Source organism: Gorilla gorilla, chromosome 3 (genome assembly GCF_029281585.2).
Source record: "Gorilla gorilla gorilla isolate KB3781 chromosome 3, NHGRI_mGorGor1-v2.1_pri, whole genome shotgun sequence".
Lineage (NCBI taxonomy): Eukaryota > Metazoa > Chordata > Mammalia > Primates > Hominidae > Gorilla > Gorilla gorilla.
The window spans coordinates 176,030,031-176,102,119 of record NC_073227.2 but is presented as its reverse complement, the minus strand read 5'-3'; positions in this window follow the sequence as shown (position 1 = coordinate 176,102,119).

Sequence of the window (72,089 nt, the reverse complement as noted above, 5' to 3'; positions counted from 1 at the left end):
TTTTTAAAACAAGATGGTCACTTTCAGTTATGTTCATTTGGGGCACTGTACCTATGCTATGATATATACACTATGAGGTGCAAGGAAATTAATAATTGGTTTTAAGGATTTAAGTCAGAAATGTTAGTGATTTTGGCATGAGAGAGAAATGTTTTTCCCAAGAGTCACCAGCCCCTCCCTCTTCCAACAGATACTTCTAATTACCCCTGACATTTATTCCCTCTGGGCCCAGAGACCACCTATGAGTCTTTCTCTACCCAGTGTATTAGACAGTTCTTAAGAATTAACTGGAGTTGACCCGTGGTATGAGACCTACACATCATGATAATTCATGGTCCCTTTTTGAATGATAACTTTACATCAATGAATCTAAGTTAGAAACTGGAGAAATAAGTCCAGACTAGGATGAAAGGAACAAACCTGTTGGCACAGAACACAGTGAAATGTGATGAAATCAAACTGCAGGGCTATAGTCAGTCTCCAGGTGAAAACTATTTATGTGAACAGAAATGTTTCTTTTTTAGCTCTCACATGTGAATAAGAACATGCGGTATCTGTCTTTCTGAGCCTGGCTTCTTTCACTTAACATCATGATCTTCCAGTTCCATCCATGTTGCTGCAAATGACATGATTTCATTCTTTTTTATAGCCAAATAGTAAGTTGATCTCATAGAGACAGAGACAACAATGATGGATACCAGAAGGTGGGAAGGACATGTGGGTGGGAGGGGTGATATAGAAGGGTTTGTTAGTGGGTACACACATACTGTTAGATAGAAGAAATATGTTCCAATGTTGCATAACAGACTAGGGTGACAATAGTTAGCAACAATGTATTGTATATTTCAAAACAGCTAGAAGAGAGGACTGGAGATGTCCTCAATGCATAGAAATGATAAATACTCAAGGTTATGGGTACCCCCAAACACCCTGACTTGATCATTACATATTCTATGCATGCAGCAAATATTCACATGTACTCTATAAGTACGTAAAAATTTTGTATCAATTTTTTTTCAAAAAAGGGAAAAGAAATGTTTCTTTGGAAGATGGTGCCTTTCATCTCTCTGGGTGGCTGCCTCTGTTCCTTCGTGGCACCTGTTTTGGGGTTGAGCAAGTAGTGGACACAGGAATGGGATGCTGTCTCACACCATCAAATCCTCATGCTGCCTTTTCTGCAAAAAGGACCCTGCTCTAATGGCCCATCATTTCACAGTTTCCGTCGTCATTCTTCAAACTAAATGTGGTAGCCTCATCAGAGACACCACAGAGTGTTAATAAAAAATAATATTTTCAATATATTCTTTTAATCTCACAATGAACAAAGGAAGAGAAATGCTTTGGAAGAAAAATGGCTGCTCCTGGAGGCCGCAGCTCTCTTGGGAAGCAGAGCAATTCATCTACTTGCTGAAATAAGGAGCTCCTAAATCTTCTGGAAGTTGTAGAGGAAAATCACATTGCAATCCAATTTCAGTATAATGGAAAATGGGGTATTTATTTGTCTGGGAAGTCACAAATATGTTACTTGCTCCAGCAAACTGGTATAAATTGGGCCACCCAGGCTGAGGTTCTTGTATGCTCTTCAGCCCACTAAATACCTGCTAGATTACCTGAACAGTTCTTGATAGTGTGGGAGGAAAATCCCCAGTACAGGACAGGTGCAGTGGCTTATGCCTATAATCTCAGCACTTTGGGAGCCCAGGGTGGAAGGATCACTTGAATCCAGGAATTCGAGACCAGCCTGGGCATCACAGCAAGATCCTGTCTCTATAAAAATATTTTAAAAATTAGCCTGGTGTCGTGGAACATGTCTGTAATCCCAGCTACTCAGGAGGCCAAGGTGGGAGAATCATTTGAGCCAAGAAGGTCAAAGCTGCAGTGAGCTGTGATCGCACCTCTGCACTACAACCTGGGTGACACAGCCAGAGCCTGTCTCCAAAAAGAAAAATCCCCAATACATACAAAGTGATCAATTCAGATATTAATCTGTCAAGTCCCTACCATGTGCTAGACTCTGTGCTAAATGCTAGTCGTGGTCTTTGTACCCAAAATGTTTGCACCCTCAGAACTAAGATCTCTGCACTCGGTAAATAATTGGAGAACAATGCAAAGGAACAGAGGATAGTGGCCAGCAGGCGGGAAAGGGCATGGGAGGCCAGAGGCAAGAGAGATCAGTGTGAAACAGCAGCTGGGAAGCCTCATGGGCCATGTGGAGAAGACAGGGAAGTGCAGTACTGACAGAGAAGTGGCCTGAGCAGGTGTGGAAGTGGACACAGATGAAAACCATGGGTTTGGGGAGGAAATAAACCAGGTCAGACAAAGCGTCTGCCAGGAGTCTTAGAGGTAATGTGGGGTAGGAGAAATGAAAACAGGTTATTGAATCATTTCATAATGAAGCAGCCCCAGGGTAAATGATGACAATGGAAACCAACACAACCTAAATTCTTCAGTACTGAAGCCCAAGCCCATTTCAGGATTGAATTAAAAAAAAAAAATCTAGAGCACATCACTATTTTGGATTTTGTCACTCTATGTGGGGTTTTTAAAAATCCAGTCCCAGCTACTTGGGAGGCTGAGGTGGGAGAATCACTTGAACCCGGGTGGTTGAGGCTTCATTGAGCCATAATTGTGCCACTGCACTCTAGCCTTGATGACAGAGTGAGACCCTGTCTAAAAAAAAAAAAAGAAAAAAATCAGATCTAGTACTATCACAGGGCTCTAAAACCTCATAAAGCCCTCGGTGGCAAAGAGAAGATGAAGATAATTGAGCCATTTTGGGGATCTAGCTACTCTGTGTTTGAATATCGTCTCATTACCTGGGCCAGGCACTGTTCCATGCCATGTAATCCTTACCACAAGCCACTGAGGTTGATTCTCTATTTTCAAATTAGAAACATGTGGCCCAGCAAGACAAAGTAATTTTACCAAAGTCACCCAATTAGTGAGCAGTGTGCACACAGCAGTCACAGGTCTGTGTGACCCTGAAGCTCATGTTCTTTGCAACCTGGCACCATCTAGGTGCAACAAAGCTAAACCTGGATAAGCTTCGTGCAGATGGCACATTAGTGCTTGTCCATTATGCACACTGAGGACATGAGCATGTCACCCAAAAATATCAGTTAGCGTTTCCCGGTTTGAGATTCTCCCTAACAATACCGAAAAGTATCCCTGTGCTTTCTTCATTCATTGCACAAACAGGAAGTACTTGTTCTGTGTCAGGCACTGCTATAGGCTCTAGGACAGAGCCATGAGCAGTGCAGGACCCTGCCTTTATTGTATACCTTTCCACGGGGAATAAGTAAATACTGAAAAAAATTTTAGGAAGAATTTGTTGGTAGAACTTGTAACAAACTATGAGCAATTATTACTTAAATTGGGCCATGTTCCCCTGAAGTAAAAATGCTAAGGCTAACTTAAGCATAAATGAATGTAGCAAACTATAAATAAAACACGGCTTCAAATGTAGTACAGCCTTATATTAAATAATAATTTTAATTTCTAGGGTATTCATAAAATGTAATTAGCTAAGAGGAATGTCATTCTTTTCTTGTCTGGGACTTTTCTTATATTCTTTGTCCTTTACTGATCTACTTGTGAGGTGTCTAGGATCAGACCCAGACTTTTTTTTAGGACAAAAAATAAAATTTCAAAGACTACTCAGTCTCAGGCTATACTTACACAAGGTAGGGACTTTTAAATCACAAACCTTTCATTGAACTCAGTTCTCTATTCCAGTCAGTGCCCAGGTCCCTGCTGTGTTGGATTCAAGGCAAGGCAGTTTTCCTTCCCTGTGTGGCCTATAAAATTCCTGGTGACGTTTCCTGTACAAAATGCTTTTCTCTCTCTCCCTTGGAGATCAAGTAGTGAGTACTGTGGAGGGAAGGAGACAGAATCTTTTACGTTTCACTTTGCCTTTAAAAAAATATATTTTTTACTGGCTATTTCTCAAATGGATTTCTCCATTACATTAGAAAGCCATCATTCTACTTCTTTTCCCCCAAAACTCTGTCATCTCTCCCTCCTCGCACTCCCCTCCCATATCATCCATAAAGATGATTCTGGCTTCTTAGAAACCCTAACACTTCCAGTGACTGTAGTCAGAAATCTATATAACTCATCCAACTAAAGTAAAAAGAACTACAATCTGTCGTGTTTAATATTGGGTTTTGTTTAACTTCTCTAGAAATTAGGTTGGTTTTTTTTTTAATTGTGTAACTTAAAATATTCAAAAAATACTCTTGAAATAAAAACTTGGAAAATAACCTCAAAATGCTTAGCAAAGTATCTTTTTAAAATGAGAAATGAACTAAGTGACTTTTAACAGTTCATATATGCCATATGTTGTTCATATTGCCAATCAATTTTGTTTCCTTTATTGATCAGCAACAAACATTTTGTTTATTCAGCACTGGGCAAGACATTTTTTTCTTCAAAAGGCAAAATGGACCAGACACGGTGACACACGCCTGTAACCCGAGCACTTAGGGAGGCCGAGGCGGGCAGATTACGAGGTCAGGAGTTCGAGACCATCCTAGCCAATATGGTGAAACCCCATCTCTACTAAAAATACAAAAATTAGCCGGGCATGGTGGCACAATCTTGTAGTCCCAGCTATTCGGGAGGCTGAGGCAGAAGAATTGCTTGAACCCAGGAGGCGGAGGTTGCAGTGAGCCGAGATCACACCACTGCGCTCCAGCCTGGGTGACAGAGCAAGATTCCGTCTCAAAAAATAAAAAATAAAAATAAAAGTTAAAATGTAAAGTTCTTACATTTTCACCATGTCTGGCGTATAGTTTGCGCTCAGCTAATATTTCAAATATACAGCAGCAGAATATGCTTAAGGCATAAAAAGTGGAAACACTCTATTGATGTGGAAATAGACAAAAAAGGTACTGCAGAATCCAAAGTTACTTCACCCATAGTAACCACTCGCGCACCCACCTTGGTGGTCTCTCTAGGAAGAGATGGAACATGCCTCAGGATACAAAAGGTACAGAGGTTTGGAACAGTAGCTGACACCAGAATGCATTTCAAGGTCAGGAGCCTGTTAGCTTAAGTGCAAGCCTTATAACTTGCCCAGGTATAAAATTGCCTTGTTATAGTTCAATTTTTTAGCTACTTTATAAGTTGAGAGGGTTAAATTTAAAGGGTGCATTTGAAAATATTACTTATTAAAGCTCTCTCTCTGTTTTTTTCTGCTGTAAATTCCATTTCCATTTAAATGGAAGCAGAAGCAGACAAATTGCTCTCATGATGCTCTTCTTATTTGTGTTTCTATGGAAATGGATTCTGGATTAGGAAGGGAAAAGCTAAAATCAAAAGCCTTATAAGCAGGCAGAACATAACTGAGGGTGTTTTGTTGAGCTGTTGGTCAACTACAAGGTAACACGATGTTAATGTAGCCCAAACTTACATAAGTAAACACCCATGTTCCCACTTTACCTCTCCTGTTTGGCCTCTCCTGTTTCCCATAAACACAGCTTAATCAAACTCTGCCAAATACACAAAAGTAAGAACCCCAGAACCTTGACTTACGGATTTTCACTCTCAGTACAGTGTCCCTCACTAGATCTTTTAAAACATTTCCCTCTTAATTAGTTCCTAATATATGATTCTTGCCTTAATATATGTGTTCAGGAGCAATGGAAACGTTTGGAATATTCTTAAGAAAATGCAGTCTACAGATGCAGTGGCTCACACCTGTAATCCCAGCACTTTGGGAGGCCGAGGCGGGTGGATCATGTGGTCAGGAGTTCAAGACCAGCCTGGCCAAGATGGTGAAACCCCATCTCTACCAAAAAAAAAAAAAATACAAAAAATTAGCCGGGTGTGGTGGCACGTGCCTGTAATCCCAGCTACTCTGGAGACTGAGGCAGAGAATTGCTTAAACCTGGGAGGCAGAGGTTGCAGTGAGCCAAGATTGTGCCACTGCACTCCAGCCTGGGCGACAGAGCAAGAGTCCATCTAAAAATAGAAAATGCAGTCTAAAAAGATAAATGAATAAATAACTAAAGCTGAATTTCAAAGTATAAATAATAACCTGGTATTACTTTTACCTTTATATCACAACCATTTCTTAACAACTGACATTTGAATTAAAAAGAAGTTAGACTTACACTGTCCCTACGTTGTGAAGAACCGCCACACAAAACCTATTACTAAAAATTTCTATTACACAAACCATATCTGTCAGCTGCTGTCAATTTCCACACCCTTTTGGTTTCTAAAAGGCTGACTCTTTTGCCAAAAATATAATACTAATACAGTCTCTCTTATGATAGGAATTTCACATTAGTAGCAACTCAGGAACAAATTATACTCATATTTTCTGTCAGTGTTCAATGTTAGGGAAATGTACCTGATATTTATTCATGAGACAAAACTAGAAAAATCTTGGTCTAAAAACATGTTCACATAGTTATACAAACTATTAAACAATAATAAAACCCAAACAGAATATATGAAAACCTATTATAAAATTTCCCATGGCAATGTTGGTGTTTATCCTCTTAGCTGCTTGACATGAAAGCTATGTGGTACACCATATATGCAATCATTACTTCTAAACTTCTGGATCGGCATAAGAATGAATTTGTATTCTGGTGTAGATTGCCTAAAATGTCTCTGAATTCCCTAGTTAAAAAGGTCTTACTAGTATCTCCATACTAGAATTGAAGGGCTAGCAATTAGAAGAAATTGAGTCGTTAGTCACACAGGACTTAGCATTTCTTTTAAGTGCATGATGACTATAAAGCAATGATATCAGAGAATGATAAGCAAGGGACAAGACAAAAGAGAGAGGGAAGGAAGGAAAGTAGGAAGGGAGGGAGGGAGGGAAGGAGGAGCAAGGAAAGACAGAAAGAAGAAAGAAGGGAGAAAGAAAAGAAGAGGAAAAAGGAAGATGGGAAGGCAGGGAGAGAGAAAGGAAGAAAGGAGAAAGAGAAGACAGAAAAATGACAAGAGTGACAAGAAGAAAGGGATGAAGCAAGCTAGAGAGGGAAAGAAAGGGAAGAAGGAAGCTGAGAAATCTGGAGATCATTGAATCAATAATTATTTTGAAATTAAAAAAAAAAAAGAAAGTCACCAGAAAGCAAACCACAAATCTTAATAAGCTAACACTTATCATATATAGACCACAGGAATAGTGTTGACAAACATTACTAGAGAGCAAGATGCAAATAAGCAAAAGGGACAGATCAGAAAAGGTTAAGAGGGGGAGGAGAAAACTCCGATAACACATCAGTGTCTCTTCAACGTATACAAATCACTTGTGTTTCTGCTGGTGGACAATCAAAAGACACAAATCCCAGGCCTGTTGAAATAAGGTCTCTTTGTTACTGATCATAGATTAAGACAAGTGCTATGGGTAAAAGTAAGAGAAGGAAAGCCAACGTTGTTGTATAGCTATATGCCACAAAAAACACAAAAACATAGCCATATAAACATTTGGGGCCATTTATCTGATTGTACATCTCAAATCTTTTGTTAAAACAAAATGATAACAAATACATATGATGCTCATTCATTTTGTGTCTTAGCCATTAAGTGGAATACTCAGCAAGCTAAACGAGCATACTTAATTTGAAAAACTTTTGAAACCCATTATCTAACTTGTCTAAAAGGGCAACACTTCCTTAATCGTTCTAATTATTTTCATTAATATTCTCAATGAGGAAAGACAATACAGTCATTGCAAGTTGCTGACCAGATGTGCCAAGGAAGCAAATGCCTGGCTGCCAAAAACGTAAAATAAAAACAGCAAAACTTTGTGAGAACAATAAATAATTGAAAGCTAGCCAAAAGATTCCATTATTGAAAACTAAAGGTCACTTTTTATTTGAAAATATATCATCATCACTCCTTTCTGTCCAATCCCAAGTTAGAATAGTGCTAGAACTATAGCTTCTCAGAATCATTGCTCTATCTCTCCTGGATTCTCTCCCACAAAATCCCATGTGCACCTCTTGATTCCTCTGTACATGGATAGATGGACACATTCGTGTCTTGTGAAAAGCCTGTTGATATGCATCACATCCTATTCCTTCAGTCTCTCTTGCTAAGAGAACTAGAGAAAGTGGTAGTAGACAGAGTGGCCAAAGAGAGGGTGGTATGTGTGAGTGGGATGGGGTGCGGTTAGGCATAGGACAGACACACTGAGGACTAGATGGTAAAGGTGTGCTCTGTTGAAGGGACGCAGTGGGTCCAGGCATAGACTGAGGAGGTTGAAGAGTCCACTCTAGACTTGGGAGGTATGGAAGAAGCAAAGCGATCCAAGTGGGAGTGAACAGAAGCGCAGCAAAAGGCAGTGGGTGGGGGGTATGCCGAGAAGTGTTTCCTTTGCCCTAATTAAGAGTCACTTTGAAGGTAGAAAAGAGAAAACACGTGGTGACTGTTACCTTTATTGGAATCTGATGCTAAAAGGATGATTGCAGTCTGATGATGAAGTTTAATGAAATAATTGCTGTGAAGCAAGAACTAAAGTTTCTGATCATTGCTCATAACAAGCTAATTATCTGAGAGCCTGTTCTTCATTTTGTACCAAAATAAAGTAGTCAATGATAACTGATATTCCTTAGGCATAAGACAAACAAAAGGATAGAGCATACCGGGGGAGGGTGATAAATGTACACTTCCCTTCATTTAATAGGGCTTTCAGCTCTGATCAACACATGGGAAAATGCAGCTAGATCATGCCCTTCACTAGTTAATAGGGAAATGAGTCAGAATCAGCAGATCTTTTAGAATCGTGCTAATCGGTATAAAAGGAAACTCACGCAGACCAAAGAGAGATGGGGAGAAGCAGGGGATAGAGCTGGGGCTTAGGGGAGGAAGGGAAGAGGGTACAAACGAAAAGACCTCATCAATGTGGTACTAAAAATGGACCACGATCGACTAAAAAACTGATAACCCCATAAATGTTTGACAATTTGAAACAATAGAGGCATAATCAAATGAATTCAAATCTGTGAATTTTGACCTAAATGATTGAAATTGGAATACTAATCAACTTATTAAGTTTGTATGTCCCAACAGCTTAGTAGCTGTTTAAAAATAATACACATATTTTAAAAGATAAAAACAGTATTTTTATTTCAATCTCAGCTAGCATTAGTGACAGATGTGTGCCTGGTGGGTACTGTGTCCCTTCTCAATGTTTGGAATTAACAAGGATACTGACACCCTCATTTTCTGTCCCACATCCATTTTCATACGGCCCTTGCTTTTTCTCACAGCAGTCACTAAATCCCAGCTTCACAAACATATAACATCATTGAAAGGAATGTAGTACAATCTAGTGTGAAACCGTGAACTGCCACAAGTAGCAGTTCACAGGATATCCACAGAAGTTGCCGCATGTCCCTCAAAACTCTAGAATACCCTGCAGCGCCCCCTGTGAACCGTGTGTGGTATCCCGCGGTGCCTGGTTGCAGTTTGAGAACCATGGGCAAAGGTACTTCTTCAACATACGTGGGAAAAATTGGCTTAGTCAAAAAGTAGGTATGTCAAATTAAAGTGAAAAAACAGTATTTTGAATCTAAAAACTAGTATTATCAAAAGCTTAGAAGGTTGAAAATACATTTGATGTTAGAAGAATGGCAAGTAATTAGTTAAAACAAAAAATATGTGTTGATCTCTGCTATGTGCCAGCTGCTGTTTAGCAGTGGAGACACTGTGGTGTACCGGGTGGACATGATCATCTGCCTTCATGGAAAGAAGATATAAATAGATACACACACAACTGCAATATACTGGGATAAGGATAAGGATGGGGCAAAAAAATCAGATAATAATAGATATAGTATATATTTTTATATAGTATATAATATATATTATTTATACATCAGTAATGTTTATTGGTTATTAATATTAAAATATTACTTATAATATATATTGTTTTTCTATATTATATATATTTTAAATATCCATATTATGTATATTTTTATATGGATATATATGGATTTATATGGATTTTATGTGGATATATATCCATATAAGATATATATTATATATATCAATATAAGATATATATGTATATATTTATATAGCCATATATATTTATGGCTATATAAATATATATGTTTATATATATCAGGTTTCTTACTCTGATATTGTATATTAATGCTATGAAGAAAATGAGGACAGGAGAAAGGGGCCTAGAGAAAGTGATGGAGAAGTTCTGTGAGCCCAAGCCTTGAAGTGTGCTCAAATTGCTGAAAGTCAATCTGCATAACTGGAACTCAGAGTAGAAGGATGGGGTTGGGGTGGTTGAGGGTGAAGGGTAAGAGATGAGACTGAAGAAGGTCCTTGGTCTTGGCAAATCCCTGTTCAAGCAATTTAGCTTTGTCTCAGATGATCGAGATGGATTTTTCCACTTTAAGGATTACAAAATAAGAGAAAAAGTAACAGTATAATGTTATACTGTTTTAAAATAATTTTAACCAAAAAAAAAATAATTGCATAAAATAAGAACAGCAAGTTAGTTTGAGGTACAATTAGATCTTCCTTCTGTAAGAGCTGAGGCTTGGTCTCTAAGACCTGAGGTTCAAGTCCTATCTAACGCAGGTATAGTAAATCCAGATTTGATAGTCTCCTTCACAATACAAAGAAGAGGACATGTCATTTGACAAAGCCAGCTTGAAGCTTTCACTTTGGCTCAGCTACTTTGGTGCAGGGACATTCTGATGCAGCTTCAAAAACTTAAAATTTCAGGGACTTTTTTCATTTAAAAAGCTTTGTTGTTCGTACAGATTATAAAAATAAGTCACGGTATTGTAAAAGCTTCAGACAATAATTATAGAAAAATTATTCAAAATATTAAAATTTATGAAAAAGGGTACTTAAGAAATATGTTTAATAAGATCAAAATCACCCATAATCCCATATCCAGAAAGAACCACTATATACATTTTATTTTATTTTATATCTAATATATATTTTTTATTATACTTTAAGTTCTAGGGTACATGTGCACAATGTGCAGTTTTGTTACATATGTATACGTGTGCCATGTTGGTGTGCTGCACCCATTAACTCGTCATTTACATTAAGTATATCTCCTAATGCTATCCCTCCCCACTCCCCCCACCCCACAACAGCCCCTGGTGTGTGATGTTCCCCTTCCTATGTCCAAGTGTTCTCATTGTTCAATTCCCACCTGTGAGTGAGAACATGCGGTGTTTGGTTTGTTGTCCTTGCGATAGTTTGCTGAGAATGATGGTTTCCAGCTTCATCCATGTCCCTACAAAGGACATGAACTCATCACTTTTTATGGCTGCATAGTATTCCATGGTGTATATGTGCCACATTTTCTTAATTCAGACTATCATTGTTGGACATTTGGGTAGGTTCCAAGTCTTCGCTATTGTGAATAGTGCCGCAATACACATACATGTGCATGTGTCTTTATAGCAGCATGATTTCTAACCCTTTGGGTATATCCCCAGTAATGGGATGGCTGGGTCAAATGGTATTTCTAGTTCTAGATCCCTGAGGAATTGCCACACTGACTTCCACAATGGTTGAACTAGTTTACAGTCCCACCAACAGTGTAAAAGTGTTCCTATTTCTCCACATCCTCTCCAGCACCTGTTGTTTCCTGACTTTTTAATGATCACCATTCTAACTGGTGTGAGATGGTATCTCATTGCGGTTTTGATTTGCATTTCTCTGATGGCCAGTGATGATGAGCATTTTTTCATGTGTCTGTTGGAGGCATAAATGTTTTCTTTTGAGAAGTGTCTGTTCATATCCTTCACCCACTTTTTGATGTTTTTTTTTCTTGTAAATTTGTTTGAGTTCATTTTAGATTCTGGATATTAGCCGTTTGTCAGATGAGTAGATTGCAAAAATTTTCTCCCATTCTGTAGGTTGCCTGTTCACTCTGATGTTAGTTTCTTTTGCTGTGCAGAAGCTCTTTAGTTTAATTAGATCCCATTTGTCAATTTTGACTTTTATTGCCATTGCTTTTGGTGTTTTAGACATGAAGTCCTTGCCCATGCCTATGTCCTGAATGGTATTGCCTAGGTTTTCTTCTAGGGTTTTTATGGTTTCAGGTCTAATATTTAAGTCTTTAATCCATCTTGAATTAATTCTGTATAAGGTGTAAGGAAGGGATCCAGTTTCAGCTTTCTCCATACGGCTAGCCAGTTTTCCCAGCACCATTTGTTAAATAGGGAATCCTTTCCCCATTGCTTGTTTTTGTCAGGTTTGTCAAAGATCAGATAGTTGTAGATGTGTGGTATTATTTCTGAGGGCTCTGTTCTGTTCCATTGGTCAATATCTCTGTTTTGGTACCAGTACCATGCTGTTTTGGTTACTATAGCCCTGTAGTATAGTTTGAAGTCAGGTAGCGTGATGCCTCCAGCTTTGTTCTTTTGGCTTAGGATTGACTTGGCAATGTGGGCTCTTTTTTGGTTCCATATGAACTTTAAAGTAGTTTTTTCCAATTTTGTGAAGAAAGTCATTGGTAGCTTGATGGGGATGGCATCGAATCTGTAAATTACCTTGGGCAGTATGGCCATTTTCATGATATTGGTTCTTCATATCCATGAGGATGGAATGTTCTTCCATTTGTTTATATCCTCTTTTATTTCGTTGAGCAGTGGTTTGTAGTTCTCCTTGAACTGGTCCTTCACTTCCCTTGTAAGTTGGATTCCTAGGTATTTTATTCTCTTTGAAGCAATTGTGAATGGGAGTTCACTCATGATTCGGCTCTCTGTTTGTCTGTTATTGGTGTATAAGAATGCTTGTGATTTTTGCACATTGATTTTGTATCCTGAGACTTTGCTGAAGTTGCCTATCAGCTGAAGGAGATTTTGGGCTGAGCTGAGACGATGGGGTTTTCTAGATATACAATCATGTAATCTGCAAACAGGGACAATTTGACTTCTTCTTTTCCTAAGAATACCTTTTATTTCTTTCTCCTGCCTGATTGCCCTGGCCAGAACTTCCAACACTATGTTGAATAGGAGTGGTGAGAGAGGGCATCCCTGTCTTGTGCCAGTTTTCAAAGGAAATGCTTCCAGTTTTTGCCCATTTAGTATGATATTGGCTGTGGGTTTGTCATAAATAGCTCTTATTATCTTGAGATACGTCCCATCAATACCTAATTTATTGAGAGTTTTTAGCATGAAGGGCTGTTGAATTTTGTCAAAGGCCTTTTCTGCATCTATTGAGATAATCATGTGGTTTTTGTTGTTGGTTCTGTTTATATGCTGGATTACATTTATTGATTTGCATATATTGACCCAGCCTTGCATCCCAGGGATGAAGCCCACTTGATCATGGTGGATAAGCTTTTTGATGTGCTGCTGGATTCGGTTTGCCAGTATTTTAGTGAGGATTTTTGCATCGATCTTCATCAGGGATATTGGTCTAAAATTCTGTTTTTTGGTTGTGTCTCTGCCAGGCTTTGGTATCAGGATGATGCTGGCCTCATAAAATGAGTTAGGGAGGATTCCCTCTTTTTCTATTGATTGGAATAGTTTCAGAAGGAATGGTACCAGCTCCTCCTTGTACCTCTGGTAGAATTCGGCTGTGAATCCGTCTGGTCCTGGACTTTTTTTGGTTGGTAAGCTATTAATTATTGCCTCAATTTCAGAGCCTGTTATTGGTCTATTCAGAGATTCAACTTCTTCCTGGTTTAGTCTTGGGAGAGTGTATGTGTCGAGGAATTTATCCATTTCTTCTAGATTTTCTAGTTTATTTGCATAGAGGTGTTTATAGTATTCTCTGATGGTAGTTTGTATTTCTGTGGGATCAGTGGTGATATCCCCTTCATCATTTTTTATTGCATCTATTTGATTCTTCTCTCTTTTCTTCTTTATTAGTCTTGCTAGCGGTCTATCAATTTTGTTGATCTTTTCAAAAAACCAGCCAAGCACAAGGGGTCAGGGAATTCCCTTTCCTAGCCAAGCAAAGCTGTGACAGACAGCACCTGGAAATTTGGGTCACTCCCACCCTAATACTGCACTTTTCCAGTGTTCTTAGCAAATGGCACACCAGGAGATTATATCCCACTCATGGCTCAAAGGGTCCCGCATCCACAGAGCCTCACTCATTGCTAGCACAGTAGTCTGAGATGGAACTGCAAGGGGCCAGTGAGGCTCAGGGAGGGGTGCCCACCATTGCTGAGGCTTGAGTAGGTAAACAAAGCGGCCAAGAAGCTCGAACTGGGTGGAGCCCACCACAGCTCAAGGAGGCCTACCTGCCTTAGTAGACTCCACCTCTGGAGGCAGGGCATAGCCGAACAAAAGGCAGCAGAAACCTCTGCAGACTTAAAAGTACCTGTCTGACAGCTTTGGAGAGAGTAGTGGTTCTCCCAGCATGGAGTTTAAGATCTGAGAATGGACAGACTGCCTCCTCAAGTGGGTCCCTGACCCCCGAGTAGCCTATCTGGGAGGCACCCCCAAGTAGGGGCCGACTGACACCCCACGGCCAGGTACCCCACTGAGACGAAGCTTCCAGAGGAGTGATCAGGCAGCAACATTTGCTGTTCAGCAATATTCAATGTTCTGCAGCCTCCACTGCTGATAGCCAGGCAAACAGCGTCTGGAGTGGACCTCCAGCAAACTCCAACAGACCTGCAGCTGAGGGTCCTGACTGTTAGAAGGAAAACTAACAAACAGGAAGGACATCCACACCAAAATCCCAAGTGTACGTCACCATCATCAAAGAGCAAAGGTAGATAAAACCACAGAGATGGGGAGAAAACAGAGCAGAAAAACTGAAAATTCTAAAAATCAGAGCACCTCTCCTCCTCCAAAGGAATGCAGCTCCTCACCAGCAACGGAACAAAGCTGGATGGAGAATGACTTTGGCGAGTTGAGAGAAGAAGGCTTCAGATGATCAAACTTCTCTGAGCTAAAGGAGGAAGTTTGAACCCATTGCAAAGGAGTTAAAAACCTTGAAAAAGATTAGACAAATGACTAACTGGAATAACCAATGTAGAGAAGTCCTTAAATGACATGATGGAGCTGAAAACCATGGCATGAGAACTACGTGATGAATGCACAAGCCTCAGTAGCCGATTCGATCAACTGGAAGAAAGGGTATCAGTGATGGAAGAACAAATGAATGAAATGAAGCGAGAAGAGAAGTTTAGAGAAAAAAGAATAAAAAGAAATGAACAAAGCCTCCAAGAAATATAGGAGTATGTGAAAAGACCAAATCTATGTCTGATTGGTGTACCTGAAAGTGACAGGGAGAATGGAACCAAGTTGGAGAACACTCTGCAGGATATTATACAAGGGAACTTCCCCAACCTAGCAAGGCAGGCCAACATTCAAATTCAGGAAATACAGAGAACACCACAAAGATACTCCTCGAGAAGAGTAACTCCAAGACACATAATTGTCAGATTCACCAAAGTTGAAATGAAGGAAAATATGTTAAGGGCAGCCAGAAAGAAAGGTCGGGTTACCCACAAAGGGAAGCCCATCAGACTAACAGTGGATCTCTCAGCAGAAACTCTACAAGCCAGAAGAGAGTGGGGGCCAATATTCAACATTCTTAAAGAAAAGAATTTTCAACCCAGAATTTCTTATCCAGCCAAATTAAGCTTCATAAATGAAGGGGAAATAAAATCCTTTACAGACAAGCAAATGCTGAGAGATTTTGTCACCACCAGGCCTGCCCTACAAGAGCTCCTGAAGGAAGCACTAAACATGGAAAGGAACAACCAGTACTAGCCACTGCAAAAACATGCCAAATTGTAAAGACCATCGAGGCTAGGAAGAAACTGCATCAACTAATGAGCAAAATAACCAGCTAACATCATCATGACAGGATCAAATTCACACATAACAATATTAACCTTAAATGTAAATGGGCTAAATGCTCCAATTAAAAGACACAGACTGGCAAATTGGATAAAGAGTCAAGACCCATCAGTGTGCTGTATTCAGAAAACCCATCTCATGTGCAGAGACACACATAGGCTCAAAATAAAAGGATGGAGGAAGATCTACCAAGCAAATGGAAAACAAAAAAAGGCAGGGGTTGCAATCCTAGTCTCTGATAAAACAGACTTTAAACCAACGAAGATCAAAAGAGACAAAGAAGGCCATTACATAACGGTAAAGGGCTCAATTCAACAAGAAGAGCTAACTATCCTAAATAGATATGCACCCAATACAGAAGCACCCAGATTCATAAAGCAAGTCCTTAGAGACCTACAAAGAGACTTAGACTCCCACACAATAATAATGGGAGACTTTAACATCCCACTGTCAACATTAGACAGATCAACAAGACAGAAAGTTAACAAGGATATCCAGGAATTGAACTCAGCTCTGCACCAAGCAGACCTAACAGACATCTACAGAACTCTCCACCCCAAATCAACAGAATATACATTCTTCTTAGCACCACACTGCACTTATTCCAAAATTGACCACATCATTGGAAGTAAAGCACTCCTCAGCAAATGTAAAAGAACAGAAATTATAACAAACTGTCTCTCAGACCACAGTGCAATCAAACTAGAACTCAGGAGTAAGAAACTCACTCAAAACCACTCAACTACATGGAAACTGAACAACCTGCTCCTGGATGACTACTGGGTACATAACGAAATGAAGGCAGAAATAAAGATGTTCTTTGAAACCAATGAGAACAAAGACACAACATACCAGAATCTCTGGGACACATTCAAAGCAGTGTATAGAGGGAAATTTATAGCACTAAACGCCCACAAGAGAAAGCAGGAAAGATCTAAAATTGACACCCTAACATCACAATTAAAAGAACTAGAGAAGCAAGAGCAAACACATTCAAAAGCTAGCAGAAGGCAAGAAATAACTAAGATCAGAGCAGAACTGAAGGAGATACAGATACAAAAAACCCTTCACTATATGCACTTTAAAGTAGAAATCCCATTATCTTTTTCTATGATTTAATATTAACATATGAATTAATGTCATCCTATTTAGCCCAGTATCCCTTATCTTGGAGAAAATGCAAAGACCTCCCTAAGATTTCTGTTAATTTTCAGTGCTTTCCAACCTGCTGGTCATCTCTAGTGCTGAGTTCCTTCTGCAGAGTTCTAAACCTCATTCACACATCATTCCCAGCAATCATCTTGTTCTACTTGCTCCACACTAATCTAGGCTTCAAAGTCAGCTCATTTCCTTCGTATTTCTGAACACCATCCTCCCAAAGATAGCCTGCACTGGACATACAGGTGTGTGCCAAACTTCACTATTTGGAAAGATAGAGAATTATATCTCAAAATATCCTTCAAATTGAATATTATTATCTGTTAGGAAAAATGACAAAAGATTTGGAAATGGGCAAAACCAATTACGGAGTGTCCTCTCAGTGCAATTCTAGGCATCTAGGAGCAGTCTCCAGGAATTGTCTGAATCCTTAGAGGTGTGGATCTTGGATTGTCTTTCTATTGACTAGGCTATTTTAGGAGTCTGTGAGAGGGAGTAGTAATTAAGATGTAGAAACAGAGTAATGCAAATAATTCTTGTTCAAAGAAACATTTAAATGTTGACTAGTAGAAATATAATTAATTTCATCATGCAGAAGAGATGCCAAACATTATAATATTTTTCATATATATTATTGTCCTATAGGATATTTACCAGTTTTGCATCTTAGCAAAATGATTTCTGCATTCCTCATTGTGTGTGTGTGTGTGTGTGTGTGTGTGTGTTCCTCAAATTTTGCTTTGAACTGGTTTTTACGTCTTACTGGTTTCATTAATTAAGAAGTTAAATACAATCTTTCATATGTGCTCATTTTATATTTGTATAAGAAACATGATTTTACTTATAACACATCCCTATTCTTAGTAGTCACCATCCACACTGCTAGACATTTCTCACTCTTCAACTTTCTCCAAAGGTTCCAGCCTTTTGCTATGTTCCTTGGCTTCCTTCACTTTCCTTTTTGCTCTGATGGACACCATTTCCAAATTCCCACATTCCTTCCTCTTCTTAGGGAAAAAAGCTTGGTTCCTTTACTGTTTCATAATCTCCTTGTGAATCATGCCCTTGGAACTTTATCTTCTCCCCATACATTGACCTGAACAGAGAAGTTTGATTCTTAAGATGAATTCTACTGCCAGCCTGTTGAAACTGTATCTTTAATCTTCCTTAGGGTGTGTGCATGAGTTTGAGTGTGTATGTGTGTCTGTGTATGTAAGAGAGGGCAGAGAGACTAATTTTAATTGAGGTATAGAACCTTCAAAATGAAAAGAAGTCTTCAGAAAGAAGCTAGTTTGATTCTAGATGTATTAAGTATTTTTGTGCCTGGCCTTGAAGGTAGAGATGAACAAGAGACGGCTGGAAATTTTGACCTAGAATTATCACTCTGCAATGTTAAATTGGTTCAATCATGTCATATATGAGAGGTTCTAGCTAATTTTATTAGTATAAAAACAGTGATTTATGTTCTCTTTTTTTAATAATTTTGCTATCACTTCCCCAAGGGATAGAGTATGAAAACATAAATTCTAAAATTCATTGCTCTATCATTATAAATGTCTGAAATTAAAAGATATTCTATTTGAGATGATAGATATGCTAACTACCCTGGTCTGATCACTGTATGTATTGAAACATCAGTGTGTACTCCATAAATATGTACAATTGTTATACATCAATTAAAGAACAATATTATAAAAAGCCTATCCTATAATAGGTGTGGCAGTGTGAGTGACATTACCCTACATTGTTTGCAAAGGAGTCAGCATCCTCCTAACTTTTGGGGTTTCTCTAGGCAATGTATTACTCCAGCACATCAGTTCACCGAACTGATGTTTCAATCTACCAGATCACCAAAAGTAACCTAGATACTTCAAATTTTCTTCTTCTGTTCATAGAGGGCAAATATTTTCCCCTTCTTCTCTCCACATCCCTGCTTAGACTCCTAAAGGAGGAAGCTTCTGACCAAACTTCCGCCTCCAGGAGAAGTACTTCCCTGGGGCTTCCTCTTGTCTCTGCATCCTGTTTTTCACTGAGAACAAAGCAGCTGAGTGATATTAAGCAAGACAACTGGTTTAGGAAAACAGACAACTACAGATGAAATATTAATTGAATTATGACTTTTTCTGACTCATTTCTTTACAAATGATAACAATTCTTGGTTCTCAGTTTTGGCATTTCCAGCTGCAATATGCATCTTAAAAAGAAAAAGTAATGATTGTCTCTTTCTGCCCTCCCTCTGCTCATGCCCTCACTATGATGGACTTTTAAATGAGTGATGAGGGCCACAGGAGCTCGGCTTCCTGGGTGTCAACAACCCTAATGACTCACATGGTGCCAAGATGCCTAAGTTAACAAAAGGATGAACAGTCCAGCTGTAATCCCTCACATAGTATGTGGAAGGCTCTTGCTTGTATTATTACTGGGCTATGAGATAATTAGCTGATTTCTAAAGCATATCCTGTGCAGTTTGTCCATTCAAAAAAAAATGTGTATTTTCCTCTCCTCTCCCTCTATCCTTTCAAGTGTCTAATAGTTTAGGAGAGTAAAAGTAACTTGACTTTCTGCCCCTCTCCCTGGGCCAGCCTGCCTCCTCCATCCAGTGCAGGGTCCCTGGAGTACTGCATCCCCATCTTTCTGCTGCATCTCTGCAACTCAGCAGCACTTATTAGCTACAGCACTTATTAGCTACAAAATAATTTCTTCTGGGGTACAGTTAGGAAGATATTTTTTCAAACAACTGACAGCAACTGTGTTCTGCCTACCTCCAAACTTCCTGCCAAGTAGCAGACTCTATTTTAGATATTCCAATCTGATTCCATAACTTTTTACTTTTTTTAAGTATTAACTATTGCATTTTCGTCACTAAGACTTAGTCCTGACCATTTTTAAACTTCGGTTTCAAATATGAATCAAGCTGACTCTACCATCCCCTTCTCCTTCGCCCCTCTTACGGAGGATTGAGTTTGGGGTGAAGTGGGAAGGGCTGTCTTTCATACCCCTTTCTTTCTTACACTGGTTACTCTGGTGTTCGGGAGGAGAGTGGAAAAAGCCATTTTGTTTCACGTCAGTTACTTCCTTGGAGTAACTCTCTTTTTCTTTGTTGGTCATAAACAACCTTCCATCAGTGGTAGTCAGTTGCTCTTCTTGTTCTGTTGATGACCATCAGGGATCTGGCTTGTTGTCTCCAGACTCCCGTGGATGAGTACAGGCCCCAGAAGACCTTGCTGGTATGAAACTCAGTCTCAAACTCTCTCCCTAAAATCAGTGGTCCCTTGCAAGATTCAACTATATTTTGAAGCAGTCCCAACCAGAAGCCCCTGCCACATTCCTCTGGCATTTGAGCCACACTACTGCACACTGACTTGGTCCCTGCGAACCTTTATCACTTAGTATCATCAATTTCTTGTCACCCTAATTTCAGGGCTCTGGTACCAGGTAGATGCCATAGTTTGTATTCTTTGGGAAATAGAAATTCAAGAGGGCAGTCTCTCCTGACCAGGATGCTCTTTCTGCAGTTCTGGGAGCACGGGAGCAAGTCAACAAGACCTGCACTTAAGTGGTCATCCAATCTGGTTATAAGACATAGCGGGAGAGAGAATAGTGGCTCTTCAAATATATTCACATCCTTATCCCCAGAACCTGCGTATATGTTACTTTAAATGGCAAAAGGTATTTTGCAGATGTGATAAAATTAAAGAGTTTGAGATAGAAATATTTTCCAGGGTTATCCTAGTGGACCCAGTGTAATCAGAGAGGTCCTTCTAAGTGGGAAGAAGCTGTGAGAGGAGATATCATGATGAAAGCAGAGACTAAATTGAGGCATTTCGAGGATGGAGGAGGGGGTCCACAGCTGGGAAATGCAGTGGCCTCTACATTCTGCAGAGATAAGAAAAAAATCAAGGCAATGGATTCTCCTCCAAATCCCCTAGGAGGAATGCAGTCCTGCCAACCCCTTGATTTTAGTCCCTTGGACTTGTTTGGAACTTCTGACTTCCAGAACTGTGAGGTAATAAATTTGTGCTGTCTTCAGCTGCAAAGCTTGTGGTAATTTTTTGTAGCAGCAATAGGAACCTCATACAGACATCAATAGCAACTTCTTTTTAAAACTCACAAAATTTACTAGTCAACTTAAGGCATCTAACAGCCAAGTACACTCTTGCCTCAAGGCGTAGTAAGAAGGAACAGGTGACTTCTCTTTAGGAACACCTCCCTCCTCACAAAAGACCACCTCCCCTTACTCCCAGATATCTTCTTATTTTCTTGATCAAAGCTTCTTTAGCCCCAGAGCTGGCAACTCAGGCAAGATCTGGCTCTTTTCCAAGTGAACTCAGAGAGTTCATATCTTTCTTTTCAATAAGGCCCTAATTCTCCAGTAGTCTCTTTTCTTCTTAACTCTGGGAGCAAGCAAGAAAATTCTCCATAGGTAGCTCACAGCATCCTGTTACACTATTTCGACTTGTCCCACAACTAAGGCAGTGTTCAAGGAGTTTAATACACATCATCACATTTAATTGTCACTAAAACCAGTGGCATGCTAGTGAATGTTTAACAAGCAGCTGGAGAGGAGCCAGGGCACAAATTTGTTGCATTTGCCTCTTTCCATGGTATAAATATCCCACCAAGGCTGATTTCAAGCTACCAACATGATATCAGTGAACACAGAGTTGTGAAGGGATGTGCAGTAGCACACAATTATACAGTATTTCCATCATACTGATACAATCATAAATGACAACAACCACAGGAACACTGAAAATCGCAAAATATAATAAAATAATTAGGAATTGATGAGTTTTGCATGTGTATTATCTTTTACTTAATAAAATTTAATTGCAAATACATATAAGGTTTTTGTATATATAAATATATATAGACCTTTATTTATATATAAATAAATACATATAAGGTTTTTATATATACAAATATATATAGACCTTATATATATTTGCAATTATACCTATATGTACATATACATATATGTATATACATGTATATGTGTACATATATACAAAAATATAGAGACCATATATATTTGCAATTATATATAATTTAATTGCAAATATATATAATTATATATAATTTAATTGCAAATACATATATAATTATATATATATAAAAGTTTAATAATATCTGTGTTTAATAACTAGGTAAAAAAATTCTTTAAATTTCTGGAACCAGTTCTATCACATCACTGAAAAAGGGAAAACCTAAAATAGCTTTATTCTTTTATGTAAGTTCTGCAATAATTTCTAAAAATTAGAAAGTAGAAAAGCCAAGAATTAAACCCAGGACCTCTAAACCCAAATTCTATGTTATCACCTCCTCATTTTACTGCTATATCCTGAGTTGCAACATTGATCAATGTAAATTCTCAACCAAGATGTTATCTGACCAAATGTTTCCAAAATATAAAAGTCCAGGAACTACATTATTGTCTATCTGCCTCCTAGAAATTCATATTAACATTAGCATATTATGTGCACTGAAAAGTCTGGCTATAAGCAGAACTACTTAACTTGTATTTAATTAACCCAGTCCATCCCAAATATATCTGACCAGAAACCTCCTCCGCATCCCCTTGTGATAGTACCAGTTAAATTCCAATAAAACTCATGTTCAGGGAGACCCATTTTATGCTATAAATATCAATTTCACATGTGTCCTGTCTCCTCCGGGATTTTCAGGAGCTTATTGAACAAATAAATTATAACCTGGTTATGCATTGTTCCCTCCCCAGCCCATGAGGGATTATACAGTACAGACTCCATGTAATTTTTAAAAATTGAATCAAATTCAAAGAAATGCCAGTCAGGAACAATGGAAATACAATGACATTCCCCTGAAGAAATAGTTTCCCTTTTACAAGATAGAAAAACACTTTGCTGATATATTTTAATTCAAGCTGATAATTTTCCCTAGCTATCATTATTATCTCCACTTTATGGATATTGAGTCCAAAAGAAATTAAATTTTGTCTAATAAAGGATTGTTTTCATTTTGCAGATTCTTCGGGTATACTTTAAATCAGTCAAGCAACAGAGCAAAAATATTGGAACTCTCAAATAGGGAATGTATGAACTAAACTATATTAGCACAGCACTTAGGGGCACTTTTCCTATTAAGATTATATTTTAAGAGCTTTGGTATGCTCCTTAGCATGCTAATTAGATGTCAATTTGATTTCCAGTGTGTCTGGCTATAAAATCATATGGTTTTTAACATAAACAGCAGCACTCCAGGTATTTGTCAGCAAAAGTATAGCTTTACACTCACAGTCACCCAATATTTATCACCAGCTTGGTGGCAAGAAGTAATATTTATGGAGATTTTTATATATAATATAGTCTAACCTATTCTTTATTAATTTCATGCTCCCCATTAAGGCAAGATCATAAGAAGTTTAGAGAAAGAGATGAAGGATTGTCTGAAGGGAAATTTTAAGGGAAATCTTCACTCCTGTTAAATAACAGGACAGCCAATTCCTGCAGTGTTCTGTTTGGTACATTTCAGTGTCTTCTATTATACTTCTATTATACTTCTTTCTCCTTTATTTTTGTTTTATAATATTTTATCTTGTTGCCTCATTTTTTAAATTAACAGGTTGCTTACTTTTTTGTTATTTTTAACTAATTGAAAGATGAGAGACATACAAAAACATGTACAACTCAGAAGAGTTCATGTTCGTGAATTTTCAAAAAATGAACGTGTCCACGATGCCAGCACTCAAGTCAAAAAACAGCATCCACCAACATCCTAGAAGCCTGCCTCATACCCTTTTGTTCAGCACCCTCCTTCCACAAGTAACCTTTTATCCTGACCTCTACATTCACAGATTTGGCCTATTTTTATAGTTTATGTATAAATGGAATCATACGGCATGTACTCTTTTGCTTCATTCACTCAACATTCTATTTGAGAAATTTGCCCAGGGGTGAGCTGGTAAAGTTTTGACAACTGGCTGATTTCAAGTTAGCAGCATGAAATCACCAGTCTCAGAGTTGGGAAGAGAGCTAATACAAGCAGGCTCCTGGCCAGCACTGAATTGATCTGTGTTGTTGCAAGTGGTGTACTATGTTCATTCTTATTATTACAGTGCCAAAAACGTTACATATTTAATTATACATGCCAATGTATATTATCCTCAACTAAGCTCATCTCTAGGAAACCCATATGTGAAATGATTAGTTAGCTGTCTTGTAAGTAAATGAAGGCAGATTTTTGAATATAAACCTTTGGCTCAATAACATAGGAGACTTATTTTCCAGAGCTTTCTAAATTGCATCCAAGTGTTCCACATTCATAGGTCATACTTCTGACTGGTTCTTACAAATGCATTCTCGCATTAAACAATCAATTAAAAATTCAATTTTAAAAAAGTGCCTGTAGTAAAGGACATTGAATTTTGAGCTCTAACTTTGAACAATTCTTTATACTGGGGAGCTCTGCTTACCTGGACCCATCTATGTTAGGTCTAAAATTGAGGCTGTCTCATTTTGAAGGGAAGCATTTTATTTCCTACAAATCATATGATTATTAGAGGCTCCAGCTATAAAATATGAACAAATAATTTTTATTTCTACAGGACAAAAATGTTTTTGAAACATTTGTTCATGGCATTACACAATGTTCTTTTCACAAAGATCCATTGGAGAAATTTCTTTCTGGTTTGTACTAATTGTGTTTTTCTCTTTTAGCACCAACTGCCAAAATCATTAGGACAAACCAGTGGATCACCTCTAGCAAAGTCACAGGACTTTGCTGCATGTATTTTGTGTTCAAACCTAACTCCTGGCTTCATCATCTCTTCCTTATTCTTATTTTCTTTTGTCTCATTTCCTTCATGCAGTTATTTAATTTTTTAATCTTCTATCGTCAATTAGGTTAAGCCACCCATATTAGTTCTCCATTGCTATGTAACAGATACGCATCTATTGCTATGTAACAAACTTAGCAGCTGAGAACAACAAACACTTATTTTTTTTTTTCACAGTTTCTGCCAGTCAAGAATACGAGATCAGCTGATGGTTCCGACTCAGGGTCTTTCAGAAGGCCACGATCCAAGTGACATCTGGGGTTGCATTATCTGAGGTTTGACTGGGGCTGGCAGTTCCACTCCTAAGCTCACTCACACGGCTGTTGGCTGAGACCCCAGCTTCGCGGCACATGGGTCTCTTCATAGGGCTGCTTACAGCAGGGTACCCGGATTTCCCCAGAGGAAGAGAGAGGGAAGGAGGATGAGACCAAGATAAAAATTTCAGGTTTGAATATCCTGACCTTGGAAACGACATGTCATCCATGAATGCAGTACCAGACCAACCTGGTTCAATGTGAGAAAGCAGTTCACAAGGGGATGACTATCAGTAGTTGAGATCACTGGAGGCCATTTTGGAGGCTGGCTACCATGTCCCCTAAATAGTCTCTGAAACAAGGTCAATGTACAAAAGTATGTGGTGTGAAATATGGGAATGGGAAGAGAGAGAAGCTTCGGGTAACTTTATTGTAGGTGTAATTTTATGTTTGTTCATGATTTATCTTATGAACTAAAGGTCATCAAGGCAACACAGACACTATAGATTTTTTGGTGGCGGGGCACATGAAAAGAAAGAAGACTAAGGGATTTGAAGTTTTAGCTGGTCTCGCAAAATAATAAAATGGTTAGCAACAAAGAGAATACTAGGGGAAATAATTTTATTATTTTACACCAGAAAAAGAAAAAAAGTATTGTATATATGTGTTAATTAAGATGTATTTGGTTACAAGTGTCAGAAAACTCAACCTAGATTGTCTTAAAGAAAAAAAGTGGGGTGAGGGGTAGGGAGTAAGGCTGGCTTCCAGTGCAGCTGGATACAAGTTCAACTTCTCTCTCTCTCTCTCTCTCTCTCTCTCTCTCTCTCTCTCTCTCTCTCTCAGACAGAGATTCCCATCTCTCTCTCTCTCAGAGATTCCCATGCCATAGCTGCAAATGAGGTGGGTATCGGGCATTTTCATCTTCAGTAGTGGAGACCAACACTGTCTCATAATTTGTGGGACTCTCCAAGTCAGCATCAGCTTCAGTATAGGGATTGCCTCAAATAAAGACCTTAGAATGCCTCCTTTTGTTTGATTTGCAGCACTGCTGGTTGGGTGCTCAAACAGCCATCTCTTTCCCAGCCTCCCTTGCAAGTGGGTGTGGCCAAAGACGTGGCTGACAAAGTACAGCTTCAGATTTCTAGGAAAGGGTGAAGGTACTGCTGACCTTCGGCTCTCCTGCCTGTGTACGTAGCTCATTGACATTACATCTGGTACTGCAGATTCCACTTGGGAACTATGAGACAAAAACTGTGAGACTGAAAGGCAGCAGAACTAAGAAGGGCAGAGCTAAGAACCTGGCAGTGCTGGCTACAGCTGAACTGACGCTAACAACCAACCACCCACCCTCAGCCTTGTTAGGGGGCAAACAAACCTGGATTTGGATTTGGCTAAGCCATCTTTTTTTTTTTTTTTGGTTTTGTTTTGTTTTGTTTTGTTTTGTTTTGTTTTGTTTTTTGAGACAGAGTCTTGCTCTGTCACACAGGCTGGAGTGCAGTGGCGTGATCTCGGCTCACGGCAACCTCCACCTCCTGGGTTCAAGCAATTCTCTGCCTCAGCCTCCCGAGGCTAAGCCATCTTTAAGGAAGGGTTCATGGAACTTACAGCCAAATATATACTTTAACTAAAACAGGTGGAGTGCCAGGGTAGAAGTTTAAAAACCATCAAACTGGCCCACGGCAGCAGCACAGGCGTGAAGAACCCTGGGATGTGGTTTCCCTAAGGTGGGAGCTGCTGCACTTTCTCAATCTCAGCATTCAGCCATTTGGGCAGAAGCTTCTTGCCCAAAGGACAACAGCCCTTGTGACCCAGAAAAGGCAAAGAAGTCCACAACGTGACAGTCCTGATGGCTGTATTGGTGCTGGAAATGCAGATTTACTGAAAGCAATTGTATGATATCTAAAGAACTCAGAAACTGAGCAAGCTTGAAAAAATGCCTTAGAAATCACGCCCCAGTGATCTGGAAGTAATGGATTAAGGATAGGTATTAGGATCAGCTTGTGATGTATTATTTCATCACATTATACTCTCACCATATGCTCAGGCAATTATAGCCCCAGGAAATACTTATATAGGAATAGAATGAAGCAATCTGAGATGCTGGTGCCTTGAAGAAGGGTTGACTCTCTAGATGTCATGGGCAGGGCTGAGCATGACTTATCAAAGCAGTACAGCTATAAAAATTATGAAACTAAATTCTGCAACAAGTAAGTGGTTACCTAAATGGCATTTAAAACCCTGACATGACCTTGCTTTGTCCCTCAGCATCAAACAGAGCTTTCATGGAGCACCAAGTATTGGACCTAATTTTAAAGACAGATATGAGGATTTGGGGAAGGAAATTGAATTTTAAAAATCAAGATGAACAACTTTGGGAAATATCTAATTTTTTAAAGGCAGAAAAACAAACAAACCATGCTCAGTGTGCCTAGAGAAAAGGAGGATGCTATGGTATGATTTTTAATAATCAATCATCTCTAAACTTATGATGTGCTCTTATAACAAACTCAGAATGCCATTCAATTCTGCTCCTCTTCCTTGGTAGTCAGAACTTCATAAAAGCATTACTTGGGGTGGGTGTCTGTTGTTTTGTTTCCTCAACTAAATTATGCTCTCCTTCCTAGGGAAAGAGTGACTCACCAAGATGTGATCAGTGCTTCTCATTTCCTCTCCTGGAGAGTTTCTAAGATATTAGTTCTTTGTTTCTAAGAACTGGTTCTGCTTTACCATAGCAAAAGGGTTAACACGTTTTGTGTGCCTTGTACCATGGCGGATCAAAGTCTAAAGAGCAATGGAGTGGAAACCCAGAAAGAGAATTGGAGGGAAAGATGAGAAGAAGGGAGGATATCTGATCCCGTCCCTGAGGGACCTCATAGGAGACCCTGGTGCTGGAATACATGGCCCTCAAAGGGGCACCCTGCAAAAGTCCAGATGCCCCCAGAACTGACTCTGGCCCTGTGGCAATCTGGAGACAACTTGCCTGAACCCTAGGAGCCTGGAACCAGCCATCTTGCAAACCTCAGGATCCTGCCTGGCAAGTTGCTCAGTGAGCAGACATAATGGTCCTCAGGTTTAAGGCTACACACTCCAAATAACCTCACCTGGATAGGAGTCCCTACCACCCCAGGCCTAAGGGACTTACCAGATGAAGTAGGAGCGTCTCCTGTACATGACTTTCAAACTGGGAGACCTACAGCTGGAAACAAGGAGGAAAAACACCCTGGAGACAAAGTCAAAAAGAACTTACTCCTATTAAAATGTGATCTAGGAATTTAAGCAAAACGTAGATTCTTGACAATGAGCACTGTCAGATATTAGAATGCATCAAAGAAATGCAAATTATTTGTCTTGAGAATCAAGAAATAGATTGCAGGGATTAGTTTAATCCTACCTCACCTCTTAGCAGGTGACTATTTTAGATGTTTTTATTATTTTTTTCCTCAGAATTCCTTATTTTAACTAAAGAAGGGATTAAAAATGTTTTGTTTACATATTTATATTTTCCTTCCTTCCAAAAAAGAAAAGAAGACTTGAGATGATTTACAGAAATACATATAATATTGCAAAAAAGTAAGAATATAAAGAAATTATGGTGAAAGAAGTATTCGAGTGGAATGGTGAGATAAATTTTTTAAAAATGTAAGAAAATAGGTTGACTTTTGCTTAGCTGGGAGAGTAAATCATGCCAACAGACATAGCTGGTCAATTTGTAGTGGTAGGTTCACTGCAACACAGTGTCCCTGAAAAATTAGTAAATTTTGGCAAAATGTCTGCAGTACTATCAAAAACACTTTCTCACTCCCCATAGACTAATCCAATACTCAGAACTACAGTGCTCCAAAACAGCATGACTTGTCAAGACGCCTGGACATAATTCTTCCGTTTGAACTAAGAACTAACAAACCCAGCGATTCACACAGCCCGACGTGATCCTCAATTCCCAACAGTCAATCCTGGCCGTGGGAGGCCACCCATACGGTCACAGGAGTCTAGTCTTCCAGTTTCTTGCTGTGCCTGTTTTCCTCTCTTCTTTTCCTATATCACTTTCTTTCAGGGAGAGGTCCTGATCAACAACCTGCCTTGAAGCACAGGCAATGGAGCCCGATGATATTCTAGAATCCCTTCTATTTTTTGTTACTAAAGGGAATGAATAAACAAGAAGTCAATAAGCACTATAGACTTGTTAATTGCTGAATTAATCAATCAGAAGGGGCAGGAGAAAACCAGACATTGGGTTTGCCTGGGCTGGGTTCCTACAACACTGTGTTTCCCCAGATCCTTTTACAGGCTCCTTCCCTTTCGCCACTTCCTGCTTACCCGGGTCCCCAGAGGTGGGCTGATCACCAGGGAGGGGCTTCCTAAGCACCTGCTCCTGAGAACCCTGAGTCACAATATTCCTCCTGCTTGAAATTCTGCCCTCCTCCTTTCTAAACATCTCAGCTCTACACCTTTCTTCAAGACTCATTCCTTCCACAAAATCTTCCTTCATGTCCAAAGCTACCCTAATTAATCATTCTGCTGAACCTTTATAGCATTTAGTCAGTTCAACTCCTCACAATTTAATACTTAGCTGTGGCCTTAAACTTTTCTTTAGTTGTTTCATTTATCTAAGTCTTCTTTTCCCAAAAGCATCATAAACTCATCAGGATTAGATCTCCAGGACTGCACAATGCCTCCGCCTTTGGTCAGGCCCATTGGACAGGGCCCTGCAGAAATGAGTGATGTGGTTGTGAACTGAATAAGAAAATGGGTAAGACTCCTTATAGAGGGAATGTGCTTTGGAAACTGGGACTCAAATGTGAAGGAATCTTCCCCCATTCCTCCCCTTCTCTTTGCTGTTAATAGTAGTTGGTTAATCCTTTTAATGCTCATGTTAAGTGGCCCGAATACAGCAAACCCATCCTTAGTGAAAGACAGTTCCACTCCTTGGTGGTAAAAGTGCTGGGGACTTTGGCAGTGACTTGGCAAGCACAGCACCAGCCTTGCCTGTGTACATCAGGGCCCTGCATCCCTGAGGAAAATGTTTCCCTGCAGATGACTCACCTCCCCTGTGGTCAATGTTCCAATCTTTTTGCTGTGGTTTTCCAGCAACTTCATAGTAGCTTTTCTATCTCAGCCTTAAGCATGGGCTCTACAATTTTAAAAAGTTCATTAGTTTTCTGCCTAAATAATGTCAGCATTCAAATGCCAGTGGGTGGCATTTGAAAAACAAGTTAGTAAGAAGGTATAAAAGGTTATATTTTCCTTCAGTGAGAATTAGCTCTGTTTAAAATAAAATCTGCTAGTAATTACTATGAAGTGTATCATTTTGTCTCCTTCAGTTTAGCTTCAATGTGTTATGTAGTATGAAGCTTTTCGACTTTTGAAGTTTTTTTTATTTGATTCACTGAGGGTCCTGGCATGTATAAGGATTTAGATTAGTATCTCCATCCCCAGGAAATACAGACTTCTAAAAGATAATATAGAAAGAGATATTGATAAAAATTTCTGCTCAAAAACCATATAAACATGAACCATGTTATTTCATAACTTCAGGAAAAGGACACAGAATTCTGAGGTGCGAAACTGACATTGAGCTCCTGAGTTCTTATAGAACTGCAGCTACCAGATGGGAACTCCTTCAACCTTCCTTTTCTCATATAATAGAAAAAAAAAGGTGTCCCTTAGCCAACTATAGGCCAGTTCTTCACATCTCCTAAATTGTATTTCTTCTTCCATCTTAAAGATCTCACTCTAGCCACCATATCTTCAACTGCTCCCTCACTACCCATTTCTTCCTATGAACATTCTAACATCATAAATTTGTTCTATTTAAAACAAAAACAATAACAAGAGCAATTACTTTCTCCCTTCACTTCCTTCTTTTCTTCTTCCTAGACAGTCTCATCTGCCCAGTTTTAAATATTGACAACTTCCAGTGTCCTCTCTTTAGCCCAGCCTCTCTTCTTACCTCCTGCCCTACTGCCATTTCCATTGACACCGCTCACAGGCACCTCAGGTTTGTCCAAAAGGATACTTGTGACCTTGCCTCACTGTCATCCCTCCCGTGTTGCCTATCTCAGAAAATCACACCACCTATTATTCAAAGCAGTGACCTGCAAAGTATTTTTTGTCATGACCCCCTCATTCTCCACCTGCAAACACTCACCTAGTGTTGTACATTCTATGATCAGCTCACTTCACTTTATTTCTACTGAAAAAAAAAAATAAGGAAGCCAAGTGCCAAGATACTTTCGGACTAGTAAGTCTCCAATACCCCTTAAAACAGATGTTGCATGGAACTTCTTTGCCTTACTGTTGGCAACTGGGACCCAAAGCTGAGGACTTAAAGATGTAAAATACATCTCATGATGGAAAGTGACAAAACAGTTGACGACAGACACTCCTTCCAGAGTTATTAAGTGGTATCTCCACTGGTTCTGCTATGCCCAAACATTATCCTCATTGTCTCCAAAGACAAGAGGACGAGAAAAGAGAATCATTCAGTAGATTGTAAGCCTACAGGGATGCAATGTGGCTTGTTCCTTGAGCCTCCATCAGAGAAGAGCATTCTTTCTCCCCGTGTTCCAAAATAAAGTGATGGTGGCCTTCAGAAAATCACTCAGACATTAGAGAGGTTGGCAAGAAAAGGAAGGTATAAGTCTAAGTTCAACAGCAGAAAATAGAAAACCACCTAGCTAGTTTAATAAGAATGAGAAATTACAGCAGAATAAACAGTTTACTGAATCATTGTTGGGGATAATAAAAAACACTCTAAGGGACACCAAAAAAAACCACTCAGGAGGGTCCGACTGCCAAGGCCACTGCTGCCCCCACAGTGATAAAGAAGCTGTAAAAACCAGAAGCCATGCTACATCCATCAGTTCCAGGAACACACCACCTCCACCGGGACCCACGGAAGCAAGAATGGATGTCTGACACTATGGCTTTCCTTTCCACGCGTTCAGTTCCCCAGTTAGTGGAGTAATACATAGCATGAGCATGTCTGTATTTTTGTTAGTATTTACGTACATACTCGCACATATGTAAATATAAATTTCTAGACATATAGAGGTTACATCTGAAAGTTTATATTGAATGGTTGTATTACTTTAAAATTTTGCTGAGGAAAAAATATGGCAGAGGATATACAAGTACACAAGTAGTTGTTTGTGTAGTCCTCAGAAGCTTTTTTTCATTTTGTCTGTTTCCAAAACTTTCAGAAATGTTTTCATACTTTTATTTTTTTAATAATTGAAAAAATATCAGACTTTTTTTTTTTTTTTTTGAGACAGAATCTCACTCTGTCACCCAGGCTGAAGTGCAGTGGCCTGATCTTGGCTCGCTGCAACCTCCGCCTCCCGGGCTCAAACGATTCTCATGCCTCAGCCTCCCACATAGCTGGGACTACAGGCGTGCGCCACTACGCAGGGATGATTTTTGTAATTTTAATAGAGACGGGGTTTTGCTATGTTGGCCAGGCTGGTCTCGAATTCCTGACTTCAAGTGATCCACCTTCCTCAGCCTCCCGTAGTCCTGGGATTACAGGCATGAGCCACCACGCCCAGCCCAAAATATCAGACTTTTTTGTTTGTTTTTTTTTGAGATGGAGTCTCACTCTGTCGCCCAGGCTGGAGTGCAGTGGCGCGACATGGGCTCACTGCAAGCTCCGCCTCCTGGGTTCGCGCCATTCTCCTGCCTCAGCCTCCCGAGTAGATGGGACTACAGGCGCCCGCCACCGTGCCGGGCTAATTTTTTGTATTTTTAGTAGAGACGGGGTTTCACCATGTTAGCCAGGATGTTCTCGATCTTCTGACCTCCTGATCCGCCCGCCTAGGCCTCCCAAAGTGCTGGGATTACAGGCGTGAGCCACTGCGCCCGGCCCAGACATTCTTAATAAAAACTCAAGCAGAGGTTTGCATTTACCCTTCAGGGAAACTCTCAAAAATTTCAAGTCCCACGGAACAGGCCTGTGAGACGATCTTAAGCCCTGACTCTCTTTCAATATAACTTCTCTGGAGCTTACTTGCCATGGTATTTTAATGTGGTCTCGTGTTTCCTATGCTCTTTCTCGGGCATGGGGACCTCATGCTATTATTATAAAATCGCAACTATATATTAATTCATTCAGTGAATATTTATGGATGCCCCATGTGCCACACTGTGCTGGACAATACAGATCGGGACAGTCAGCAAGACACAGTTCCTTCCCTCAAGGAGTGTTCCCTTTGGAAGAAGAAGCATGTGCTGTGCTGTCCCAGGGAGAGCAACCCACAGATCATCAGGGGAGCACAAGGGAAGAGGGTCTACCTGGGCTGGGGAGGGAAGGGGCTGCAGCCAAGCCTCCCTAGAGAGAACGATATCCACGCCAAGTGTGGAAGGATGAGTTTCAGGTGACAGAGCACACAGGGGAAAGGGGAGGGAAGAGCCAAGGATATCTGGGGCTTGTGAAAAGGTGCACAGCAACAGTGGGCAGAGCTGCTGGACAGAAAGCGGGGTGTGGCTGGACGTGAGATTGGGAAAACCAAATCTCCAGTGGGTGGGGCAGGCCACGAAGGGCAGGCTAAGGCATCTGAACGTGATTCAGAGAGTAAGAAGGATTCACTGAAAAGTTTTAAACCATTAAATAAAACAAATTTACAATTTGGAATTTCCACTGCTATGTGGAGAGTAGATGTGGAGAAAGGGACAAGATAAAGACAAAGGGGTGGGGAGGAGTCAATAGACTTGATATGTTAAATGAGTGACATTAGCAGGACCTGCTGATCAATGGACTGTAGTACATGAGGGCAAAGGAGGGCTCAGGAATGACTGTAGATCTGTGATATGTGCCCATCCTAACACATCAGGCCAGCATCGGAAGGGCGCTTAAAACTATGCCCTCTTTTCTTTCCATTATAAAATGGTTAATCGTATACTTCCAGACATTATTGTTTTTATTTTTTAAATTCCTGTGTGTCTTATTGATCACCTTGGGAAACTGATTTGAACGTAAGATGCACTGTGTTCTCAAGTACTGCGAAGGAATAAATTCAATTCCTTTGGGATGAGTTTCATTTTCTTCCTAATTTATTATGTATTTCCATTTAATCCAAACATTGGAGGGCTTCACGGCTCTGGCATAAATAGCAGTTTGTTCTTCCAGTGTGATTTTCTATTGTTTAAGAATCAAGCAACCTTGACTTCCTAGCTCAAAGTCTAATCCTCTCAGATAATTTTTAACAGATGCCTAAAGCACATGGATTGTCAGTTCCAAAACAGGTCTTATTTAAAGGTTTCTCTGTATTTATTCTACTGTTAACACTTAAATAATTGTTCCTCTTTATTCTCTCATGAGTATAAATGTTTACCAGATGAAAGAAAAGAAATCATTAAGAAACACAAATGAGCTCACCTTGGCTTCTTTGATGAATAAACTGTTTTTTAAAAAATAGAAGTTAGGCCCGACATGCTGGCTCACGCCTGTAATCCCGGCACTTTGGGAGGCCAAGACAAGCAAATCTCTTGAGCTCAGGGGTTCAAGACCAGCCTGGACAACATGGTGAAACCCTGTCTCTACAAAAATACAAAAAAAAAAAAAAAAAATTAACCAGGCATGGTGGCGCAGGCCTGTGGTCCCAGCTACTCCAGAGGCTGAAGTGGGAGGGTAGCTTGAGCCCAGGAGGTGAAGGCTGCAGTGAGCTGAGATTGTACCACTGCATTCCAGCCTAGGTGACTGAGCAAGACCCCATCTCAAATAAATAAATAAGTAAATAAATAAATAAATAGAAATTATGCTTGATGTTACTATGTCTTATCTATGCCTAGAAAATATTCTGTCTGATTTAATTTATTGAATTTCTATATTTCTTCCTATAATGTTCTAAAATTTATGTAATTTCTGAAATTGTTTAATATTGCTGCCCCAAATTGCATATATTCTTCCAGAGATAGCACATAAAAGTTTTTATAGGTACAAATACATCTATTTCCTTGTCTGCACTGGCAACCTCCTGGTTCCTCTTGGGCTCCTGTATATGTCACAATCATTTATTAAACATAGTAGCATTAATTTCCCACCTGCTATTAAGGAGCACTCCCCTTGGGATTCTGTAGAGATAGAAGGGACTTGTGTAATAAGTCTTGTCCTGTTTCTAATGAGAGTTTCTTATTTGACTGGTAAAGTGGTAGAAGGAGTGCCAGCTCAGTCAGGGACCTGAGCTGGAAGAGGAGACCCTGAGCAGGCGAGTACTGTCCAGTTGAGAAGTGCAGGGAGCGCCCCGCCAAGAGCTGACCCATGTGGGCAAGGTTGTGACACTGGGCAGGAGTTGATACCAGCACAATAGGAGAGGGCACAATTAAAAGACATTGTGGCAAAAGTCTAGGGATAAAAACAATTTTCATTTGGAGCCTTCCAGGACTCCCTAAAATGAATCTAACCACACTGCACAGGCTAGCTCTTTAAGCAATAAAATGGGATCATGTCCATGGCCATTGATTTTGCTTAGTCCTGGCCATTTGCCTAGAGGCTCAAATGTTAAACACTTTCTGCCAGAAACCTTTAATTGCATCAAATGCGGGAAGGCAGTTTCTGCAACCTTATTTTCTGGGTCTTGTGAAAGCATTATCTTTGACTGTAAGCCAAAACCTAAAATTCATATTGTTCTTCCAAAAGAGTTTTAAATTTGCCAAAGTCTCTTTACAAATATAATTGGTAAACTTAAAAAATTTTTCTCTTGTATCAAATCAAATAAACTTAATACCAAGTAAGATCACTATATAATATATCTATACAGAGCCACCAATATCCAGTTCACTACAAGACCAATCACATTAGGGGCATTTACCCTTTTCCTACTAGTGTCCTCTCTCCCTCTTTAATTCTAGGTGACCAAAAAGGGAAAGAGAGAGAGAGGAAAGTGAAAAGTTGCCTACACAAATGCAAGTCCTCAAACCATTGGTCAGGATTGACCTTAGTAATGGAGGGAAGAAGCTTTGAGTTTACTTTATGCTACCAAAATTACACTGTTCATATAGCTTATAGATCCTGAAAAGCTACCACATATTTTCAAACCACCATAGCTTTCCAACTCCCAGAAAGTTTCTTAAATTTAGCACTCCTCTGTCTACAACCCAAATCCAGACAAGATTCTCATCTGAAATAGCTTGCTTTTGTACAGAATTTGTGTGGGCATGATAATATCCTTGTCCTTCCAAATCCTGGACCTCCAGGAATATGCCAGATTCAGTAAAGAAAAAGCTCAGAACCTGTAATACACACTAGGTCCTCAGGGTACACAGGAAAGATCAGATAGTGTCCCTCCCATTGGTGAGTTACAATTCGAGGAGAAAATAGATAATGAGGAGCACAAATATAATTTTAAAAGGTTACTGAGAAAAGGGTTTAGTTTAGAGGTTGAATCGGTATTGGTATAATAATATACCAAGGTATTGAATTAGTATAATAATACAGATATACAAATAATGAAGTTCTAAAGAAAGGTATATTTCCTTGCTTTAAAATCTTATGATTAAAAGTATATACTGACCTCCAGTTTCTGGTTAGGAATGTAAGAAGCTGAAATTTGCCACTCTATCCTAACAACAAGAAAGAGCTGAACAAACTGCAAAATCAATAATTCTTGCATCTATCAGAGAGGTGTAGTCACAGAGCAGACCACTTTCCAAAAACTGCAGAGGCCCACAGGCAAATGCCAAAAATCACAGCTTGCCAGAGCTGAACCCCATGAGCAAGAACTTCCTTGGGAGCCAGTGCTCAAGTAGGGAAAGTTGCCTGTAATTGGTGAATTGCTGGAGGCTCAGTATGGACAAATCTGAGAGATGAAACTCCAGACCTACTAAGTCATTGAGAGCCCCCAAATTTCTGTGAGTTTTACCTCCAGAAGCTGGACCAGGTTCCCACAGTAAATATTGGGGGAAAATCCCATCATGCTCCTGGCAGCGGGAGGGGAAAAGAAACAATTTTGCAATACACCAGTGCATTCTGTTCTTCTGAATAAGTCTGTCCCAGGAGAAACTGCTTAAGCACTGACATAGAGCATAATCTGCTGGGGTGTTATCAGAGCCTAACTGACTTGGGGGAAAGAAAACACCCAACTCCAGCTCACTCTAGCCATCTTGCCTCATCTAAAGGTGGAGGAAAATTGAAAAATGCTTGTGAAATTCATAGTCGAGGGGTATAAGCTCACCAAAAGGCTAAGGCCTAATTATAGAACTATAGAATACTCCCCCTCTCCCTCGCACACTCCCTACAATCACATTACTAAAGGCCTATTCATACCATTTCCTTTTATGCAGTACATCATGTCTGGCTATCAAGAAAAAATTATAAGACATACTAAAAGGCAAAAAAAATCATAGTATGAAGAAACAGAACAAGCATCAGAACCAGACTTAGAGATGACAGAGATGTTGAAATTATCACACAGAAATTTAAATTGAGAATGACTAAGATGCTTAAGGATCTAACAGATAAAGTAGACAGCATACAAGAACAGATAGGCCATGTAAGCAGTGAAATCGAAATTCTAAGAAAATAACAAATATAGCCCAGGCACGGTGACTCATTCCTGTAATCCTAGCACTTTGGGAGGCTGAGACAGGCAGGTCACTTGAGGTCAGGAGTACGAGACCAGCCTGGCCAACATGGTGAAACCCCGCCTCTACTAAAACACAAAAATTAGCTGGGTGTGGTGGTGGGTGCCTGTAATCCTAGCTACTTGGGAGGGTGAGGCAGGAGGAGAATCGCTTGAACCCGGGAGGCAGAGGTGGCAGTAAGCCAAGATTCTGCCACTGCACTCCAGCCTGGGCACAGAGCAAGACTTTGTCTCAAAAAAAAAAAAAGAGAGAGAAAGAAAAAGAAAAAGAAAGAAAAAAAAACTAAGTGCCAGAGGTTAAAAAGATTGTACTGTAGGCTGAATGTTTGTGCCCCTCCAAAATTCATATGTGGAAACTTAATGCCCAATGGCATGGTACTAAGAGGAGAGGACTTTGAGAAGTAATTAGGTCATAATTCTGGAGTCCTCATGGACTGGACTGAACTATTTAAACTGTTGAAAGGAAAACCCCACCAAGCTAGAATTCTGTACTCTGTGAAATTATTCTTCAAATAAAGAGAGAAATAAAGACTTTCTTAGATAAACAAAACCTGAAGAAATGCATTGCCAGGAGACTTGCCTTGCAACAAATGTGATGTGGTTTGGCTGTGTCCCCACCCAAATCTCATCTTGAATTGTAATCCTTATAATCCCACATGTCAAGGGGGAGACCTGGTGGGAGGTGATTGGAGCATGGGGGTGGTTTCCTCCATGCTGTTCTCATGATAGTAAGTGAGTTCTCACTAGATTTGATGGTTTTATGAGTGTTTGAAAGTTCCTCCTTCACACGCTCACACTCTCTCCTGTCACCTTGTGAAGAAGGTGCCTGCTTCCCCTTCCACCATGATAGTAAGTTTCTTGAGGCCTCCCCAGCCATGCGGAACTGTGAGTCAATTAAACCTCTTTTCTTTACAAATTACCCAGTCTCAGGGATTTCTTTATAGAAGTGTGAGAAGGAACTAATCCAAAATGTTAAAAGAAATTCTTTAGAGAGAGGAAAAATGATGAAGATTAGAAAGTTGAATCTACATAAAGTTGGAGAATAATAAATTAAGATAAGATTTAAACGTTTGTTTTCTTAGTCAAACAGATAGCAATTCATTCAAAATAATAACAGCAACAATATATTTGATTATACATATTTATATTTATGCTTGTGCATAAACAAAATGGATGACAGCAAGATACAGGGGATAGGAGGAAAGAATTAAAACACTGTGTCTAATCTGCTGTTAATCCAGCCCAATGATTTTACAAATTTAGATACTATATTTTGAAATTCTATAAATTTTCATTTGATTCTGTTTTCATATTTGCTCAACACTTTTTAATATTTTCTAATTTTCTGCCAAATTTCTCAATATTATCTTTTATTTCTTTGAGTATATTAAGTGTACTAATTTTAAAATTTGGGTCTTATAATTTCAAGATCTGGAGCCCCAGTGGATCTGTTTCTATTTTTCTGTTGTTCCCATGTTATTCTACTGCATATTATTTTGGATTCTCATATGTCTGGGGGGGATGTTTTTTATAGTTTGTTGGACATTTAATCTGAAAAATATTATTTGTAGAAATAATTCAATTTCTAGAAAAATAGTGTTTTCCTCTGGAAAGGATTGAAAGTTATTTCTTAAAAATTTCTAGTAATCTGGGACATCCTTAATCCAATGCCATTGACTGAAATGATACAGAGTTAAGCTGCATTCCCTTCAAGGGCTTTTCGGGACTTTTAAACGCTCAGCCCCTCAGTAGCCTCTTCCCAAAGTGGAAAAATAACCCCCAAGGAAAACTATATCTTGAAGTGCGCTCACTTCTCTAGTTTTCTCTCTTTTTCCTGATGTTGGCTTAGTAATTCTCTTACCTGTTTATCAACTCTCTGGTAACTTCGAGCTGCTATTGATATTAACATTATCTTTTTTGTACTTCTTGTCCTCAGCTATAAGTATGTCTCTGCTATTACAGAAAGTGGAATACCTATATTTTGTGATTATATTGTCACGATAACTATATTGTTTTAAGTCACAATAATGAATCCCATATGTTGCATCAGATTAATTCCAAAAGCCCATTATTCACTAACAAACATTCAGTATTTACTTTGTTCCAAGTACTGTTTTAGATTTGGAGAATGTAAAAGTGAATAAAATAGGCAAAAATGCCTGCTTTGATGGAACCTACGTTCCAGTGAGGAAAGAAGGAACAGCAAAACAAGTAAAATGTATGACATGTTATAAAATTGCTGAAGAGTCAATATAATGTAGGAAAAAAGGATTTTAAGTGTTGGGGTGGGATTCTGATGTATTACATAGAGTAGCCATTGAAGGTACATTTGAATAAAGATCTGAAGAAAGTGAAGAGAAGAACCATGTAGATAGTTGGAGGAAATACATTCTAGGGACTAAAAATAGTGAGTACACTGTCATCCCTGAGCTGGGAGCATACCTAGAGTATCAAAGGAACATCAAGGAGGTGAGTACAGCTGGAACATTCCAAACCCCAGGAAAGTGGTGAACAGTGAGGTCAGGGAGGTGAAAGGGCCCAAGTCACATAGGGCCTTTCAGGCCATTGTTAGGATGCCGGCCTTTACTCTGAGTCATGTGGCAAGTCAATGAAAAGGGTGAGCAGAGGGGTGACATGACTGATATTGTAACAGGCTAACCCTGAAAGTTGCTCTTCAAAAAGATTGCAGAGGGAAAGATACAGAAACAGGGGCATCAGTTAAGAGGGTCCTGCAACAGTCTATCACGATGATGGTGGTTTGGGACAGTTTGGTGATAGTTAGATACTGAGAAGTGATTAGATTCTGATTAATTTTTGAAATTATACCAACAGGATTTGTTGATGAGTAGGATGTAGAATGGGAGAAACAGAGAAAAATTCCTTGACACCAAGATTTTTGTCTTGAGCAACTGGAAGAATGGAATTGCCATTAACTGTGGTGGGGCACCCTACAAGAGGAGATGTTTTGCTGGGACTAATAGGAGGTCATTTGAACATATGACATTTAAGATGTCTATGAGATATCAGGTAAGCATTATGAAGTTCAGTGGTTAAGACTGTGCTACAGATATAAATTTTGGACTCTCTGGTATAAATTTGATATTTAAAGCCTTGAGACTGAATAAAATCACACATAAAAATAACCATATAATAAAAAAACAACTTTATGCCTTCAACTTTGAAAAGTGGTGCCAAAAGATACCAACACACGTTTCCAGTAGTATATGGCATGTTTTCTAAACATAGCTTGTCCCCCAAAATATCAACAACAACAAGAAAAGAAAGTGAATTGACAAAATCATGGTAATCTAACTTACATTCTCCAGTCTGGAATGACTTCTTTTGGGTGCAAGACTAAGCATGAAATAGTCATCCCTCTAGAAAGTAGAAAAACCTCTCCAGAAAGAAACCTCTAGATAACACTGTGAAGCCTACCTGGAAGCAGAGTTTCTGTGTGGTATTGGACAAATATTCCAATCTCACAGCCACCAGCTACATACCTTCTGGCTGGGTCCAGGGGTCCTGATATAAACTTTTGTGGGCATGTGTGTGTGTGTGTGTGTGTTCACGTGTGTGTGCACAAGTCCAGCAAAGCAAAGCTCAGAACACCCTCAGGAAGAAAATGAACAATTCCCAGCCAAGGAATCTTGATCTCCAACCTTGACACCTCTCAATCAAAAAAAGAAATTATTTGTAAACCAAAAACAGACCTAAGATCTAGCTCAGCAAGAAAAACATAAACTTAACACTACACAATATTAAAGAGAAGTCTGGGGGGAGTTACTCATGTGAATTGGAAAAGATGGAAATGGTATAGCCATTACACAAGCATACTACAGTGTACTACATACTATATACATGCATACTACTATACAGCATATGAGAGACACACACACACACAGAGAAACAGAAATAAATAAATAAAAATCCAGTCAGTCTAATCTAGAAAAAAAAATAACTCAGGAAATAGTATAGGATTTTCTAAATTTTTTGGGGGCTATGGAAAGAACTTAATAAGAATATAAATTTACTATACAAGAGTTCAAACACAAGATGACAAAATTACAGAATGAAATGGAGATGTAGATTGTAAAGCCAATAAAAAACATTGATAACTACAATATGAATATTGTAGTGCTTCTAAACAAAACATGAGGAGCAAGAAACAAAAAAGATACTGCTGAAAGTCATCTTAATGACACAGAAGAAAGCATTACACTAATCTTAATGAATTATAAAAATGCAGAGATTCTAGTCACTGGAGAGAAGACACATATCAAGGGTAAGAAGATCAGTGCTATAGCTAAATGTTTTGCCCTCCCGAATTTCATATGTTGAAATTGTAACCTCCAAATTGATGGAATTAGGAGGTGCAGTCTTTCAGAGGTAATTATAATAAATGATGAGAGCAGAGCCCTCATAAATGGGATTAGTGCCCTTACAAAACAGACCCTGGGGAGCTCTTTCTCCTCAAGAGGTCTTTCACCTTTTGAGAATACCACGGGAAGGCGCCATCTATGAACCAGGAAGTGTAGTGGACCTTCACCAGACACAGACTGTGCTGGTACCTTGATCTGACTTCCCACCTTCAGGACCATAAAAAATAAATTTCTGTTGTTCATAAGCCACCCAACCTGTGAGACATTTTTATGGCAGACATAACTGACTAAGATAATCAGACATAAATATAAGAGGAGAGATCCTTGCAGTAGAGAACTCCCAAAAAAAAAACCAATAAGATAAATAATACAGAAAATCAAGGAAGATACAAATCCATAGATCAAAAGAGTAAATTATGTTCAATGAAACTTTGATACAGAGTAATCAACATGAGCAAAATGCTGGTAAATAAACTTTAAGAATACAGGATTCTCCAGGCAGAGAAAATAGTGAATACTTCAGACAGGAAAACATAAACAAAAAAACACCTTTTGTAAAGAAGTAAAAGCTAGAATGCCTCAGACTTCTCCACTGCAAAATTAAATAGTAGGTATGTATATCTGAAGGTAAGTGGAAATTATTATTATAAATGAAAATAGAAAACAGTTTTGAATCAAAACAATCAAAGAATACAGTACCAATGAGCCCCTTCTTTAAAACGCTACTCAATCATAAACCCAGCCAGTAAAATATAAATCATTATAAATACCCCAGGAATTTTATTTACTTAACAAACTTATTGTGTTATTACTATTCTTAGGTGTTAACAATTTAATTTAATAAGACATCCATTACCTAATTTTGTCACTTTCATCACAGCTGATAGATAAACCATGGAAAAATATTAATATTAAACAATTATAGATATTATGTTTATACAGCAGAAATGTAAATGTTCTAAACTAACAATGTAAAACTATAAGTAAAAATAATCAGTAGATTGTGGTAAGGAAGTGGAAGAAAATTTTTAAAATATTATTCCTTCATATTTCATATCGAGAAGTCAATTCATAATCTATAAAATTGGAAGATGCTGACTCCAGATTCTTAATGGTTTTCATAGTACCCTTCCTGAACTTCGGAGGGATTTTTAGGTAACAAAATGCATCCCTGCGGGGGCGCTGTGGCTTACGCCTGTAATTCCAGCACTTTGGGAGGCCAAGGCGGGCGGATCACCCAAGGTCAGGAGTTCAAGACCAGTCTGGCCAACATGGTGAAACCCCATCTCTACTAAAAATACAAAAATTAGCGGGGTGTGGTGGCATGCACCTGTAATCCCAGCAACTCAGGAGGCTGAGGCAGGAGAATCTCTTGAACCTGAGAGGCAGAGGTTGCAGCGAGCCAAGATTGTGCCTCTGTACTCCAGCCTGGGAGACAAGCGAGACTCTGTCTCAAAAAAAAAAAAAAAATGCATTTCTGAAGGTCAACAATTTCTTTAATTATATTTGAATTTTTATTCTGTTAATTTAAGCAAAAATAAATATAACAATTTTAATATTAATGATATCATGTGTGGCAGTGTCCCATTCTCTTAAAAATGTCTATCTATGGAACATTTCTCTCAGTACATATACATAGACAGATATTTGGGATCATTTTTATGAAATAGTAAATACTGGTTATTACTAAATGTAAGATTTTTCTTTGTATATTGCTGTCAAATTTTCGGCATTTCTTAGATTTCTTATAATGAGTATGTGACATTTCTATAAAATGCAAAATATCCATAGTTTAAAATTTTTAACATTAAAAAAACTTACATAGGGAAATCCATTCAACTTTTTCTCTCACCTAACTGTTTATTTGTGTATCTCCCGGCCCTCAGCCTCATCAGCTGGTAATACCCATAAGCAATAAAATGGTAGTGAGATATCTGAGGATGGAGAGTGAAAGTTAGCATGGTTAACTTATAATAGGGATACACATTTGTTCTGGGTAATTGATAGTTGGGCATATTTGGGGCTAATACCATGAATTTTATGGTTCTTGAAAGTGTCATGCTTTTCCCCGATAGAGTGAACAACAAACTGGGCATGTAACAGAAACACTTGAATGTCTAATATTATTTAATATATGATTCCAGCCTTGTATGATGGCACTAGGGAAACTTAAGACCTCTGATAAAAGGTTGCTTCTAATCTTTTTTAAAAATTATTAATAATTCATATAATTATTATTAGATTGTGCTGTAAACAGAAGTGGATATTTCATTACATTTTGTGGCCATGGATGAGGACACAGTAGGCATTCAAATTAGCATGTTTCTTGGATTCGATTTAAACACTTACCTGTGTAAAATAAATGGGCAATAAACCAAATTACATAGAGGGGAAGGAGGAAAAAAAAACTTACCATACTTAATTGAATATTTCAGACCATGACCTATATTAAAATGGTAACTATAACCGGAAAAAGGGGGAAAAATGATTATTTTTAAAGACCCACCTTACCTGGGAAAAGAGCCATGGCTATTTCCTATTAAGCAGTAATTTGGGGTTCCCAAATTTGCCTGCACATTTGAAATCAGGTAGGGAGTTTGAAAAATACTAAAGACTAGGTACAGCCTTTAGAGATTCATTTGTAATTGGCCCATACATCAGGATTTTTATCAGCTCTTGGGTGACTCTAATGTACAGCAAAGATAAAAAACCATGGTCCCAGAGGAAGCAGCTGTTTATGGTATGCCTTAGGACCAACTATATCTAGAAAGCAATTTAAAGCATGATCACTTGACTAATAAGTGTAGGCTCCACGCTGAGGGAATGTGGTTTTAAGAGTCAATCCATCTGCAAGGCAACAACTTACATTAGCCAAAGAACTAATTAAGAAGAGTCACAAAATTAATGGAACTTGGTGGTATTCAGTTCTACTGGAAATTACTGAAAATAATAATATACGTAGCATAAGTATAGTCACACTTTCTTTTTGTAAAATCCACTAAAAAGTGCAAGAATAATGAACAAAAACAGCTTTCAATGCCAGTGTCTTGGCCGTTCAAGATTATTTGTCACAAACTCTCTATCTACTATCCTTTTTAAACAGCTAAGTGATTGGGTGCCATTCCCTGAATTTTATTTCATTAGTTAATAACCTACACAAACTGTCAACAAACTTTTCCTGATCCCCACTCTAAATATGGATTTTCACCTATGGGTGAAGTTCTGGCTATGAAAAGTTATCACTGGGTTACTTGTAAAAGAAAAGAAAGCAGATATATGACGTAAAGGGAAACTTAGAAACGCAGAAAATCTAAGGAGGCTAAAAAAGAAATCCAATTATAAATTTAGGACATCAGTAAAAAAAGTCATTCTCTTATAATGCCCATTCCATATCACTTTACAATTTTAAAAATATCAGTGCCATCCACTATAATGAACAGTGTAGGAAACGTTACGTTTATGTGTCAATAATATAAACAGTTGCACCTACCCTCTGAAGTGATAAAGACACAGGCAAAGCAGTCAGTCAGTATACACCGCTTTCACTGCACCAGGAATTTCCTGGTAGTACTTGTTCTGAAGGGCTGTGTCCTGCATCACACCAGTTAAACATTTTTTTAAATTTAATACAGGATCAGTGGTATGCAAGCAAACCAACATGCCAGAAAAAAAACAAAACCAAAAACAAAAACAAAACATTTTTGTATCTCTAGTGAGCTGAACAGTGGCCCCAAAAATTCACGTCCTGATTCCCAGAACATGTGAGTGTTACCTTATATCGCAAAAGAATGAGTATGACTTTATAAGGCAAAGTATGGAATGAAGTTAAGGATCTTGACGGGAGGAGCTTAACCTAATTAGTGGGTGAGCCCTAAGCATTAATATAATCACACGTATCCTTGTAAGAGACAAGCAACTGGAGTTTTGAGACAGAAGAAAGTAATGTGACCCGAGGCAGAGATTGGAGTGATGTGGCCGCAAGTTAATAAATCCCTGGAGCCAGCAGAAGCTGGAAGAGGCAACGAATAAATTCTCCCCTTAGCCTTCAGAGGGAGCATGGTTCCTGCAAACATTTTGATTTTGGAATCCTATTACAGCAACCACAGGAAACGAACACAGTAGCAATTGCCGTTTCATGTGATGTAAATAATCTCACTGTGGCTGATTTTAAGCTACCAACATGAAATCAGTCACTGAACACAAAGTTGGTAAGGGATGAACAAATTAGCTCTCCTGAGCTGGTATGGGCCTGTTCAGTGCCTCACTGGCCTTGGAGATAAGTGCATCTTTTCAATACCCTTCTAGTTTCTTACTTGGCTTTCATTTCCTTTCTTTCTATCAGAACCAATGAATTGGGGTATCCTGTGCATCCTCTCATATCAAAGTCACCCAAAAAAGACAAGAAAAATGACTTAAAATTCACTCAAAACAATGAACAAAAAGAAAGCTGAAATTTTTTCATAAAACTCAAACTAACACATTCTATTGATGAATTTAAATTGCCTAATAACCTAAAATGTATAAGCTACAAACTCACTTGCACTAAAATTCTGCCTCCACTTAGTCACTGGTGGACACTAGCTGTTTTCTCCTCACCTTCATGCAAAGTGATTCTTTCATAGTAAGTATTCAACAAAAGTTAGAATTGTTTTACTATCATCTACATTTGTGATGGTTAATTTTATGTGTCAACTTTAGGGGGCCATGGAATACTCAGATTAAACATTGCTTCTGGGTGTGTCTGTGAGGGTTTCTGCGCGAGATTAACAAAGTGCCCTCCCCATTGTAGTTGGGCATCATCCAATCCATTGCAGTTCTGAACAGAACATACGGCAGAGGAAGGAAGAATTTGCCCCTTTTCCTGCCTTACTGCTTAAGCCAGGCGATCTCATTTCATCTTTTCTTACACTTAGGTAACATTGGCTCACATGGTTCTCAGGCCTTTGGACTCAGACTAAATTATATCATCAGCTTTCTTGGGTCTCCAGCTTGCAAACAGCAGATATCATGGGACTTCTCAGCCCCCATAATGATGGGAACCAATGCCTCATAATGAATCCAGAGAGAGAGAGAGAGAGAGAGATTGATTCAGTTTATCGGTTCTGTTTTTCCAGAGAACCCTAAGACAAGATCACTGATGAGAGTAATGGTAGTAGTAATGGAAAAAATACTGGTAATAGTAATAACACTTGTACTAAAGATGGAATAGACCATTTTATTCATTTGCTGATATAAAGAAAAAAAGTAAAGTTGGAGATCAAAAACCACCGACCAAGAAGCTGTGCAAAAGCAATTGTCACATGTAGGGGATCCAGCTTTTGGAAGTTAGAGGAAGAAGAGGTAAGAGAAAGAGCAGAGGGGTTAGCATGAGGAATTTTGTGGCAAGAAATGTCTACAGATGACTTGGAGGAGGCTGAGCCATGTCATATGCTGGGCAGCCAGGAAATGTGCAGCAAGAGGTGCCCGTTGTCCTCCAAGGACATCAAACTTATCAAACTAATGTTCTGGAGCTAAACATTAGTTTGACAGGCAAAATTAGACTTCAAGGTAGTCGAGAATGATTCAGGTCACATACTGCTGCTTTATAGTGTTACCTGGCAGAATTAGGCAGGCAGAATTAGTAAAGAATTGAGCAATTATTTGGGGACTTCACCAGTGAAGACAACCAATTAGTCTTTTTTACTCCATAGAATAAAGAACCATTAATTGAATTCCTCAAATAGTTTCCCAGCCTAAATACCTATTTTCAGGTCTAGTAAAAGAGAAGATGAAGGCAGATTTTTCTTAAATCTCTTTACTCTCTGTAATTCCAGAGTTTAAATTTCCTCAGTTTTCTTGCCCATTGGCTACAAAAATAAATAAATAAAGCTGCTTGTCCACATTTAGTTCTAGGCTAGATGATATTCTAAAGCTTTACTCTCCCACTTTTGGTTAGAAGGCAATCAGGTGGACATGGGTTTGGGCTGTAATCCCAAAAGACACACAATCCCAAATGTTTAAATACAAAAGGATCAAAATTTCTAAAGTCTAACATCCCCAAAATCACAATCCTAAAAGACTAATAGCTCAAAAACATAAATCTGAAAAATATAATAAAAAATTTTTTAAATACATTTACTTACATTTTAAAAGAGAATTTATTTGAGAAACATATAAAACCACAACAGAACACTTTATAGGCCACTACACACTCAATAGGCAATAATAACCTACATATTTTTGCAAGCATAAATAGTTATAGTAATAATGAGTACATGGATATAACAATTATGAGTAGACAAACCATATTTATAAAGAAATCGGTCAAAAAGCTAAATATACAAATGCATATCACCATGATTGGTGATTGTGTGCACACAGCTTTGTAACTGTGGTCATCTGAAATACCATGACAGACAACGTATCTTTTGATGAGATTGATCGAAAACCACAATGGGTCACCAGCACATATACGGTCACCCAAAGAGCCAAGATCTCAAGAAATTTTATCTTTTACAAGTTCACATGTACAAAAAGAACATTTCTTCATTTATTGAGAAAGTCTCAACATTTTTATCTACATGCACAATGATTACATGCAAAGTGAACATTGTGATAATACACTTTCATGGTGTCAAATTTGCAAAAACAATGCATAGAACAAATTAGAACTCTGTAAAAGTCTTTACACAATGCATACTCTAGCACCGGGAATGATGTGAAGATAAAACACATAGCATAGTGAATTGGCGCTATGTGTGAAGAGGCAAAAGTCATATTCAATTGAATAATTTGGCAGGGGAGATTTCTTGTCCTTTTTGACTGTATTTTCACTTCTGTGATCTTCAAAATACTCTGCACTTGTACTTGGAGAGTGGTTGTGGTCTACAAGTTTTCTAAGTATATGCTGTCCATTTGAAAGTTTGGTTATTGCTTGGCCATTGTAATTAAACAATTTTCTGCTTTTGCAGCACTAATAATAATTTGCTTTTACATGTTTCACCATTAAGTAGTCTCATACACTTACCATATCACAGTCTTTTTGCAAAGGAACAATTTCACAGGTCTCTCCCATTATGTTATAAGGAGTACAGTAAGAAAGAATGACATTTGCCTTTCCCAATACCAAATCTGTATTAGTTAGGATTCTTCAGAGAGACAGAACCAATAGGATATGTATATAGATATGTGAGGGGATTTTTAGGGGAATTGACTCATGTGATTAGGGTGTCTGAGAAGCCCCACAATAGGCCATCAGCAAGCTGGAGACCCTGGGATGCTGGTAGCATGGTCCAGTCAAACCCCAAAGCCTCAGACCCAGGGAAGCTGATTGTGTCGTTCTCATTCTGAGGCCAAAACCTCAGGACATGGGGACTGCTGATGTAAGTCCTGAAGCCCAAAGGCCAGTGAGCCTGGAGATCTGATCTCCAAGGCACCCAGAAGCAAAGTCTGTCCCAGCTCTCAGAGAGAGACCAATTCACTTTCTGAATTTGTTCTCTCCAAGGCCCCTAGCTGACTGGATGGTGTCCAGCAACACTGAGCGCTGATCTGCCCCTACCTAGTCCACTCAGACTCACACATTCATCTCCTCTGGAACCACCCTCACAGACATGCCCTAAATAGTGCTTTACCAGCTTTCCAGATATCCCTTAATCCAGTCAAAATGGATAACACCTAAAATTAAGTCCACAAGTCCACTTCCTCTCAACTTGGCACCCATAGGCATCTCCTTAAAACATACTTAATTTCCAAATAAAGACAATAACAATGTAATAGTTCCGTCTAACATGATGCAACTATCCTGCATACAAAGAAAACTGATGGATCACTTCCCTAGAATGTGGCTTTCAGAATTTCCACATTGAGAACCCATGGGCATAGAGAGGAGAATAAGCACACACCAGTGCCTGTTGGGGAGTGGGGGTGAGGGGAGAAAGCTTAGAGGGTGGGTCAATAGGTGCAGCAAACCACCATGGCACATGCATACCTATATAAAAAACCTTCACATTCTGCACATGTATCCCATTTTTTTTAGAAGAAATAAAGAAAAAAAGAATTTCAACATTTGAATTTTAGTATTTTGGGATTGTGATTTCCAGAATTTTAGATATTAGGGATTTTAGACTTTAGGGATTTTGATCTTTTGTGATTTCAACATTTGGGATTATGGTGTTTGGGATTGTGTCTTTGGGCTTAGGACTGACCCCAGATGGAAAAAATATTCTCTGAGCAGTAAAAGTTGCTGGTGGGTAATTGGTGTCCTTAATTATAATTGAGTGTGTTCCAAGAAAACATGCCTTTTGGTGTCATTCTGATTTTTATTTTCCTCCCCTTGTGTATCATGTCAAACAAGTAAAGTAAATTTGACACCAACGTTGCAGAAATAAAATAGGTAATACAATATATCCAGTCCCTGTCCTTACTTTCCACCCTTCAGTCCCTGATATAAGGGACTTTTCACTGACATAGTTCTACAAGCTGATTCCAAAAGTCAAGCTCACTTAGAGTACCGTTGGACTTTTATCTGATGAATAATGGTATTGGAAAACATCATTCTGCATCTTTTTCTATGCATAATTGCCATGTAGTGCTCACATTTACTATAACACCTCTTCCAAAATCCTGCTGTTAATACTACCAGGCAAGCATTTCTAAACAGGATAACTCCTGTTTAGAAATCTAAGTCAAGTGGAGAATATTTTAGAAGTAAAGACGCTCCCAGATCTACTGGCCAGTTTCAGGTAGTCTTTAAAGGCCTTCAGGTGGTCCTGATTCTCACACAGTCTGGGCAATCACTGCCCTGCCTCACTTTGCTCAGCACCTTGGAAATGTTTGCTGTGGCAACATTTGCTTCTGGAGCACTTTTCAAGCGTCCACTGCAATAGAATGGAGGACTGTAGAGAGATTTCAGGTCTCACGTAAATAGAACATAAGTTCTCTATATACATTCTCTTCATTCTTCTTCATCCTTCCCATGTTCCCTTTGCTTAGGACTGCCTGAGACTTTATTATAACAATCCCACAAGTGCCTTGAACAGATTATGGGAAGGAGGATGAAGGAAGAAACAGAACATACATACATGTATGAAGTATCAAAAACAAACAGAAAAATAGAAACTTTAAAAAATTGTGTGTGCCAGATACTTTGCGAATTTTATTCCATTTAACACTAAGAGGTGAACTATTATCATCAACCTGATTTTACCTCTGGGGTAAGAACTATTCAGTACATTATAGGGTTATGTAGCTCCCTGATTTGTAAAATGAGGAACTGGACCAGGCAGTATGAGTTCAGTAACCACATGCTGAACCTCTAAGCTGTCGTGCCACAGAATAGGGCAGGACAGTCAAACCGAGACATTTCAGCACTGGGTGTGAGCTAGGGGAGCAGACACAGACCACCATGGTTTCTCACCCAAGCAGTAAGATGGACTGAGGTTGGGCACCTTCAAGAATCATGGAAGCGTAATAGAGGAGGGAACATCCCTAGTCAGTTCCTGCTTCCAAATCTCAGGTCTGGGGAACAGAGTACATCTTTGCTCCCATTAGTGAAAAGACGTTTATTTGAAAAAAAAAAATCCCTGGTAAATATGGAACCACCGCAGGTGCCCTTCTAAGACTAATGAGCAACAGGACCCATCGGATAGCTGTGTTTCTGGGGAATCACTGCAGGTTGGACCGGAGTAGCAATAAGTACCAGTCAAAACTCAGCAGATGTGATTTCAGCCTCTTTTCTGTGAAGACACTGTGTGCCCGAGTGTAGCACTTAGTGCTTCTGTGTTCTGGAGCCTGCTCACAGCTGAGAGAACAGTAAATAACATAATGATTTATTAAAAACAGACACGTGAAGAAGTCACTCAATTCTTCAGGCATGTTAGGAGGGAATGGATTTACTTACGAAGAGAAAGGAATTAATACCTGGAACATGTGTGTCAGGCCAGTCCCAATTTGGGGAGAAGTTAGAAAAATCTCACTTGACCAAAGGACTCTTCAAAATGTAACTTTGAAGATGTGATGGTTATTAAATTGAAATGCATTATTTTTGTGCATGCCTTTTATGTGCCACAGCAACTCATTTCCTTTAATGTTCAAGCACTATTGTTACAACACATCTTGACTAGAATTTCTGTGGCCCTTGTGCCAGAAATACTCATGACACAAAAGGTCTGGGTTATTCACGGCCATCACAATTCTTTTGGTTACCATTTCTATTCCAAAACGCAGGAAAATTCCCCTTTCAACGTCCCAGGACACAGACACCCATTTTTCAGAATGCAAAACATAATACAGCAGAGAAGAGGCTTATTGGAATAGAAGAGAGAAGAGAGCAGGGGAAGAGAAAAGCCTTTTGTAAACATTCCCTTAATGAACTGTAAAATCTGAAAAAAAGTGCAGATACAATAAAATCATATCTAATCATGAACATGCCTGATGTAAAATACTACTTTTTTCTTTTTTGCTATTTTTACAGGGTCATTTTCCAGTTTACAGAGAACAATACCCAGAAGTCTCAACACACTTGTTCTCCCTTCCCCTTTCCTTCATTTTCCCTTACTTTTCTTTTGCTCCTGCACATCACCTCACTCCACTCGCTCTAGGCCCTTGGTTCATTTCTGCATCCAACCTTGTGGCCAAACCTGGCGAAATCCCCTCGTGGTCCTGTCCTGGGAGTGCCAAAACTGGCAGAACTTTATATTCTTTATGGTAGACTATCAAAAACAAAAAAGCTTTTCTTATGATATTGTCTCTCAAAATAGCCCCAATGAATATGTATGCTAAAATTAGTACTCACTTTCCATCAAAAATAAGACAGAGAAGAAACAAAAAGGTAAAGGGACAAAGACCACATAACCAAGAAAAGCAGCATCAACACAAATTTCCATAACTTCCCACAGCCCGCGCCTCGGTGCCCTTCAATGAGGATTTCCAAATGTCCCTTGATGAGAAACTGTTTTCAAACCTGCATCCTCTGGGCTCAAGTTCCTCGCCTCCAAAAAGTCTGCTGCACTGCCCTCTGCTGGAACATCAGTTCACCATGCTGGGATTCTCAGGTACCTCCGCTCTCTCAGTAACAATCTCTGCCCTTTCCAGTGGGCACGACTTGACCAGAAGTGCCACCCTTTGTAGGAACACTTAGCCGTTTAAGGTTGAGCTACTCATGATTAACAGAAGCTCTGTAAAATGGGGTCTCCGTGAGTCCTTATTTGGGGAATGGTCAGAGGAAGCAGGGCTGAAGAAGAGGAGAGAATAAGACAGGGAAGGAGGAAAAGCCAGTACAAGGGCGTGTCATCAAGGGGCTGCAGTGGGCAAAGGTGCTTGATTCCACAGGATCTCAGAGAAGCACATGGACTCTCACCCCGCATTGGTCAAGGGTTGCCCCACAGAATAATCTTCTCTGCACTTCAGGACCCCTCTTGTGAGCAAGAGCTGATCTACCTCCCTTGACTTTGGAGAAAGCTCTGAGGCAGAGATACAAGAGGAAATCAACTAAATTGACTATATAAAACACGTTCCTATGTACCCATATCCCACAAAAAAAAAGAAGTGTGTGCCATAGAATGTGAAAAGACTCATAATTTTGTTTCTGAAATTACTATCAAGTTGAGATTGCAATTTTTGTTCTCTTATTCATTTTTAACTGACACATAATAAATGTGTATACACAATTATGAGATACAATGTGATGTTTTGATCTATGTATACAGTAGGAAGATTCAATCAAGCTAATTAACTATCCATTACCCCACCAATTTATCATCTTTTTGTGGTGAGAATGTTAAAATTTATTAGCAATGTTGAAATATAGAAAACATGATTATTAACTGTGGTCAATTTTGATATTGTAACTTCTATTTTATGTTTTTAAATTGATTTTCTAAGTCTTAAATATTTTTAAGGTTTCAAATATTTTAGCCAAATAGATAAAACAGCTCTGAAAACCCCTCAAAAATGGTTCAGTAGGAACAATAGCTACCACTCTATCTCACCCTTTAACAGTTGCAGACAGATACTGAGAATTCAAATTCTCTGAAATTGGTAATACACACCCTAACAACAGGCAGCAACCATTCCCAGTGCTAACAGATATGGGACAAGAACGCTGTAGGGCAGGAAGAAAATGATCAGAGAAATAAAATAACAAAAGTAGGATAGAATAAAGGACAGACCAGGAAAGAGATATTTCTATCAATTTCACCTGGTGAAGACTCAACAATTTTCTGGTAAAATGAAATTATAAATGAATATCACAACCATAGATGATTGATATAATTATCATAATCCATTTAACTATTTTCTTAACTGTTCAAAATTCTGATTCTTAAATGTTGGTTTATATTTCCAAATTAATTTTTGGGCTTTCTTTCTTTTTTTATTTTTTAATTTTTTTTTTTAGGTGGAGTCTCGTTCTTTCACCCAGGCTGGAGTAAAGTGGCACCATCTAAGCTCACCGCAACCTCTGCCCCCCAGCTTCAAGCGATTCTCCTGCCTCAGCCTCCTGAGTAGCTGGAATTACAGGCACCCACCACCATGGCCGGCTAATTTTTGTATTTTTAGTAGAGACAGTTTTCACCATGTTGGCCAGGCTGGTCTCAAACTCCTGACCTCAGGTGACCCGCCCACCTCGGCTTCCCAAAGTGCTGGGATTAGAGGCATGAGCCACTGCACCCAGCCTGAGTTTTCTTTATAAAGAAGGATTCAAAGTCAGGAACCCTTCCAGGCACTGATAAAGAAAACTAACAATTTTAAAAGTGTGTTCTCCAGAATAATGAACAAGAAAAGCTTTTGTCTGCTTCTATTTTATAATATACTCATACTGAGGACCTAGCTGTCTCCTTTATTCTCTGGTTTACAGGTTTCTCCAACAGTATTTCTCATTCTCTACCATCCCCAGTAGAGGTTGAGAGGATCATTAACCATCTTTAAATAAATAAATCACCAGTGGTACACATGTGAAAAGAGGCTTAGTTGCATACACGTGTCTGCATTTTAGAAGTCTGTCCTTAAGATTCTGATTAAATTCATATTTGAAACTGCTCTTTATTTCATCTGTCCTTGGACACTTAACCATCAAAGAGATAATATCTCTCCCAAAAAAATAAAAGTCTGATAAAATGGAGAATCATTTTTAAAACCGCTATCTACACAGACTTTGAAGGTATAAATAAACATTCATTCACCAATATTTTCATATTAGGCCAAATTTCTTCTTCTCGTTTATCACACCACTAACAGAGCCTACCATGTCAAGGTTCATTTTTCTTTAAATAGTAGTGAGAACTTAAAAGATGATGAAGCAATCTAAAGATAGAATCCATTTGGTTTTTAAAATTATTTTTCTCCCAAATCTGTTGCAACTTTCTCACTGACACCAATTTGACAGCAATTGAGGGCTGGGAAATATCTGACTTCTAAAGTTTTGTCCATTCCTTTTTCTCTTTTATTTCTGCCAATTCAATTCCATCTACTTCACAAAATCCAGTTTAAAACTTACTTCCTCAAGTGTTTGCATAGATCTCTTCGTTACTTGTTTCTCCTTCAATATGTTTGCACCGTGTTGCTCTGAATTCCACCAGTCTGTTGTTTTGTATATGTTCTCGTTTTATGTATGCATGTTTTTTTTTCCTAGCACATCGGGTTCTTCAAGATAGCAATGGACAATATGCACCAAGAAAGCATTTTGACTGCTGGTCATGACACTTGTGAGGGGCAATATTGACTTGGTAGGTCCACTCATGATTTTCCGTTAATAAAATTAAATAGAATAGGAAATATCAGAGTGGAACACAAGTAGTAAGTACATGAATGATTTCATAAAAGTATTTTTTAGTTTTATATGCCTGTACATGATTGTGTAAACTATATCACAGTATATATTTTGTGAGTTACAGAGGAAAAATTTAAAAGCCACCAACTTAGGGCATTGATGCTCAAATAGTTTTTAGCCAGCAAATGCTTGTTGGTAGCCTTTTAAAAATTACTGCTCAATATAAAAATTTAATTTCTTCATCTGCATTGTTTATAAAATATTAATGTATCCAAATATATTTATCAATATTATTTTTTCTAGCTACTGTAGGTACAATAGAGGGAAAAAAAACCTCAGTTCTTTTCTTCATAGAGTCTTTACAGAAGTGGAAAGAACAGGCAAAAAGGAAATTTTAATTCCATATATAATATGGCACAAAATCAGGAAGCCATGAGAGCATAAAGTGCTCCTAACTCTGTCTCCCAGGAATTGGTTTTTAACAATCTTAAATCTTTAGAAAATCCTAATCTGTAAGAATGTCAGATTTTTAGCCAAGAATCCATTCTATGTGAAGACCAAGCATCATGTCAGGATACACACTGGGAACTCAATTTGGACTAACTAGCCTAGCAGTCAGGTTTCAAATTGTTGAAGGTTTCATGACCTACTCACTCTTCTCCATTCACTTTTTTTCTGAAGACAAAAAAGAAATGGCCGGGCATGGTGGCTCATGCCTGTAATCCCAGCACTTTGGGAGGCCAAGGCGGGCAGATCACAAGGTCAGGAGTTCAAGACCAGCCTGGCCAACATGGTGAAACTCTGTCTGTACTAAAAATACAAAAATTAGCTGGGCATAGTGGCACGCACCTGTAATCCCAGCTACTCAGGAGGCTGAGGCAGGAGAATTGCTTGAACCAGGACTCGGGAGGTGGAGGTTGCAGTGAGCTGAGATCACATCACTGCACTCCAGCCTGGGCTACAGAGCAAGACTCAGTTCAGAACACAGTTGTATTGTATTATAGATGCTGTCTTAAGTCAGCCCCAGGAAGCAGACTGACATTTATGTGCAAAATGGTAATCAGGTAGCAGTCTCAGGACCAGCACCTGTGAGGGAGGACAGAAACTGGGTTAGATAGAAAAAGAGGTTACACTGTACGGGCTCAACCAATCCTTCAGGCGCTCTAGAGCTGGGACAGACACCAGGGCCTGTCATGGGGTTGGGGGAGGGGTGAGGGATAGCATTAGGAGATATACCTAATGTAAATGATGAGTTAATGGGTACAGCACACCAACATGGCACATGTATACATACGTAACAAAGCTGCACGTTGTGCACATGTACCCTAGAACTTAAAGTATAATTAAAAAAAATAAATTCCCCACAGTAAGAATTTCCCCACTGTGTACACAGTGTCTTGGCTTGTATACACCTCTGTCATTAACAATCAGGCACTGAATGTGGGCTATTCCCAGGAAGGAACTGAAACTTTGGTTGATGATGTCTTAATCCTTGGGCAGTTTCCTGAAAGTGACACAGCCGTGAGCTGTCAACAACAAATCTTCTAGGGGCTGGGGATAGGAGGGCCTTCTCCCTGAAGAAGAATGTGGGTGGCACACCACAGTGTCCACTACACTCTCCCTGCAGTATATATTTTTAGTAACCATTTTGATAATTATCATAACTATGCTGATATCACTAGAGATCAAAGTAGATTAAAAAAACACTGTTTTTTAAATTGCTGCCTGAGAATTCTGAGTCAAATAATAAACCATGAGAAAATGTGGCAGTTCACCATGAAAATAGGTCTTTCTCATCTCTACAATTTGAATTGTTTGATAATTTAAACTGAACAAAAATTTCCATTCTGAAGATACCATAGAGTCAAGATCTTGAGAGCAAAGGATAGGTAAGCTGTTCTCTCACTTAGAAATGTTTTGGCTATACTTCCTGCGGGGAACTCACTGTAGGATGTATTCAATTTGTGTGATAACAAATAAAAGTCCCACAGTAAGAATTTGGGAATCAATTTGCTACCTAAGAGTTAAAATTCAAATGTTAAAGTTTAACACTGTGCCTTATTTTGTTCCCCAAACTGAGATTTCAGACACTTCTCTATGAAAGTAAAGCTCAGAGCTGCCTATGGATGGAGTCCTTTAAATGATTTTTGAATTTGCTCAGATACTTTCATGAAACCTCAGAGTTCTGCATCGTGTAGCAGAGGAGAAATCATCTAGGTCTGGGAATTTTTAAGAGAAACTTTTTCTATTTCACTGCCCAAAACTTAAAGAACGTCAGTGGGACTCCAGCCTCCTATGGGGCTTTACATGATCCTGCCTTTCTATCAAAGATGAGCCAGCTGCCTCTAACACCCATGCCCGGGAGTTGAATGAATTGATCCAGATTGTGAAGGCATTCAGTATTTCTCACTAAAGGCACTCACGTCCACTAAAGACAAGTTTCTATTTCAGTACACTGAGATAAATAGTGCTGACATTTGGCTGTCATCCCTGGAAATAATTAGCCAGCGGGTTTGATTGATACAGCAACTCTGAGTTTCAGAGAGTGATACTATATTCCTAGCATAAAATAGGACACCTGGCTGAACTACTGTACCCAATTTTTGTCTGGAAAAGAATGCATTGCAGGTGTCTCATAGGATGGAGTTAGCTAGGCTGGGGAAATATTACAGGTAGAGGGAACCAAAGAAAGAAAGGGAGAATAATGTGTTCAGGTAATTAGAAGTGGATCTGCATGAAGTGGAAGTAGGAAGGGACATTGGGAGAGAAGACCTGGAGAGGTCTGCAAGTGCAAGATCATCAAGAATTTGACATGCTAGGTAAGAATTTGAGCTTTATCCTAAACATGATGGTAAATCCATGAACAGCTTAAATGGGGCAGGTATGGATATAATCAAATGTGCATTTTTAAACAATTCAGGACCGGGTGTGCTGGCTCATGCTTGTAATCCCAGCACTTTGGGAGGATGAGGTGGGCAGATCACTTGAGGTCAGGAGTTCGAGACCAGCTTGGCCAACATGGTGAAACTCCATCTCTACTAAAAATACAAAAATGAGCAGGGGGTGGTGGTGCATGCCTGTAATCCCAGCTACTCGGGAGGCTGAGGCAAGAATATTGCTTGAACTTGGGAGGCGGAGGCTGCAGTGAGTGGAGATCACACCACTGCACTCCAGCCTGGGCGACAGAGCGAAACTATGTCTCAAAAAATAAAAATTAAAAAAAAAATCAGGTACAGTGGAAAGATGGCCTTTCTATTTACTAGAGTCACAATATAAGTTTTGAAAATATTAATAGGAATTTATTAAAGATTATACAGTTTGGTATTTAGGAAGCTTCTACCTTGAAATCAGTAGCACATAACATACTGATGAGCATTCTTATTGACAAAACAGAACACAGCTCTGTCCAGTAGTAAAATAATTCCTCATAAATCCAGCTCTTTTCATTTGAAACTTACATGGAAAGGCCAAAATATGTAATTTTTCTATGAAAAATCTCAAAGGAAAAGATTAATAAATTTAATTTCCCAAAATTTAAATACGAAAATTTAAATATAAACACAATATACGTTACAGACTGCATGTTTGGGTTCCCCCTACCAACAAAAAGAAGTTATATGTTAAAACCCTAACCCATAAGGTGATGCCGTTAGGAGATGGGGCCTTTGGGAATTAATTAGGTCATGAAGGTGGAGCCTCAGGATGGAATTAGGGCCCTTGTAAGAAGAGACATCAGAGCATCTCTCTCTCTCTCTCTGTTTCTCTTTCTCCCTCTCCCTACCCCACCCTAATTCTCTCTCTCTTTCTTCTCTCCTCCATATGAGAACACAGCAAGAAGAAGGCCATCTGCAAACCAGGAATCAGACCCTCACCAGACACCTGATTTGCTGGCTCTTTATCCTTGGACTTCAAGCCTCCAGATCTCTGAGAAATACATGTTTATTGTTTAAGCCACTCTGTCTATGCTAATATATTATAGCAGCCTGAACTAAGACAATATCAGAAACTATACATACATTTTAAGGCAAACAAGTTGAGACCAAACAGTTGCAACATACATAAGATACAAGAGTTGCTATTCTTAGTATATAAGAAGCTTTAATACCTAAATATATCTATAAACCTACCAGTACAGAAAAGATCAAAGAGCATTAATTCAAAAAGAAATACACAAGGCTAATGCTGATGAAAAGATTTAATCTCATTAGTAATGATCAAATTCAGATCATCATGAGATAGTTTTTACCTATCAACTTGGCAAATTTTGAAAATAACAGTATAGTGAGATTGACACAGGAAACTGTCAAAAACTCCTGATGGCATTATGAACTGCTCGTAATAATACCAGTATTGTTGCTATTGGTATTATTTCCTGATAGGAAAGGAGTTTGGTAAAATGTATCAAGTTTCAAAACAGGTTCATTTCCTTTCATGTAGTTCTCTCTTTTTCTATGAATCCAAAGAGAAAAATCAGAGAAATGGCTAAAAGATAATTATAAAAGTGTCAATAAACCTCGATTGCAAGTAATAAACCCAACTTTTAGTTATTCTTGAGTAAATAAATCAGCAATTACAGCACATGCATACACACAATTTTTTCCAGCCAATTAATAATTCACCATGCTCGGAGTCTGAATTGAAATTGGTACAAAGATCCTACCAATGGTGTGATAACAGTTTGGAAGGGGTGTTATGAGGCCAAAATGAAGAAAAACAATTGATACTAATATAAGGAGAGATAGGAAGATCACGGCACGAGACAGCTGGCTCCTGAGGAAGGATAATTAAAGAGGCTGGGCAACAGCAAGGCCAAGATGGTTCAGCATGTAGTTTTCTAACTTCTATTAACCATGTTAGTAGGATGAATGGGCGAAGAAACAGGATATATGGAAGTGTTATTCTGTTTACCTCTTAAGATTACAGGAGATTTTATTTCCTTCCATAAAATTTTACTTTTCAAATTTCTATACTGAGCATGTATACTTACTGTTCATTCACTCAATCAATGCTTAATTAATCCTTACTCAGTACAAGACACTGTTCTAGGTGCTAGTGATGAGTCATGGAATGAAACAGACAGACTCCTTCCCTCGAAGAGCTTGTCTTCCCCACACACAGGTAGACAAGAAGCAATAAGTGTAGTAAATTCATCACATATATTAGGAAATTATAGTAATGGGAAGGAAAAATAAAGCTAAGTAAGAGTAACCAGAAGTTCCAGGAAGGAGAGCACATTCAGAGTAGTCCTCAGTGAGGCAGAGATATTTGAGAAAAGACGAAGGAGATGACAAAAAATATTTAATTTTTTTTATTTTCTGAAAAGTACAATTATCTCAAAAAAGAGATGGTATTTTAGTTCATTCATGCTGCTATAACAAAATATGTGAAACTGGGTAATTTTAAAATAATAGAAATTACTTTCTCACAGTTCTGGAAGCTGGAAGGTCCAAGGCCAAAGCACCAGCAGGACTGGTGTCTGGTGAAGTCTCAGTCTCTACTTCCAAGATGGCACCTTGTAGCTGTGTTTATAGGAGGGGACAAGTTCTGCATCCTCACATGGCAGAAGGGACAGAGGGCACAAAGGGACTAGCCAGTTGATTCCAGCCTTTCTTAAGGCATTAATCTCATCCATGAGGGTGGAGACCTCATGACCTAATCACCTAATCTCTTTTTAATATTATTGCATTGGGGATTAAGTTTCAACATCGATTTTGTAGAAGATATAAACATTCAAACCATAGCAGATGGTATAGAGTTTTGATGTGGTGACTGGAAAACTAAAGGCTAAATAATTTAGAAAAAGTATAAATTTCCCCTTTGGGAGTGAAATTCATTGACGTTTGAATCCACCTTAAGGAAAATATACCTGAGTATAGAAACTAAATGAGTACAAATAAATCATACTGGCACACACTACTAAAAATAATTTTGACCGTGAAAGGCTTTTGAAATTTCTTTTCTTCCCTGATTTTACTCTCTAATGCAACAATAACTGTGTATTTTGTGTTTCCTCTGACAACTAAAGAACCACTTTTCAACCTCCCAAGAGGACTTTGGGACCATGACTGGAACATATCACGTGGTTTCCTCAGGACACTGTGTACTTATTAGTCATTACCTGCCGGAAAGCACAGTAGCACGATGGGTACAAGGCATCTTTTCTGCCTTTCTCATTTTGATTCAATACGTCGAGTGCATAAAATCCAAAGAATAGCTTCCAATGAAGTTAATATAAGGGGCAGGGAGGAACATGATACAGTAAAACTCTTTTCAAATAATCCTAACTCCCTCCTGAATACTTGCCATTATCTCGGCTCTGGTACACTTAATCCCTCTTATTCTGTCTTAAAATTAAAATAAAATTTGCATTCACAAAAAGTCCCAGACAGAACATTTTGATGGCTCAAATATGGCAGTGTCTCATTTTATCTCTTAAGCCTTTACCTTTGAGTCATTCTTCACACATTATTACGCCCTTTTAAATAGATATTAGAGACTGAGAGCCAGCAGGGGATCTTCAAAGATTACTTACATCTATCCCATAATCTCATTTGAGTTTCACAACAAATCTATGATGTTGCCATGTAAGTATTATTACTTCCATTTAATAGTTGAGAATGAGAGCACAAGGATGTTCAAACACTTTTCTAGATCACAGCCTTGGAAAGTGGAAGAATTAGAACACCAGGCTTCTAAGTCCCAGCACAGTGCCTCTTCCAAAATACTGTGCTGTCACCCCACTACTTGGTGGTTGCTAGAGAATTTGACTTTTTAACTCAGTGAATTTTCTAGAAAACCAACCTTTTTTTCTTTTAGTGGCAATATTGTGGATTATTCTTTCTTAAAATGTCACACTTCTATACACCCACAGAAAATAGCTTTGTATTCTTCTTTAAAGGAAGGCTTTGCTCTATCTTGTCCCAATATTCAATAGCAAATGATTATAGGAAAATGTCAGGAAATCGTGATGGAAAATGTTGAGACTGAACATTAAAATTTTGATTTTATTGTTAAACACATTTGCGTTAAAGACAGCCGTTAGAAACTATCACATAAAACCAAATGACGTTTCTAGCTTATATTGTGTTGAATACCTACTGTGTTTTCCGCCAGTGCTACCCTCCAGGAAAGCATGATCTGGTTAGGAGAAGGGGTCAGGTGCAGTAGTGAGAAGCTACCTGCTCACGGGAAGAGCTTGGTCTTCAGGGGCCTGGAGACCTGGTTTGAATCCCAGTTCTATGACTTCCTATCTGTATGACCTCAGTTTCCTCCTCCATAAATTAGTATTAATCCCCACTTCACACAGTGTCTGGCATGCACTCCATTTGCCCCCAGATCTGCTCTCCATACTTCTCTGCCCCATTCCCTGCTGTCCTCTAAGTTCTCCACTCTCAGGCTTCTGGGTCATGAGGATTCTGGCTAATTTCAGTCAGTGAGAAGCACTGTCAGGAGACTGGAAGCAAACAGGAGTGAGAGTCTAGGGAAGTTATTCCTCCTGCTCTCTCCCTCCTCTCTAGGGATCTTCCATGTTGAATAGCACCACTTAATGGTTCCAGCCCTGAATAGGGCCAGGAACACTAGAGCTCCTCTGCCTCTTTATGTCGGTGCTGACTATGACTTCCTACTGTGCCAGCTCCAGCAGTCCTTGTTGGTTGCCTTTACCCTGCCCACACCTCTGTAAATAGTTCCTTCATTAAAAATGCCTTCAAAAACACAAGCTAAGTGTGCCACCTGTGTCCTGCCAGGATCTGGATTGATTACACCACTCAATAAATACTAGCTATTATTATCATGAGTCCCAAACTTTTCAAACCTTCCAATGATACATAATTTGGAAACCACAATATACCTGAAGGGTAAAGCCAACATGGAAGGTTCCTATAGCAAAGGGGCATTGAGCTGGACCTTGAAGAAGAAACATGGCAAGGCAGCATGCACACTGTGGAAAGGGAGTAGTCACAGCCACTGATTATACATTTTTTTAAATGACATGTGAGTTTATTTATTTACTTATTTTTATTTATTTATTTGTTTATTTATTTTTTGAGATGGAGTCTCGCTCTGTCGCCCAGGCTGGAGTGCAGTGGCACAATCTCGGCTCACTGCAAGCTTGGCCTCCCGGGTTCACGCCATTCTCCTGCCTCAGCCTCCCGAGTAGCTGGGACTACAGGCGCCCACCACCACGCCAGGCTAATTTTTTGTATTTTTAGTAGAGACGGGGTTTCACTGTGTTAGCCATGATAGTCTCAATCTGAAGGAGTATGGCAATATGATCAAGAAACCATGAAGAAGACAGTCAAAAGTCTCACCTATTTTATGTGCTTACTCGCCATTCTCCACTCCAGCCATCCGACCGACCACAACCGCCGCTTGAGAATGCAGCTAGGTATTTCAGTGAAAGGCATTGCAAGGAAGGAATATACGAAAATACAAAAGTATATTGGGCATGATGTTTCTGAAGTAGTAATAGACTAAGGGATTTTATACAGTTAGAGAATTTTGTTCCTCTTTCTAGACATTGTCCCTTTCAGTTTCAGGCTCTCCTGCTTTCACTATCATGGTATCTACCTGCCTTAGCTTCTGCTTCCCATTCCATGACCCCTTTTCTTCTTGTTACTAAATCTTGTCTGCCATAAGGAATATACTCCGTTCACCCAGTACTTCCTGGAGCAATCAATATTTTGATCAGGCAAATGATTTCCCAGGATACAAACTGTCACATAATATGACACACACACACACACACACACACACACACACACACGTATATACATTCTGTTTGTCTGTGTGGCAAGCTTTTTCTTTCATTTAAAAGCATTATTAAGGGATTACTATGCAGCAGGCACTGAGCTAGGTTCTGAGGCTACAAACGCTATAAGGACTAGGTGCCCGCTTCTAAAATCCCCAGAGTTTAGTAAGAAAATGATCAAGTCAGACCACAAAGGTGACCCGGATGTCAAGATTGGCAAAAGTGTCACCAAAATGAGGTTGAAGGTGTTTTTGCTTTGGAACAACTATCCCAGTAAATAAGCAGTGCAACAGACACGTGCTATCAAGGGGGCCCGTGAGGAGCTGTGGTTCTCCAAAGCCTCCCAGTTTTCTCAGGGAGATGGTCCTGACATTTTGTTGTCAGTGAGAAACCTCCAGGCCAGGAAGCAAAGAGCTCAGTGGCTTCAGATTGCACTTGATTTTGCCAGGGGTCCTCAGCTCCAGCCCCGCCTCCCTTTTATATTCTGCTCTATGCTGTAGGGCTTGGATCTGCCAACTACAGATCTCAGGCTTCATTGACAACTGGTTTCATTGCAGGGCAAGAAATAAATCCTTTTCTCCCCAACCCCTCCCCACAAGAAAACACTTAAGGAAAACAATATTCCTCAAGATGCCTGATCTATTGACGAAAGAACAAACTTTTAAAACTATCTTACAGATGGTTTGAAGTATCTCAACAGTGTCAGCAAATTCTGTGCATAAGATCACATTGAAATTACAGAGGGAGTTATAAAAACAATTTCATGCCTGAGTCCCACCCCGAGATACTACGATTTAACAAGAGTGGGGTATGGCCTGGGCAGTGGGATTTTATTAAAGCTTCCTAGAAGATTGCAACATGCAGTGAGGTTCAAGCACCAGTGAAAATCACTATATTAGATCACAGGCTTTTGGTTTTCTACCAAACAATATATCAATTTATTCTATAATTTCATTTTTACTAAAAGTAAAAGTAAAAAATTACTTATCAATTAAATAGTGGAATCAAAACATGGAGTCTGAAGACCTGGGCCTCAGCGCTGCCAGTATATCTATGGAGGCTTGGAAAACCCTCAAGCTCTTCTGGGCCTCTGCTTCCTCAGCTATAATACAAAAGGAAGAAACTAAGATTTAATGACCAACAGGTATGTTCTCCCAGCACTGTGAAATATTGTCTCATTTACCCTGCAGTCAATTTTGTGACTACTTATCCCATTATTATAGATGAGAAGACTGGATACCAGAATAGTAAGCAATTTTCCAAGGCCACATAACTGCTAAGTGTGAAACGTAGGGATTGAAACCTGACTTGACTGACCCCCATGTCCAGGCTCATTCTGCCAACCTCAGGATGCTGTCCAGAGTCCCCTGGAGCCTTAAAGTTTTGGATGAATGTCAGCTATCAATGTAATCAAAACTACCATGTGTTCAGGAGTGTTTTTGTATCTCAGGGTAAACATTAGGAAGAAGTTGACACATTTTATTCTTTGTCCAAAAGGGTCAAGTGACAGACACTATTAAAAAAAAAATCCTTCTACTTAATGAGATTTAATAACGCCCTAGACTCAGGGGCTTATCCTATGCATGAAACATAACTGCAAATGTGACTCAAGTAAGAAAAGTCACCAGATGAATTAATGAAAAACAGAAACAAAAGAAATAAGAAGAGATAACAACACTAGGAAGATGCTCAATATAAATATCTAGTGATACATACTAACGTGCAATATGTCTCTTCAATATGGACTTTGTAACTATTGTTTTGAAATGTTGAAACAACATAACTAATATAAGAGAGAAAAAATATTGTATTAGAATGATAACTAGAAAAATAGGAGACTATGGAATTATTTTAACATCATAACAAACAGTTATAATGTTTTCGTTAGACATATTGAATAGATCATTGCTCTCAAAGGAAGCACAAACTGAAATCTTTGGTCTAAGCCCTGAGTATAAAGGATTTTTAACCAAGCAAAGTACCAACTAGATATATGGTTCATACTGAAGTTCATTTTAAGTATCTCCCAACATCATTAGACATTTTTAATAATAAATCATCAATCCCCTCATGAGTGTTGTAGAAAACTTGAGGAGAAGAAAAATAAAGGCTACATTGGGAAATAATCATCAGATAAATGCATTCTTTTCTTTATGTCTAATCTACCCTGCCGAAACCACTCAAACTTCTCCATGGCAATTCATTATTCACTCACCTGACAGTTTTATTTTAGACTTAAAAAAAATTGCTGAACAAAAGAAATGTCATTTGAATAGACTTGAACCATTCCAAGGGAAATAGTTTAGGGACATACCAGTCATTGTCCAGTTCCTTCAACTTTGCATTTAACCTATATTCGTGCAATTAACCTATACCATCTAAAGATGCTTGGAAAGTTAGTTTTATTACCTTTTTATAGGCATACTACCACTAGGACGATTAAAACACAACAACACAATGTTAAAAGGGAAGGGTTAGAAGATGAATACAGAGAATGAGTAAATGCTTCAAACTCACCACATAACACCAATTATTAGATACAATAATCTCTCAGAAAATAAAGTTGAAGATAACATCCAACAAGAGCAATTTCTCCACCAGGTTCTATGGAAACATCAGGGCCCATAGTGCTAAGAGACATTTCTCAGTAAAAGGGCTTTATGACAAGTTTGAGAAGCTTTAATATTTTTATACTAAATATTATAAAATTCTAATATATCACTCAGTTAAAAACATTATACTTTAAATTTTATATAGTCTCATGTTTCCCAAACGTATGTGAACTTGAAAGTTTTTTCCACACATCTATCAAATCTATCATGAATTAATACTCTAGACTATATAGCTTGGGTTTCTAACTTCAAGTATACTTTTCCATTTTTAATTTAAAAAACCTTATACCTCCAGTTAAAACAAAGACCTCTTATGGATTCATCCAGCATAATTTGTTTTTCCAAGATTTTAAAAAGATTTTCAGTATCAAGATTAGCTCTTGGCTGGGTGCAGTGGGTCACACCTATAATCTCAGCACTCTGGGAGGCAGACGTGGGAGAATTTCTTGAGCCCAGGAGTTCAAGACCAGCCTTGGCTACATGGTAAAACCCTGTCTCAACAAAAATACAAAAAATTAGCCTAGTGTGGTGGCACACAACTGTAGTCCCAGCTACTCAGGAGGCCGAGGTGTGAAGATCATTCAAGCCCAAGAGATCGAGGCTACAGTGAGCCATCATTGTAGCACTATACTCCAGCCTGGGAAAGAGAGTGAGACCCTGTCTCAAAAAAAAAAAATCTATCACAGAAATATAAATAAGTGATTTTTAAAAGATTCGATTCCAGAAAAGCTGTCATAAAAAATAGAAACTTGTTCTTTATGTTTCTAGAACTATAGGAGTGATGGGTGGATCTTATGGGCAGATTTTAGTTCAATATGATTAAGAACTTAAAAAAAATTAAGGTATCTCCAGTGGAATTTACCTTATAAAACAGTATCCTCCCATCGTGAGAAATATTGATGGACAAGCTAAATGACGCTCTTTCAAGGTTTCACCTAATAAATATCTGTGAAGTGCCCAAAAAGTAATTCTGTTATGCACTGAGGTTACAAGCACAACAAAACCAGGATCTCACCTGTGTTAGTGTAGCTCTCCATCCGGGTAGGGCAGAGGAGCATAAGTCACCCAAAGTAATGAGCACATAATTACCTGAGGTAACTGCAAAAAAAGGCAGTAAGACAGTCCCAAGAAAGCATGTATCAAAGGATCCTAATGCAATCTGTGGGGTGAAGGAAAGGTAACTTAAAAACATCAGACAAGAGCTCTCTGAAGGGTCAGGCTTAAGTAAGAGAGAAGGTAAGAAAATTATCAGCAGAGGTAGTCAGCAAATGCAAACGTCCTGAGGCAGGAAAGTGAATTGTGTGCTCCAGAAACAGAAAGAGAACACAGTGGCTGAGTGCAGAGAGCAGAGTGAGGGTAAAAGAAGAGAGAGTAAAGAGGTACACAGGGGCCAGATCAGGTGGGGACTTTTGGGATCAAGCATTGGAATTCTTAAAACCTTCCTGGGTGATTCTAAAGTACAAGTTTCCAGAACCAGTAAGAACCCCTATATTAGATCATACTTTTCGTTCTTTTCAACTAAGTTACCATTTATTAACTTAAACTATAAATTTATTTTATAAACAGCAAAATCACCTATCAATTAAACATAATGGAATAATCCGTCTATTAGTCCGTCCTCATACTACTATAAAGAAATACCTGAGACTGGGTAATTTATAAAGAAAAGGGGTTTAATTGGTTCCACAGGCTGTACAGGAAGCATAGCTGGGGGCCTCAGGAAACTTACAATCATGACAGAAGGTGAAGGGGACACAGGCACGCCATACATGGCCACAGCAGGAGCAAGAGAAAGAAGAAGGAGATGCTACATGCTTGTAAACAACCAGATCTGTGAGAACTCACTCACTATCACAAAAACAGCAAGGGGGAAACCTGCCCCCCATGAGCCAATCACCTCCCACCAGGCCCCTCCTCCAACACTGGTGATTATAATTTGACATGAGATTGGGGTGGGGACACAAATCCAAACCACATCAATCGGTCATTGAAACTTGAAGTCCAAAGACCTTGGTGCCTAGGTACAAAAGCATTAGAGGTAGGAGTGATACAATGTCAGATCTTCATTTTGAATGTTTCACTGGCTTCAAAGAGGGGAGAATGACTCAGAAGGGCAGAGAGTATGGAAGCCCTGTAAGGAAGTGACAGCAGTAGTCTAGGAAAAAGATGATGGTATTTGCCCTCTCTGCACCTTGGCTCTCTTAGCTGTAAAATACAGGGTGCTAAACAAGATAATCCCTAAAGACCTTTTTGGCTTAATGCCATCAAACACAAAGGATGGGATGTTCGTTGGAGAAGGATGTATTATTAGTCCAGTGCACAACTCAAAGTGGTAAAATGAAAGCTGGAAGTGCATAAAAGTTGGATTCCTTCTCTATTATTTCCGCCAGCATTAAAAATGCTGTAACAACTCTGTTTTTAAAAAAATCCTTGACTCCATATTTTCTTCTAGCAACTTACACTTTTTCTCTGCTGCCCATTTAAGCAAAACTATATGCAATAGAGCCTTCACCATAATTACAGGTAGATGGGCAGCGATATTACCCCTAGAATTTGTGAAAATAGCATGCTTCGCTAGAAAAGAAAATATTCTTGGTTTAAAGCCTTAATAAGAGCAAAATGGAAGTTTTAAGGCTATTTTTCTTTTTAAAGATTTTCCCCTGTGTAAAATTACAAACATGGACATTTCTATTCACAACAAATTCCTTATTTATCTTCATTCTCCCTTCTCTAGGCAACATCCATAAGAGGGTTTTGCAGATAATAGGGGTACAAAAGAGATGCATTGCACGAGTGAATGAACAGAAGATTGTTTATTTTTTTTCTTTCGGAGTGTCTTTTCCTGATGAAATTTTATCCCCGATTTTTTAAAGGATTTTATTACTCTGTGGCCAGATCACCAGATGATCAATGTCTAGTCACCACAAGAGATAATTCAGGACATGGCTCTAATATCTCTTTACAACTGAGTATTAACTATGTGCAGACATTATTCTAGGACCTGGGGATACAGAAGTGAAGACAGATTAAGCCTGACTTCATGAAGCTTTTATTCTAGTGTGGAAGACACATAAAAATTAATAAATATAGCATTACATCAAATAATATTAGGTAGAAATAAGAGCTATTAAAAAATGTAGGACACTGTTTGGTTTTAGGGTTAATACTACCCCTTTATGGATAACATTCACTTTAAAAGGCATTTGCAGGGGCTGGAGATATCAATTGGGTCAGTGATAGCCAGAGAAAAGGCTCTAAGAAAAAGTGTGAAGTGATGGGAAAAATGAAATCAAGATGATGAGAAAAGTAAAAAAAACTAGTTACCATCATGAAATAGAACTGCAAATGGGTGATGGTCAGGCCTAGCCTCAAAGATGTGAGTAGGGTGGGGGCACAGCATGTAAATATCTGAGAAAGAGCATTCCAGGCACCAGCGACAACAGTTACAAAGCCCTGGTAGAGGAGCATCTTTGCACTTTCAAGGAATATCCAAGGATGCAGAAGACGACAGTTTAGGGAGGTCAGCAGGGAACAAACTATGTAATGATGTGCCCCACAGAAAAATTTTCCATTCTACTTTGGAGGACTGAAACAAATATTGACATCATCAGCATTTCATTTTCTTAAGAATCACAGTGTCTGTTCGCAAATGAGGCTTTAGGGAGAACAAAATAGGGAGATGAGTTAAGAAGTTCTTGCAATCCTCAGACAAGAGATGATGGTAGTCTAGAATTTTTTTATGGCAATATAGAAGGCGAGACATGGTTTTATGCAGAGTATATTGTGAAAATAGAGCCAAATGGTTGTCTGAATATTGAAGGTGACAGAAAGAGAGATTTTGAAAATGACTCCAATATTTGTAGAGTGAAAGTCTTATAATTGACAGAGATGAGGATTCTGGCGGAAAGCAAAGGTTTATTGGATAGTACATAAATTAATTTTGGGACATGTTAAATGTGAGATGCTTCTATGTTCTGAATGTGTTCCTCAAAATTCATGTGTTGGAGACTTAATACCCAATACAACCATGTTGCAAGGTGGGTTTTTTTAGGAGGCATTTAACTCCTGAGGGTTCCACCCTCATGAATAGATTAAAAAGATTTGATGAGGAAAGTGTGGCCCCTGTATCAGTCCATTTGCATTTCTATAGAGGATTATCTAAGGCTGGATAATTTACAAAGAAAAGAGGTTCTTTTGGCTCACGATTCTGTAGACTGTAAAAGAAGCATGGTGCCAGTATCTGCTTCTGGTGAGGGCTTCCAGTAGCTTCCAGTCATAAAAGAAGGTGAACAAGGGGCAGACATGTCACAGGACGAGAGAGGGAGCAAGAGAGAGAGGAGGTGGTGCCAGGCCCTTAAACAACCATTCAATGCCATCCCTATCAAGCTACCAATGACTTTCTTCACAGAATTGGAAAAAACTACTTTAAAATTCATATGGAATGAAAAAAGAGCCCATATCGCCAAGTCAATCCTAACCCAAAAGAACAAAGCTGGAGGCATCACACTACCAGATTTCAAACTATACTACAAGGTTACAGTAACCAAAACAGCATGGTACTGGTACCAAAACAGAGATATAGACCAATGGAACAGAACAGAGCCCTCAGAAATAATGCCACATATCTACAACCATCTGATCTTTGACAAACGTGACAAAAACAAGAAATGGGGAAACAATTCCCTATTTAATAAATGGTGCTAGGAAAACTGGCTAGCCATATGTAGAAAGCTGAAACTGGATCCCTTCCTTAAACCTTATACAAAAATTAATTCAAGATGGATTAAAGACTTAAATGTTAGATCTAAAACCATAAAAACCCTAGAAGAAAACCTAGGCAATACCATTGAGGACACAGGCATGGGCAAGGACTTCATGTCTAAAACACCAAAAGCAATGGCAACAAAAGCCAAAATTGACAAATGGGATCTCATTAAACTAAAGAGCTTCTGCACAGCAAAAGAAACTAACATCAGAGTGAACAGGCAACCTACAGAATGGGAGAAAATTTTTACAATCTAACCAT